This window comes from Chanodichthys erythropterus, chromosome 20 (assembly GCF_024489055.1).
Source record: "Chanodichthys erythropterus isolate Z2021 chromosome 20, ASM2448905v1, whole genome shotgun sequence".
Lineage (NCBI taxonomy): Eukaryota > Metazoa > Chordata > Actinopteri > Cypriniformes > Xenocyprididae > Chanodichthys > Chanodichthys erythropterus.
Genome location: NC_090240.1, coordinates 37,484,771 through 37,556,859, shown reverse-complemented (window position 1 = coordinate 37,556,859; position 72,089 = coordinate 37,484,771). Strand labels below are relative to the sequence as shown.

The following is a 72,089-nucleotide window of genomic DNA, read 5'->3' as shown; positions in this document are numbered from 1 at the left end:
TCAATAGTATTTCAGGACGTTTTTCAGTAATGTTTCATTTGTGTTTCTGAATAATTGCAGTACTGTTAGTTTCAGTAGTTTTTCAGCAGTTTCAATAACATTTTAGAATCTTTTCCAAAACGTTTTAGTAGCGTTTCCGAATTGTTGCAGTAGCATTAATTTCAGTAGTGTTTCAGTAATGTTTCAATAGCATTTCAGTTGCATTTCAGAATTGTTTCTGAATCATTTCAGTAGTGTTTCTAAATCTTTTCACTAACGTTAGTTTCGGAAATGCTTCAGCAATGTTTCAATAGCTTTTCAGGACTGTTTGTTTCAGTAGCATTCTTAAAACAATTTCATTAGCCATTCATTAGTTTTTCAGGGGCATTTCAGAACTGATCCAGAGTGTTTTTTCAGAAGCATTTCAGTCCAAAAAGGCTCATGCAGACTTATTGCACCTGCAAAAGAATAAAGGAACACAAAAACAACACGTCTGTAACTTTAGTATCATCCAATCAATTATAAATACTCTAGTTTCCATGGCAAAACATGATTTGTTGCAGTTTAAAGTGCTTCTTAATTGTCAATATGTTTCTGTTTATTACAGATATGAATACAAAGGTAAAGTGTGCCATTTCTGTGTCTTGTGTATTTTAATGCATCCAGCCAGGGTTCATTCTGTCTTTTACTATTGTTTCTCATATTGTGTAACTGTATGTACTCACAGGGCTTGTTTGTTTTTTATCATTTTAGTGTGAACCTCATCTAGTAATATTGAAGGTCTGTGCTTTCAGTTGATAATTCTGTCATTGTTTACCCTTTACAAAAACATCTAGACTCATCCATCTTAGTTACACTTGTTACATCTACATTTGTTACACTCATGTTACATCTACACTTGTTACACTCATGTTACATCTACACTCGTTACACTCGTTACATCTACACTTGTTACACTCATGTTACATCTACACTTGTTACACTCGTTACATCTACACTCGTTACACTCGTTACATCTACACTTGTTACACTCATGTTACATCTACACTCGTTACACTCGTTACATCTACACTTGTTACACTCGTTACATCTACACTTGTTACACTCATGTTACATCTACACTCGTTACACTCGTTACATCTACACTTGTTACACTCATGTTACATCTACACTCGTTACACTCGTTACATCTACATTTGTTATACTCATGTTACATCTACACTCGTTACACTCGTTACATCTACACTTGTTACACTCATGTTACATCTACACTCGTTACACTCGTTACATCTACACTTGTTACACTCGTTACATCTACACTTGTTACACTCATGTTACATCTACACTTGTTACACTCGTTACATCTACACTTGTTACACTCATGTTACATCTACACTTGTTACACTCGTTACATCTACACTTGTTACACTCATGTTACATCTACACTTGTTACACTCGTTACATCTACACTTGTTACACTCATGTTACATCTACACTTGTTACACTCATGTTACATCTACACTTGTTACACTCAAGTTACATCTACACTTGTTACACTCATGTTACATCTACACTTGTTACACTCATGTTACATCTACACTCGTTACACTCGTTACATCTACACTTGTTACACTCATGTTACATCTACACTTGTTACACTCATGTTACATCTACACTCGTTACACTCGTTACATCTACACTCGTTACACTCGTTACATCTACACTTGTTACACTCATGTTACATCTACACTTGTTACACTTGTTACATCTACACTTGTTACGCTCATGTTACATCTACACTCGTTACACTCGTTACATCTACACTTGTTACACTCAAGTTACATCTATGTTTGATACACTCATGTTACATCTACACTTGTTACACTCATGTTACTGTACATCTACACTTGTTTCACTCAAGTTACATCTACACTTGTTACACTCATGTTACATCTACACTTGTTACACTTATGCTACATCTACACTTGTTACACTCATGTTACATCTACACTTGTTACACTTATGCTACATCTACACTTGTTACACTCAAGTTACATCTACACTTGTTACACTCTTGTTACATCTACACTTGTTACACTTATGCTACATCTACACTTGTTACACTTATGTTACATCTACACTTATTACACTCATGTTACATCTACACTTGTTACACTCAAGTTACATCTACATTTGTTACACTCATGTTACAGCTACACTTGTTACACACTTATGTTACATCTACACTTGTTACACTCATGTTACATCTACACTTGTTACAAACATGTTACATTCACACTTTCTCCTTTGATCATGTTTAGAGTCCCTGGATGGCCACTGGTACCCTTGTCTTGTTTTAGGGTTTGTATTTGTTCAAGGTATGTCTCACACTTGTTTAAATAAATTATGCACACTCTATAGCAACATTGCCAACTATATTTCAATGTCTTGCATCACCCTCTCTTTCATGCTTGTTCTTTACTTTATATATTTATCTAATTTATGTGTCTACTAGGATATCAGGTTTACAGTAATTGTCTCTCCATCTATCCATTAACTGTGTGTGTGTGTGTGTGTGTAACACTTTATTCCCAGAATGCTCTAATGTATTCAATAAACATTGCCATTCAAAGGAATACCATTCCAAAGCAAATTCTATATTCAACACAAGTTCAAGCGGTTCAGATTCACACACATGAAGTGAACTGTGTGCGCGCGCGTGTGTGTGTGTGTGTGTGAAAGATTCTAAGTGACGTGTCGGAATTCATGCATGACCCTGTGCGCGCGCTCCGCGTTATTTACGCATGAATATGATGAAGACAAAAGCTGTCCGAGTCAAGCTCCATTAACACCGTAATGATGAAATACAGTCTAGAAATATTCATGTGCACATCGATCATAAAAATGCACAGTCTCCTGCTGAAAGAGCAGATTTATTTCGCATTTAAGGTTCATTTATATTATAATTTAAGGAAACATCTACACGAATAGAAGGTGAATCAATTGCTCATGTTCATCATATCTACATCAGCTCGTCTTGTATCGGAATCTGTCTGATGTGTTTGCATCATGCACGCGACCCAGCCCAATAACTGCACGTGCATCATCCATAAGCATGCAGCGCGAGCTCATCCTGTTACTCAAATGATTGTGCAGTGTTAATCATGTCAGTATCGCTGTGAGTTTTCATGCTCACCGATCCCGTCTGTCAGTAAAACCCACCAGTTCTGCTGGTTCCGAGACATCGGACGCGTCCCTCGCCTTCACTCTGTCTGGACTCTTGTCTTCCACAGACCCGCGAAACTCATCGAGCCCGTCCATGCACGAGCAGCCGCTCCGGTCGCCCCTGACGTCAAACGGACTACTGGAGGAGAGTTAAAAAAAAAAAAAAAAACAGAGAAAAGAAAAATGCATCTGTGTCGGGCACGCGCCGCCGTGGCTGCTGTGCGCGAGCGGCGCTGTCCACATGACTCGTGGTGCTGAAAGTCTGAACCTGGAACGAGGAGGTTTGATTGAAATACGCAGTGTCGATAATTCAGTCTATGTAGTACGTTAAATATGTCAAAATAAAGGTGAATATATTATCTTTGGGCTCCTATAAGAAGTTTTTGTGTCGTTTAAGAATTTGTGTCTCTGTAAGATATGCGGTGTTTCATTGGACACCAGTAGATGGCGCTGGATCGAGATGAAGTGAAGGTGAAAACGACCAATAGGAAAATTACAATATAAAAACAAGTTTTTCACAGTGAAATGACGAACTTTAAATTTATTTATTTGTCTGTATGAAATTTTATCTGATTAATCACTACAATATAGGAAAAGTGAAATATACAAATATTTTTATTTTATAAATAGTTATGACAACTCTATTTATTCATTTGTTTTTACTTTTATTTTTCTTTTATTTGTCATGTATGAAATTTGAATCCAATGATTTGTTCAATTGCTCAAATATAGGAACAGTAGGCTACAATATAAAATAATTTATTTTTTCAATATTTTTACAGTAAAAATTATGAACTTAATTAATTTGTTTAATTGTCTTTGTGAAATTTGAATCTGATTATCACTACAATATAAAAATATTTTTTTCACAATTTACAGTGTTATGACAGCTATTTATTCATGTATTTTTATTTTCTTTTTTTATTTTATTGCCTGTATGAATTGTGAATATAGTGCAATAAATACAAATATAAAAACAATTGACTTTTTAATATTTTTACAGTAATGATGAAATTTGAATTATATGATCTGATTAATCACTACAATATAGGAAAAGTACAATATAAAAAAAAACATAATTTTTACAGTAATTATGACAACTTTTCATAATTTTGTGTTTTATAATTATGATGTATTTTATAATTTTAATGTATTTAGGTTGATTCGGCAATATTAGATCATTTATTTTTCACTTGATTAATTAAGATGTTTCCTTTTGGTTAGTGTGTAAAGTAGCACTAATAAATAATAAGTATGTGTTTGGACCTATAGACCTGCTGATGTGTGTGTAGTTTTAGTTGAGATATCACCATAAACACAACCATTAAAGACTCAGAGTATAATGTCAATAAATAAAGTTTTATTTGAAACATTCAGTAGCCTCAAATATTCACAAGGCGTTTTAACAGCGTTTCATTGCACAAGAACAGTTTCCAAAGGCAAATAGACAACAATATCGATACGACCTCAGCTATTCCAGAAGAAACCGGAAGTGATTCTGCACATCTAAGTGTGCTACTGCAACTCAACTACGATGTTGAAGTTTTAATACTCTGTAGCATATCAGGTTCCCAAGAACCAACCGAACACATTCTACTGTTGAAAGTGGAATACAATCACTTATGAAAACCTATAAGATAGATTTCTCTTATACTCCCTTGAAAATCGACGATACAAAATTACAATCAATAACATACAAATATATAGAGCTTTTCTCGTGTGCTTTATAAAGTGATGTATCAAAATACAACAAGTTCAAGAGGACATCACGTGATGCATGCCAGCAGTGTAAAACAAGTGCGCGTTCACATCAAGACATGCAGAGTACTTCATACACAACATCTGAGGTTCATCGGCGTTCTCTGACTTTTTCGTTGCGCTCTGCGACTTTAGACAGTTAAACCGGCTGTCCACCGGAAACGTGCCTGGCTTTGCAGACGATAAATGAGAGTTTTTACAAGCTTTCAGCCGCATGCCAAGCGCGCACATCAACACGTCACGTGTGGTGCTCGCTTCCTCCTCTAGTTTGCGGAGCGCTGAGCTGCTCTTGCGTTGAACAAGCCATAAACTTCCCAAGAATTGGCAGAACTATAGAGCACTCACGCGCACTGGAGTTCAAACGCGCACGCGGCGAGGAGCTCCGTCTTCTGCTGCATCCTCTCGCGCTGTTTGATGTGCACGCGACCGTGCCGCTTTCTCTCGTCGCTGCGCGCGAAGCGTCGCCCGCACACGTCACAGGAGAACGGCTTCTCGCCGGTGTGCGTACGCATGTGAGTGGTGAGATGGTCGCTGCGGCTGAAGCAGCGCAGGCACACGCGGCACTGGAAGGGCTTGTGGCCGGTGTGGATGCGCACGTGGCGGTTGAGCTCATCGGAGCGCGAGAAGCGGCGCTCGCAGTTCTCAACCGGGCAGGAGAAGGGCTTCTCGCCCTTCCTGGCGCGTGGTTTGCTTCTTTGAGTGACCGTGTTGTTGGTGGAGAGGAGCGAGTCCAGCGCGTCGGCGAGCGCGGTCGTTGCGCAGGGGAATCCGGGGAACGCAATGTTTCTGTAGAGGTTGTTTTCATGGGAAGCTGGAATCTGGAAGTTCGCTTGCTCCAAGGGCTCTTGCTTGATCCACGTGTCCAAAACCGAGTCAGTCTCTGGACCAAGCGGAGACAGCAAGTCAATGATGTCATCCAAGTCTGAAGGCTCGTGAGAAGTAGTGCAGAAGCCATCGAAAAGATCACCGCCGTTGCAGCTGCTGCTGCCAAACTCGCTCTTAATCGCAGGGTAGGAGAACTGTTGCGCGCTCGCGTCCGTGAACTCATCCGACGAGTCGTTGCAGAGCGATTCCGGCGATCCCAGCGAGCTCCCTGTGGATAACAGCGACTCCTGCCGTGACAGCGCGTTTCCGCGAGACAAGTTTTCGGGAGCCGCGGAGATGCCGACGATCTCCGTGAGGATGTTGAGAAGCGCGTCCGCGCTGCACGGCCCGGATTCCGTGTAGAAGCTGCCGGTGTAGGTCAGGGGAGACGGTGGGAACCCGTCGCTGGAGCAGTCGGGAAAACCAGCGTCCAGCGGCTCCGCTTTGGGCTTCAACAGACCGAAAGCTGCGAGAGAAAGAGGAGAGGGTGCGTTACATAATGTTGACTCACTGCAGCAGCACATGATCCAAACTAATGATTTCTAATGATTGATTCTTCAATTCCGTTTATATTTTGTGCATTGCATGCCATTTTACATTAAAAATAAAGGTTCCACAAGAGCGTTTTTGCAATGATGCAATAAAATACCCATTTTGATTCCCCAGAGAACCCAATCAGTTCTTCAAATAACCATTTCAGAACCTGTTGTGGAATGGAAAGATTCCAAAGCTCTTCATTGGATGCCAATAAAGAACCTTTATTTTTAAGGTTGATTCTTAAATTCCAGAATATGTGTTTATATTTTGTGCATGGCATCTTTATCAAGTCAAAATCATATTAAATGCTAACATGTACTCACCAGCATCAGGTTGATTCTGAGGGGATTCTGATTGTTCCTCCAGAGGAAACGCTTGAGCGCAAAGCAGATCCAGAGCGCTGAAGTCCACGGTGTTCAGCATAATGTCGATTTGAATAAGGAGCAAAAAATCCACAAGGAATGTCGTGGGAAATATTTCCAAAGGTAATGCTTTGGGATTCCCTTTTTCTCGTTCCAGTGAGAGCTCGTTTGGCTTCCTTCAGGTTCTGGTCTCCGTCGATTTGTTTTACCGGAATTCCTCGTCCCCCTTTTATACTGTTCGGCTCAGCCGAGGCTCCGCCCACAGCTCATCTACGTCGGCAGGAGGATTCCCCGCCGTGTACAGACTTTGGACGGCTCCTGCCCAAATATGGGCAGAGGATGTGACGGGGTTCCCCTCCGAAAATGGGCACAGGGGCGTGACGTAGCGGCGACTTTCCTGAAGACCATTGCGGAAAAATGAGGCGCGTTTGTGAATGACAGGCGGCCATTATGTTCGCAATGGAACTGAAAGAGTGACTTTTGACAGGTTATCTGTCGATTAGATGAGACAGTAACAATGAAAACACCGAGACATTAACAGTTATTCAGAGTGATTTGTAACACGGGAAATGTCAAATATCTGTCGCAATGCTCGTGACTGCTGATCTGCATCAATTTTCCTAATGGCGCGGGCTGATGTTTTGTTACGGGAAACTGATTCCAGATCAGCCTTCAGCACCGCGGACAGCGACAGTTATGCGCGCTCACGCTTTCCTGTGTACGAGCATGCCATCTGAACGGTCAAAATATGTGCTTTATTATGTTTGTGCGCGTTCATGTCGCCAGTACGAGTGCGCGTTACATAAACACTGCATGTATTCAAACGGTAAAAGCGTATACTGAGATTAACATCTCTGCTGAATCGTTGAGTTCGCCTCATTTTATCGTGTGTTATGTAACGCTTCATTTCTCCAGAGCAGCTAATGATCCGTGGACTGCAGCTGCATCTGCGACCATGCTTTCAAATATGAGTCATAAAGTTGCTTTGGCGCCCTTTGATAACAGCCTTCAGCACCCGTGGAGATTTCATTTATTAGATGGTGAGACGCAGGTGGAGTTTTCGATGCCCGTTTCATTCTAATATGAATGCAACAAAGCTGAGAAATAAGAAACAGATCGATTCAAGGTGCTGAAACAAGTGGGAAAAATGATAAAGATACTGACCAAGAATAGGCCTACGTTTTTTTTTTTTGTTTTTTTTTGCAGTACACCTTAAATGTCAAGACTTTAAGTAAAACGGCCATTTTGAACAGCCATTTTGATGATAGGCCTAACATGCATCATGTGGTAGCCTATATAAGCTGTACGTTTTGTAAGGTGCACTCTAAAAAATGCTGGATTAAAAAAACCCAAGCTGGGTAAAATATGGACAAACCCAGCAGGTTGGGTTAAAGGGCACATATTATGCCCTCTTTCACATGATGTAATATAAGTCTCTGGTATGGTCAAGTTTCAGCTTAAAATACCCCACAAATTTGCCCCTGTTTGGGGGTGAGCAAAAACATGCCTTTTACTATTAATATATTGCTGGCTAAAAAAATAAATCCAAAATTGGTTGAAAAAAATGGCTGGGTAAAAACAACCCAATTCTTGGTTTTGTCCATATTTAACCCAGCAGTTTTTAGAGTGTAGGTGGAAAATTATAATGATACTGACCAAGAATAAGTTTTTTTGCAGTAGGCTACACCTTAAGTGTCAAGACTTTATCTAAAAACTTTTGAACCGCCAATTTGAACCGCCATTTTGATGACATGTAGGTAGCCTAGCCTATATAAGCTGTACACAGCAAGGGGAGATAAGAGTGGAAAAATAATGGTGTATTTTATATATATATATATATATATATATATATATATATAATATGAAGAGTTTGGTTCCAAAACGCGATAAATGCCATTTTCAAAAAAAAAATTAGTTTCTGCCAAAATCAGTATTGTATCTGGTTGGTATTGAAAAGCCATTAATTAATTTTGCGCAAAATGCGATATCCGTCGTGTTATTCTGTCATGTTTTCTCCCTTTCTTTCCAAAACGCAACAAACGTCAGTTTCCTTTTTCTGCAGAACGCGTTATATCCGCTCAACCAATCACAGCGCACCATTCACGCACTGTAAACATTGAAGGTTTTTTAAAAAGCCCTTTTTAATACCAATGTACTCGGCAAATGTGTTTATTTAACCGTGCGGTGGCGCCAGATACTCTTTAATCGGTAATGACAAATAATTCATAACATTAATAAGATGACCCGTTGAATTAATTTCAACGACTGAATGTATTTTAAGTCAAATACCTGTATATAAGATAAGTATTGGCAAAGTTTAGACTCTGTCATATATGTGAATCAACTTACTTTGTTGTGTATTTTCAATTTGAAAAATAACTTTTATATTGATGCATTAATTGCATTTTGAAAAAAAAAAAAGTGTCATGGATTTATTGCATTTTGGGGAAAAAATCATACGTTTTTATAATAAACTTTTTAAAATCAAAATGTAGATTTGAATTTTTAATGTTTTTATAACGAAAAGATGCTATTTGAAAGTTTGAAACAGAAAATAGTGGTTTTCATCTTGCCATTTTCTTGGTAAAGAAAACACCTTTTTAATCAAAATAGAGTTATTGCGTTTTGGAGCCAAACTCTTCATATATATTCCGGAAACCGAGACCAAACATGGTTTTGTCTATAAAGGATAACTGCAAGGCAGCTTGTCGCACGTGATTCATCTATTTTTTGGTGAGATTTCTATCGTTACAGAGCGCTGAATCGTCGAGGCGTGGGAGAGCTCCGGGGCAGCCCGTTCCCGGTACCGGCATCTGTCAAACGCGAGGCATTCCCGCCAAAAATAAACGGCCGCCCCCGCGAGAGCTGCAGAAGCGCGTGCACGAGCTTAGCTGGAGGTGTCGGATTTCACAGCTCAGGAGCGGGAAGCTCTTGAGAGTGACAACAGACATGTGCCATGTAAAAAACAAAAAATGCAGGAAAAGACTAAAATGTTATACTCTTAAAAATAAAGGTTCCAAAAGGGGGATTTCACAGCGATGCCATAGAATATTTCAATGATCAGTTCTTATTTTCCTTTTAGCATGAAGAATATTTTAATAGCTAAAGAACAAATTGTAGAACATTTGTGTGGATAAAGTGTGGAGCTTCTCTGCTGCAACAGTTTAGTTGCGGTAGTAAAAAACTCCATTCATTTTCTTCATAGGGAAATTAATTTTAATGATAGCTAACTTAGAAACCTTTTTAGACGGCCCTACTGTGAGATATGATGTTCTTAAATCGATGATATACAGTTGCAAAAAAAAGTATGTGAACCACTTGCAGAATCTGTGAAAATGTGAATAATTTTAACAAAATAAGGGAGATAATACAAAATTCATGTTATTTTTCATTTAGTACTGCCCTTCGGAAACAACAGAAGACACTTGCATGTTTCCCGGAAGACAAATTAAATACAATTTACCTTGATCTTCAAATTCAAAAGTTTTCACAACTTGTTTTTTAAAATTACCATGTTTAAAGTGGATTTTGTGTTGAAAAACTACATGATGCTGTACAGAAAGTTCCACCAATCAGAAAGTCGAGACAAGCAATCTGCGCCAAAAGAGCTCTTTAGCTCCGCCCACTCCCATGAAGCACCGTGAATGAGGTAATCAAGTCGGCTTCCCTATGCTCACAAAATACTTAAATATTTGTATGCATATGCATATTTTGCAATAAATTTGTTGTGATTCTCCTCATGGCTTTTAATGCTTTAACAACGTTTTTTTTTTTTTTTATCGATATGGAAGAAATTAATGGAAAAAATGTTTTCGGAACAAACGCCACTGAAAACATGGGTGGGCACTAATGCACTCTATTACTGTTATGATCACCGTCTGTTCCTGTCAGTTCCCGGACTACATTACCCATAATCCTCTCTGCCAATCACCTGCATTCACTCCATCAATCACTATCACTAATCACCACACCCAGCTGCAGTACATTAACAGGACTATAAAGGACTCACACTCACACCACCAGTTTGCGAAGTCTTGATTACCTTGTGTGTCATTTCCGAGCGTTTATACCCTGTTTACCTGTTGTTACTGTTCCTGTCTGTTACCCGTTCTTGACCCGTTGCTGCCTGTCCTGACCCTTGCCTGTTATACTGTTCTGTGAATCATATCCGCCTGCCTCGATCTACTGCCTGTGCCCTGACTACGATTCTGCCTAACCCTCTGCTGTACCTGTTTGCTCCTGATTTACCCTGCCTGCCTGTACGACCACGCTTATTCTTTAATTAAAAGCTTGCAAATGGATCTCCGCCTCAGTCCTACTTCATTACAATTACATTATGTTGTTATAATGGCAAAACTTTTGAAAGTTAAATTTTTAGGCTAATCCACATCAGCGCTGTCAATATCAAAATGATTAAGATGGCCAATCAGATCAAAGTGGGCGGGGCTTACTGTTCATAGAAGACAAGTGTGAAGATGTATAGCTAAACATTTAATATTCCAAAACTGTTTATAGAAATTTTCAACAGCCAACTGTAATATCTAGTGATGCAAACATTTTTCTTTTCTTACATATTGGACATAAAAGTGACATTGCATGAATAAAAGTGAATGTGTGCATGTTTTAAATTAAAATATTATTTGCGAATAGTTTAAATTGATTACTTCATAACTACAATTCTTGGTCTTGTTTTTAATATTTAAAAGCAATATAGTTCATGGGCAAAAGTGATGTTTTCCTGAATATCAGCACGTTTGCAAATGTGAAATTGATTTTATACAACAGTTCAATAAACAATAAGTTAATAGGCTATTTGGTGACTTACATTTTAGACACAATATTGTCTGTTTTTCGAAACGAAAATAGTTCTAAACAGTAGAGCCGTCGCACGTCTCCGTTTCGTTACTGAATGAATCCGCATTTTTGAACGAATCGCTCTAATGTCACTTCTGCTTCGTCCCTGAAGGAATCAACTGTTTTGAATGAATCGTTTGACTGAATGACTAACTTGTTAAGACACCTATTGGTGGTTTTAGTATCATTTTGTTTTAGCTGAGGAACTGAAGGATGAAGATTGAATGATGTTTCTGAATTGTTAAGACATGGTTACAGCCTTGTTATGAATCTGACTTTATATAAAGAACTGGGCGATAATATAGCTGCATTTCACGTCGAAAAAAATCAAGCAGTTGAGATTTGCTCTAGTAGTTTTAAAGGCTGATTTGTGCTCTGAGACCCTGAGAAGCGGCTCGGACGTCTTCGGTGTTTTCTCCCAGTGTTTGCAGAGGTCAGCTGAGAAACACTGAACCGTAATGCGGAGCGTTTCAGACGAGCGCGATGATGAAGCCGGAGGGAGTGCTGGCTGACCCTGGATCAGTGCCGCTGTTCTTCTGTGTGTTGTGTAAGATGGAGAGAAGAGACTCGAGCTTCACTCCTCCCACACAGGAGCATCACACACCGGTATATTTAGAGCTCATGCTTTTATTCCTTCACATGTGTGTGTGATTGTGAATGTGGGTGGTTTTGTGTGTGTGTGTGTGTGTGTGTGTGTGTCCTTGACTGACTAAGTGAGATTGACACAAATGACTTGAAAGCCACGATAATTCTGCGTCAAGTCTTTGCATCTTCATGAGGGCCAGAAACTAAATCAGCCTGTGAGAGATGAATAAAAGTGAGAGATGATTAGATCTGCATGTTTTTGTATTGTAAAGTCTGCTGAGGTGTGTTTCTGTTCAGTTTGGTGTCTGTAGGACGAATTTAACACTGAAGTTTAGATGTTTGTTCAACTCAATAACCCTTAAATATGAGCAGTAATTACTGACTAAACCACAGGTTATTTTGGTGATTTGGTGTTTGATCGCAGTGGAGCGTGACAGCTGCAGTGATCATGTATTCGTCAGTAAAGGGCTTTTATTCATGGTTATGATTTTAATATATGTAATTATTATTCAGTGAGTCAGTACATCTGCTCAGTCTATGTGTGTGTGTGTTTGTATGAATATAAATTAATGTGTATTTGAGTTTTGCATATGTGTGTATGTTTATAATGTACATATGAATGTATATAAGTGTTTGTTTGTATGTATATGAATACATATATGAATGTGTGTGCTATGTATGTATGTGTGTTTTGTGTATATATGTAAGTGTGTGTGTGTGTGTGTGTGTATTAGTGATGATGAATAATATAGATGTCTTTTCCTCACAGTTCTTTCACAGACTCAAGGACAGACGGTGAGAAATAAACATTTGTAGTTTATTCTAACGCCAGACCTTGGATCTCTCAAGGCCTTCATCAGTGTTTAATACATTCAAACCAGAAGGAGAAAGAGTTAACCAGAGTCATGGTTAGTGCGTTTGCTTTTTATTTTTTTCCCCTGCTGGGGAAATAAAAAAATTATTTTATTTTATTTTATTTTATTTTATCATTTATTTTTATTTTTTTAATGCTGAACCTGTAGCTTAATTTATTTACTTTATGCAGTTTTATTTTATATTTACTAATTTTATTCATTTTTTTTACTCCTGTATCATTTTTATTGTTATAGTCTATAGTTGTACCTTATTATTACTAATTTAATTTATTAAAAGTTTTATTTTGTAAATTAAATTTAATTGTGAAACTAGTATTTTGATTGTTTTTTTATTATTTCGCATTATATTTATTAAATTAACTCAATTTATTATTATTTTTTCACTAAATTAAATTGTGAAACCTGTATCTTGTTTTATTATTAGTTTTTACTAATTTATTTAAATTAAATTAAATAGTGAAACTTGTATTTTTTATTTTACTATATATGTTTTACTTTATATTTACTAATTTAATTAAATTAATTACAATTTTTATTTTTATAATGAAATGAAATTTAAACCTGTATCTTGTTTAGTTATTTATTTGTTTTACTCTGTACATTTTTTCATTATATTCTGTCAAATGCAAAACAAACAAACAAAAAAACATATTGAAACAAAAAAATGCATCTGGATTGACTGAAGGAAGGTAATGCTTTTTTGGACAAGAAAGAGACAATTATCAATAATGGCTTAAAAACAAGGCTTTAACCAAATATTCACTGTAATAAACAGAATCATCCAATGCAACCCGATATTGATTGATTATTAAAGGGGACCTATTATGCAAAATTAACTTTTTACGTTTGGACATAAATGTGTGTTGGCAGTGTGTGTACAGAACCACCCTATAGTGATAAAAATCCACCCACTCCTTTTTTTTAATCCCCATAAATCATAAGCAGTGTCTCAGAACAAGCCTTTTCCAGATCCCTGGCAGTGTGACATCACAAAATCCACAGGCCCCGCCCACGAATGTTGACTGACACTTAAGTTTGAACATAGACCCGCCCTGAGCGCGTTCACAGTGAGTCCGCCATTGCTGCACTGACGAGAATCTCCCAAGCGTTTTAGGTGTTCTGCAGCTGGATGGATTCATCCACATAACTCTCTTCATTTACAATCTAAATCTGAGCTGCTGAAATCGAGGTGGATTAACTTGGTTTTCCAGGAAAATGATCCCTCAGTTCTGTCGAAATTCGTTTATGTCTGCGCGAATCATTTCACACCGAACTGCTTTGTGAACGAATATCAATACAAAGGGACAATATAAAACAGAGACTGTGCTAAAAATGTGCTACTCAAGGATATACAAGTAAAAATTGTTCGTGATCCAGCTTACAGTCTCCAGAGTGATACTGGATACGGCAGTAATGAAGGTGAGAGCACTTTATTACAGTTCATCGGAGTTTATTAACGGGTATAAAGTTTATTAAGCACCACCCGAAAGGCATAAGGTCTTTATATATTTGTTTACTGTTAGTTGTAACGAGTGTTTCTGTGTTCTTCGCTGTGTATGTTGATGATAATACAAGGATAAGAGAGAGAGTTTATAGATAATATTTTAATGCACACTTGCAGTGTTTTATTTAGCTCTTACAGTGATTTTCTAGAGTGAAAACAGACGCTTTATCTTTTCTGTGAAGTACAATAAAAGTCATAAAACTCATTGGTACGGTTTTGGCCATCATTCGGATGGTACAACAGGCCTGTACTAATATAGTGGATTAAAAACAAGAATACAATATAAGTTATAACCGTAATTTAACTAAACTATACCTGTTCCATCTTCATGCAGCATATATTTGTAGTTTCTGACATTATAGTGTGTCCTCCTGACTGAATCCTGACACCGGAGAATCAGCTCTTGAAGCTCCGCCCTCTTAGCCCGATCGCAGCAGCTCATTTGCATTTAAAGGGACCGCACTGAAACGGCTCGTTTTTGCTCAACCACTAAAAATAGCAATTTTAACATGCTATAAAAAAATTATCTGTGAGGTATTTTGAGCTAAAACTTCACATACACACTCTGGGAACATCAGAGACTAATTTTACATCTTGTTAAATAGGGCATAATAGGTCCATTTTAAAGTATTGTATTTGTGGTTACGGCTCTTCTTAAAAACAAACTTCAAGACCACAATGTTATTCAAGCTCTATAAAGTATTTGTAATGCAGCAAATATTTATTTCACAGTATATATACATCAGAAGTGAATCTAGTGTACAGTGTGAATGATTAACTAAAGCTGCTTTGTCATTGGTCAAACAGCCTCAGGGTTTCTGTGACCTCCAACCCCAAACCAAGGTTGTACCATCGAGCCGCCCTCCATCAGAGCTCTTATATGAGCCGGCGCTGATCCTCGGCTCCTTGTGTCCGTCATGTGTTCAGTGACTCTGTGCTGTTGCGCTGCTGTGCTGTTGCTGGTGCTGGTGAAATGCATGCTGGGACAGCTGCGCTCTTCTCGAGGCGGCGTGTCGTTGCCGTGTCTGCCGCGAGTGCCGGTTCTGGGGAGTCTGCTGCACCTGCGCTCGTCTCTGCCGCCTCACCTGCTCCTCACACAGCTGGCGGGCAGATACGGCCCTCTGTTCAGCATGTACGCCGGCCCTCACTTCACACTGGTGGTCAGCGAGGCCGGACTGGTGCGAGAGGTGCTGCTGCAGCGCGGGAGAGAGTTCGCTGGACGGCCCAAGATGGTAAAGTACAGGACGACAGAAGATACTGAACAGTGTGTGTGTGTGTGTGCTCATATACTTGGAGAATCTCATTAATAATTTCAGAAAAAAGACTATTTCACCCCTAAACCAAAACAAAAGAATAAGAAATTACATTTTGCATGTAGAAAATGTAGATATTTTTGGATTTTGACACTATAATTATGCAATTTAAATGCATTTTCAACCAAACTGTAATGTGAATTAACTTTTGAATGTAAAAAATTTAGATATTTTGCATTTTGACACTAAAATTTCACATTTGAACAATCAATCAAACTATAATGTGAATTTAATTTTGCATGTAGAAAATTGTATTCTTTTTTTTTTTTTTTTGCATTTTGATGCTATCATTTGTGATGTTTAAACACATTTTCACCAAAACTGTGACATAAATTAAATGTTGCATGTAAAAATGTAGGTATTTTTCATTATGACACTATAATTCATGTTATTTAAAAACATTTTCAACCAAACTGCAACATGAATAAAATGTTGCATGTAAAAAAAATTATATATCTGGTGTTATGTACGGTGGCCGAGAGAGCTCAACGCGCTGCAAATGAGAAAACATCTTCATCAGTTTGACAACACATGCGCTGCAAACTCCACAACACTTACAAATAGACAAACGCGCTGCAAATAAAGAAAACATCTTCATCAGTTTGACAACACACGCGCTGCAAACTCCACAACACTTACAAATAGTGAAACGCGCTGCAAATAAAGAAAACATCTTCATCAGTTTGACAACACACGCGCTGCAAACTCCACATGTTTTCTTTATTTGCAGCGCGTTTCACTATTTGTAAGTGTTGTGGAGTTTGCAGCGCATGTGTTGTCAAACTGATGAAGATGTTTTCTTTATTTGCAGCGCGTTTTTCTTTTTGTAAGTGTTGTGGAGTTTGCAGCGCATGTGTTGTCAAACTGATGAAGATGTTTTCTTTATTTGCAGCGCGTTTCACTATTTGTAAGTGTTGTGGAGTTTGCAGCGCATGTGTTGTCAAACTGATGAAGATGTTTTCTTTATTTGCAGCGCGTTTTTCTTTTTGTAAGTGTTGTGGAGTTTGCAGCGCGTGTGTTGTCAAACTGATGAAGATGTTTTCTTTATTTGCAGCGCGTTTTTCTTTTTGTAAGTGTTGTGGAGTTTGCAGCGCGTGTGTTGTCAAACTGATGAAGATGTTTTCTTTATTTGCAGCGCGTTTTTCTTTTTGTAAGTGTTGTGGAGTTTGCAGCGCGTGTGTTGTCAAACTGATGAAGATGTTTTCTTTATTTGCAGCGCGTTGAGCTCTCTCGGCCACCGTAGTTATGGCACTATATACACAATATTTAAACACATTTTCAACCAAACTGTAACATGAATTAAATTTGCATGTAGAAAATATGGATTTTTTTGCATTTTGACACTATAATTCATGAAATTTAAAAACATTTTCAACCAAACTGTAAAATAAATAAAAATTTTGCATTTAGAATTTATTTATTTATTTTACATTTTGACTATATTTCATGATGTTTAAACACATTTTCAACCAAACTGTTACGTGAATTAAATTGTGCATGCAAAAAGTTTTTTATATTTGCCATTATGACACTATATACACAATATTTAAACACATTTTCAACCAAACTGTAACATGAATTAAATTTGCATGTAGAAAATTTGGATTTTTTGCATTTTGACACTATAATTCATGAAATTTAAAAACATTTTCAACCAAACTGTAAAATAAATAAAATTTTGAATTTAGAATTTATTTATTTATTTATTTATTTATTTGTTTTACATTTTGACTATATTTCATGATGTTTAAAGACATTTTCAACCAAACTGTTACGTGAATTAAATTTTGCATGTAAATTTTTTTTTTTATATTTGGCATTATGACACTATATTCACAACATTTAAACACATTTTCAACCAAACTGTAACATAAATTTAATTTTGCATGTAGAAAATATAGATTTTTTTGCATTTTGACTCTATAATTCATGACATTTAAAAACATTTTCAACCAAACTGTAAAATAGAATTTTGCATTTCAATTTTTTTTTTTTTTTTTGCATTTTGACTATAATTCATGACATTTATATTTTCAACCAAACTGTAATGTAAATTAAATTTTGCATGTAGAAAATTGTATTCTTTTTTCTTTCTTTTTTTTTTTTTTTGCATTTTGATACTATCATTTGTGATATTTAAACACATTTTCATGTAATGTGAGAATAAAATAAAAGTGAATTCTGCTTATTTGTGACGAAAGTAATGCAAAATATATTATTTACATATATATACATGTACAAAATATATTATTGCCATATATGATATATTTTTGACTTTAAGGTGAAATATGACCTGTGTCTGTTCTTAAGTTTCGTGCTATTGGATATACCCTAGAACAGATTTCATTGATCACCATTTGTTTTTAAATAGTTCAAGTCAGTTTAAAACAGCAGCTTCTGAATCTCTCTCTCTCTGGTTGTCAAGGTGACCACAGATCTGTTGACTCAGGGTGGGAAGGATATCGCATTTGCCGACTACAGTCCGCTGTGGAAGAACCATCGGCGGCTGGTTCACTCCTCGTTCACGCTGTTCGGCGAGGGATCCAGTAAACTACAGACCATCGGTAAAGTTTAGTTTTGTGTTTATACACTTAGAGTAATAGTTTTGTATTCGGGTGAACCTTGTGAAAAACATGTCCAAATTTCACACTTAAACAAAAAAAAATAAAAATCTGCATAAATTAAAGGTAGAATAACATTGTTTAAATACTTTAGAATTAATAATCTCTTGCATTACAGTATTTTTTAAATTTACTGTAAAACAAATGTACTGTATTAAGCATTTTATATTTTATACAAAATCTATATTTTATAAAATCATTTTTACTGTAAAACTGATATAAAATCAAAGCCATATGTCTAGCCAAGTTGTGCTCCAAATTTGAAATTGATATCACAAAAATTAAAGTTCCCATGAGATTTTGTTTCGGTGCTGTACCAAAAATAGCCACCAGGTGACACCCATATTCCACTGAATTTTTTTTATGTGTTCTCCTGTTACAAATTAATAAATCTTTGTCACCATATCATTTATAGCAGAGACTCAGACCTTTCCGACGACATGTTTTGTCAAGATTAGAAACAAACATTGACTATAAAATACTTAGAATAAATGTAATTGTATGAAACATGATGCCGACCACTAGGGGCAGGAACCTGCTAAAAGGTTTTAAAGTACCGTTTCCTTGGTAACACAATGTCCGATTTCAAATGGTTTTTGCATTTTGACTATAATTCATGACGCTTAAACACATTTTCAACCAAACTGTAACGTAAATTAAATTTTGCATGTAGAAAATTTTAATATTTTCTGCATTTTAACACTATAATTCATGATATTTAAACACATTTTCAACCAAACTGTTATGTGAGAATAAAATAAGTGTGCTTATTTGTGATGAAAGTAATGCAAAATATAATATTAACATATATATAATAAAGCTTTCAGATGACACCTAATCACTCGATCTAATTACTTTTATCACTAAAATATGTGATAGGAAAAAAGGTGATTTAAAAAAGAAGCCAAGCGTCTCAATAGCAGTACAATGACAGAATTTGACAATTTTAAAATGTAAAACTTATGGCATAAAATGAAGTAGAAGTATTTCAGATTGGTTCAGATTGTGGTTTAATTAAACAAGTGACATCATGATCATGTGATTTGTAGAGAGGTCATTTTCATGTGTCCACTGAAGCACATGCTCTTGCATCTGTGTGTGTGTGTGTGTGTGTGTGTGTGTGTGTGTGTTAGTTCTAGAGGCCGCAGACAGTCTGTGTGAGGAGCTCCAGTCCTGCAGGGGTCAGAGTTCAGATCTGAGTCCAGTTCTGATGCGCGCTGTCACTAACGTCATCTGCAGGCTGGTGTTCAGTTCCTCGTACCAGCCGAACGACCCTGAACTCCTGAAGGTCATGGACTACAACGACGGCATCGTCCAGACAATCGCCAGAGGAGGACTCGTCGACATCTTTCCCTGGCTACGAGTCCGTTTAGTTTTCACTTCAATATTACAATCATCTTCAATGTCACACTCTGTATATTTAGCTTCTTTTGATTTCATCAGATTTTCCCCAACAAGGACCTGAAGAAGCTGAAGGAATGTGTGTCTGTGAGAGACCAACTGCTGCGCAAGAAACTCCAGGAGCACAAGGTACAAACACTTACTGTGACGTCATTTCAGACAAAATCAGGCCAAAGCAAAGTGTGTTTGAGTTTGTTTCTGAACTTCGCAGGACCTCTGAACTATCATTGGTCCGTGGCGATTACATAATAGGCGGGTGTGGCTCTGAGGCTCCGCCTTCTTTGACGAGGAAATCTTCTCTGGTTTATTTCTTCTGTTCAGTCCATCAAGGTCAGATGCGAGTAAAACATGAAGACACTGGAGAGCCGCTTTATAGTAGAAAATTAAGTATAAATTATAATTAAAAGCAAATATGATGCTGTTTTTCATGTTTTAATCCTGTGAAGCTGCATATACAGGGCTTGACAGTAAGAACTGCCCAGTGTGAACGATGCTCGGGACAGTAGAAGGAACGGTCACTTGCCCGATCGGGCCAGTGCTGTAGGGTGTGTGATATATATTGTCTATGATATAGTAATTGTTGATTTAACGAATTTAAATTATTGTCCCTCACTTTACAAAAACCAAACAAAAACACACCCACGCATACACTACGTAACGTAGTTTAGTAGGCTAGACTAGTGCGTGTGCATATTTAGAGTGTACACTTTCACTGCGTGATTTAGTCTACTAAAATGCCTTTAGAATGACCCAGAATTCAAGATAAGGGGCAAAATGAACCTATATATCTTTCATATTTATATAATTTAATACAGTTAACCAATATTAAACAAAGAGCGCTGTTTTCCTCCAAATATCAGCATGATTACAAATGAGATATTGATTTTATACAACGTGCAGTTTAATGAACAAGAACTTAATATCAAGGGATTTAAATTGTAGACACCAAATTGTCTGTTTTGCTCTATTTTGCCTAAATAAATAGTTGTTGAATCTCAGTGCAACACTTCCTGAATAAATCAGCCATTTGAATGAATTGGTTGAATCTCAATGACATTCGCTGCCACCTACTGGCGGGTTTAATTTCACGTCTTAAAGGTGCCCTAGAATTAAAAGTTGAATTTATCTTGGCATAGTTAAATAATTAGAGTTCAGTACATGGAAATTACATACAGTGAGTCTCAAACTCCATTGTTTCCTCCTTCTTATGTAAATCTCATTTGTTTAAAAGACCTCTGAAGAACAGGCGAATCTCAACATAACACCGACAGATTGGATCATTAATATGTAACGTTACGCCCCCAATATTTGCATATGCCAGCCCATGTTCAAGGCATTACACAAGGGCAGCCAGTATTAACGTCTGGATCTGTGCACAGCTGAATCATCAGACTAGGTAAGCAAGCAAGAACAATAGCGAAAAATGGCAGATGGAGCAATAATAACTGACATGATCCATGATATCATGATATTTTTAGTGATATTTGTAAATTGTCTTTCTAAATGTTTCATTAGCATGTTGCTAAATGTACTGTTAAATGTGGTTAATCATTTCTTACTGTATTCACGGAGACAAGAGCCGTCGCTATTTTCATTATTAAACACTTGCAGTCTGTATAATTCATAAACACAACTTCATTCTTTATAAATCTCTCCAACAGTGTTTAATGTTAGCTTTAGCCATGATCAAACTCATTCAGAATCAAATGTAAACATCCAAATAAATACCATACTTATGCGATTAGACATGCTGCATGACGAACACTTTGTAAAGATCCATGTTGAGGGTTATATTAGCTGTGTGAACTTTGTTTATGCTGTTTAAGGCAGTCGTGAGCTCAGGGGCGGGGAGTGCGAGATTTAAAGGGGCCGCAGCCTGAATCGGCGCATATTTAATGAGGCCCCAAAATAGGCAGTTAAAAAAATGAATTTAAAAAAATCTATGGGGTATTTTGAGCTGAAACTTCACAGAATCATTCAGGACACCTTAGACTTATATCACATCTTTTGAAAACACAGTATTTAACATTTTATATTTTCAACATTTCAAAACATTATTTATGCATCTGTAAATGCTCTTGACTGATTAACTTTAATAAAGTTTAATCTATAGTTAACTATACATTATAGATTACAATTTCTGTACCAGAAAATCTACTGTTTAAACCTACATGAAAAACTTGAAAAGCATCGTTTGTTCTGTTCTATTTATTTTTGCTAGTACTCATAATTTGATTATTTATCTAACAATAGTTAAAATGTAAGTTAGTTTTTCTAGTAGCTTTTGGTGTCATAACCCTATTTATTAAGGTTACATGAATCAAAAACAACAAAAACAATAACTAGGCTTGATTTATAGACCCAGTTTCTTTTCTTTTACTTTGTTGTGAAGTCAGTGAAAATTTTGGTGCGGCAAGTAAAAAATTGAACCACTGGCCCAATGGGGCCAGCAGAAAAAATCGTTAGCGTTGAACCCTGATATATAAAGGTATATACGTATATATATGACGGTGTGAGTGTATCGGAGCCTTTACATATAAATGTTTTGGTCATCTTCATGACCTTTGACCTCGCAGATGACCCTCACTCCTGGAGAGCCTCGAGACCTGCTGGACGCTCTTCTGATTGGTCAGATGAAAGGGTCAGGTGGGGAGGATGACATCACAGAGGATCATGTGCTCATGACAGCAGCGGAGGCGTTTGGAGCCGGAGTGGAGACGACGTCCACCACACTACTGTGGACTATAGCGTTCCTACTGCACCACCCGCAGGTACACACACACACACACACACACACACACACACACACACACACATACATGCATATTTAATATTTAATACAGCAGTCGTACAGTAAGCACGCATGAGTCTGTTATATTGATGCACAAACATGTCGTCCTGTTCAGTGCCACAACCTGACCTGACCTGAAGTGAAAAGTGTGTGTGTGTGTGTGTGTGTGTGTGTGTGTGTGTGTGTGTGTGTGTGTGTGTGTGTGTGTGTGTGTGCTGCAGGTGCAGGATCGTGTCCAGGCTGAGCTGGATGAATGTCTGGGACGGGACCGTCCACCGTCTCTGAGTGACCGGGCCCGTCTGCCGTTTCTGGACGCCGTTCTTTGTGAAGTGATGCGCATCCGTCCCGTCAGCCCAATCCTCATCCCGCATGTTGCTATGCAGGACACCAGGTAACCATGGCAATACCAGAGTGAAACCTGGCGACGGAGAGAAACCATAATTAGAATGTTAGATGCACGGTTTTGTCAGTAATCATGCAGTGAAGCGTTTCACCGGTGTAGAACTTCTGAAATGTTTGATGTTAGACTTTTTTTAGCAAGTAAAAGTCTTTTAGTATAATTGTAAAAATGCCTCCCATTATTTCATGTTTCATGTCAGGCTTCACATGGTTAAAACAACAACAACGCAGTGACGTATGTCTTTATGTAGGTATCTCCAGATGCACGTTTGAGATCGAGTGAGTTGGTCATAGCCATGCTCATCTTATAGAGAGATGTTTGATATCCCATAATGCCTCTCTTCTGCAGTTTGGGGGGTCACATGGTTCCTAAAGGAACCCGGGTGTTGGTGAACATGTGGGCGATCCATCATGACCCCAAACACTGGGACGAACCTGACAGATTTAGACCAGGTAAGAAAACTACATGCTCTTCACTACAACCCGCCAAAATAAAAGTTTGGTTTAACTTGAAGAAATTATGACAGAATTATATTACGGTTGTACTGTAGAATATACTACTTAAAGTAATAATAGTAATAAAAATATAGTAAAATATTTTTTTAAGGAATATTATAGTTTTTTCTTCCATGTTTTGACAGTGAACCTCACACTTTGTTTGACGAAAAATAAAAGGAATTGTTACATTTTCATTTTATTACATTTTAAAATGCCTTAATATGATTACCAACGTTTTTGATAGTACATTTGTGTTAAATTAAACCATTAAAACAGAATCCAGAAAAATGAAAAAACAACAATGGAATTTGGGAAAAAATAAAACTGATTTAATAGGGACCCCTAATTTCTATAAAATTTTTCAATAAAATTTTGTGAAATTGAATGCCTCATGATTTCAGTTAATTAGACATGCTTTTTGATTAATAAAATTTTAACCATTAAAACAGAAACCAGAAAAATTCAAACGGAAAACATGGAATTTTAAAGAAACATGACGGAATTTTTTGGGGAAAAATTTTATGGATTTAAAAGGGTCCTAAAAATCTAATTTTCAATAAATTGTTGTTAAATTGTATGATTTTTGTGATTTCAATTAATTACATTTTGATGACTATTTAATGTAACCATTAAAACATAAACCAGAAAAAAAATATATATATTATGTATTATTATTTGGGTCTCATTTTGTAGCTGTAGATGTTTGTTAAACTGTTAAACATGATAAAACTAAAATTTCCCTGTTGATTTCTGAACCCTTCACAGAACGATTCCTGGACTCCTCAGGGAAAAGAGTGACTCCCGCCAATTTTCTTCCGTTCGGCGCCGGTCCTCGTGTGTGTGTGGGTGAATCTCTGGCCAGAATCGAGCTCTTTCTGTTTGTCAGTCGTCTCCTGCAGCACTTTGACTTCAGCGTGCCGTCAGGGGCTTCATTACCGGACCTGCAGGGCCGTTTCGGCGTAGTGCTTCAACCTCAGCGCTACACTGTGAGAGTCACACCGCGACGCTGACCGCACTGCACTTTCCTCTGTTAGACACCAGGTTGTGGCACTGAGTCATTCATCATTTGATCCACCCTGCGTATGAACTGTTTGCACTTGGTTCACTTTATTTAATCTGCACTATTGATTTTAATGGGTATATGTGGTTATATCTTTCGGCATCCTGAACATTAATTTCATGTGTTATAGACCCTTTTTAAATTTCCATGTTTCTCAGAAGCAGAAGTCGTCATAGTTGGATAAAGCAGTGAATGAGAGACTACATTAAATATATATATTTGCAAAAGAAAAAATAATAATAGTGTTTTCACAACATTCAAAAAGAAGGAAAAAAACAGAGCGATTGATAACAGCAGTCAGGAGAGAAAGAACTTTTACCGTCACTCCCATTACTGCTGTATTAGAAACACCCTCACAGCAGCGATAAAGGGTTAGTTCACTTTCCAATTAAGATTTCCTGATAATTTAAAAGAAATGAAGCTTTTTGATGAAAACATTCCAGGATTATTCTCCATATAGTGGACTTCAATGGGCACCAAACGGTTGAAGGTCAAAATTACAGTTTCAGTGTATTACTGCCCTCCTCAGGTCAAAGTTTGAACTAAATTGTCACATACAATATGCTAGTGCAAGTATATAACAGTTAGTTCAAACTTTGACCTGTGGAGGGCAGTAATACACTTAGCAGTGTCTACATTGCTGGAATTCACATAGAGAAGAAGAAGAAGAGAGCTAGTTCAAGATGAGCATTAATGGTTCAAATGTATATAATTTATTTATTTTTTATTTATTTTTTAAGAAAATGAGTGATGGTTTCTCTAGATAAGACTCTTATTCCTCGTCTGGGATCGTTTAAAGCTCTTTGAAGCTGCACTGAAACTGACATTTGGACCTTCAACCGTTTGGGCTCCATTGAAGTCCACTATATGGAGAATAATCCTGGAATGTTTTCATGAAAAACCTTAATTTCTTTTCGAATGACGGAAGAAAGACATGAACATCTTGGATGACGTGGGGGTGAGTAAATTATCAGGAAATTTTAATTAGAAAGTTAACTAATCCTTTAACACGTTTTTTGTAATTTGATGCAACGGTCATATAATACTAATATATGTACATACGGGGAAAAAAAATGAAATATTAAAAACTTTGCAGGATTTACGATATTTATGAGCATTAACACAGTCTGTGAAAAGGATTTTTTGAACGGAAGGGAGGTTCTCAGGAGCACGCATTACCGTCATATTGTTTTGGTTTTCTCGGCAAAAACGTCCCAAGTTCTTCACAAAAAACATCAGTCTATAGGCTTTCATATACAACATAGGAAGTCGTGGAAGGTCTCATTTTTTAAGTTTAGTTAAAAGCTGTTCAACTGGCCACAAAAAAGCCATTAATACATGAAAATTCTTACAGATAGCCAATTTAATACAGAAAAGTTTTAGAATTTTTGGGACATTCTAAAACACTTAACGTGAAAAACGCTTAACGCTTAATGTACTAAGACAGTGATTTTAACGGACCAAACTATCATGAATATCATGCTTATAATGTATACTATGTACTAATCCAAAACATCATCCAAAGAGCCAAAGCGTCAGGTACCCCAGGCCCAAGTGGTAAACCATATAAGGTATATAGCCCGAAGCTTCTGCGAAGGTTATGATTTTGAGGAAGATCTGGGCCAAGGGGTCAATTCCAGCAAGCTGGAAGCTGGCAGAGGGGTGTTTTATCCCAAAAGAAGAGGGTTCCTCCACAATCGCTCAGTTCATGTCAATTTCCTTCCTGACTGTTGAATGCAAAGTTTTCTTCTCAGTTTTTGCAAGAAGGTTGACCACCTATATGATGCAGAATAATTATATTAATACTGCCATTCAGAAAGGTGGCATCCCAGGCTTTTCAGGCTGTCTGGAACATACATCAATGATTAGCCAGTTGATCAGAGAGGCCAAACAGAAGAAAGGTGATCTAACAGTGGTATGGTTAGATTTAGCGAACTATCTATCCCATAAAATCTCATCCAGCTTGGACTCGACCATTACCACATTCCAACTGCTATTCAAGAAATGATCACCAGTTATCTAGGAGGGATTAAACTGAGGTTTACATCAGCCCAGTGGACAACCAAGTGGCAGGATCTCCAGAAGGGAATTCCAACGGGTTGTACCATCTCACCTATTCTCTTTATTATGGGCATGAACCTTCTAATAACAGCAGCGGAAGGTGTAACCTGTGGCCCCATCCTGGAATCAGGCATCATGCAGCCAGTGATGCGGGATTTCATGGACGACCTAACAATAACAACTGTGACGCATGTGCAAGCGAGATGGATATTAGAAACCCTGGATAACGTAGCCACTTGGACAAGGTTGACATTTAAGGCCAGAAAGTCCAGAAGGTTGGTTATAAGGAAGGGTAGAGTCACAAGTAAGTTTGGCCTCCAAATCCAGGGAGATGTCATTCGAGGACAGTCCTATAAAGTGCTTGGGAAAGTGGTTTGATGCATCTCTGAATGATGGTGCCAGTGTTGCAGATGTTGTGAAGCAAACCGATGAATGGTTGAAGAATATCGACAGATCAGGACTCCCAGGAAAATTTAAAACCTGGCTGTACCAGCACAGCCTTCTGCCCAGGCTTATTTGGCTCATCACAGTCTATGAATTTCCCATATCAGTTGTAGAAGGCATTGAGAGGAAAACCAACAAGCATCTGCGGAGATGGTTGGGGATTCCCCCAAGCTTCTCTTCGGTGGGCCTATACATTCGTTCAGGACAGCTGCAGCTCCCTCTGTCATCTGTTGTGGAGGAATTTAAGGTGGCAAAATGCAGAGTCGCCCTAAGTCTGAGAGATTCCAAAGACGTCCGGGTTAGGCAAGCAGGAATTACAACAAGATATGGCCAAAAATGGGCAGTCAACACAGCCATTGAACAGGCAGAAAGCTCACTGAAGTTGCGAGACATCATCGGCAACCCCTGCACAGGACGTCAAGGCCTGGGGTTGACACATTTCCAACAGTTTGGGAACGCAAGCACAATGGTCAGGTGAAATGTGGTTTGAAATCTGGGCTCAAAAGGTACAGAGGCGTTTGTCCAGAGCAGTGGAACAAGTATTTCAGGGAGCATGGGCAAAATGGGATCTGCCTAAGAGTAAGATCACATGGGCAGAATTGTGCAGAATTGTCCTGCTGCGCTCTGTGTATGATACCCTTCCTTCACCATCTCATTTGCACACATGGGGGCTGAGGGACGACCCGTACGGCAAGCTCTGCGGTCACTGGCACATATACTGTCAGGGTGCAAAATGTCTTTGACCCAAGGACACTATAGGTGGCGCCACGACAAGGTACTCTTGTCCCTCGCTGACACAATAGAGCGAGAGAGGTGCAAGAAGAGGCCAAGTGGCATGGGTGAGGGGAAAACCATCACCTTCATCAAGGAGGCATCTAGGCATCTCTGCTGCAGGCCACAAACTCTTGGGAAATGAGAGTCGATGTCGGAAGGAGGCTGCAGTTCCCGGAAGTGGTCCACACAGCTCTTCACCCGGATATCGTTCTGTGGTCAGACAAAGATCGTTAAATCATCCTAGTTGAGCTGACCGTGCCATGGGAGGAGGGCTGTGATGAGGCTCACGAGAGAAAAGCCTTGAGTGCAGAAACAAGGGGTGGCTGGCATGGCTGTTCCCTGTGGAAATAGGTTGTAGAGGCTTTCTTGCCAAATCAGCATGGCGGTTGCTGTCAACTTTAGGCATGGATGAGAGGAGCAAGAAGCATGCGACTCATAGGATGGGACAGGAGGCAGAACGCACCTCATGCTGGATATGGAGTAGAGAGAGGAAGAAAGCTGGAAGCCAGGAGCAGATGGGCAGTGATTTGGCCACCACTGCCGACCCACCAACTGGAGAGTGTTGTGGTTAAGGGTCGAAACACTCAAGGAAGGTTGGGTACCACCTGATGACATCTGCTGCTGGCAGAAAGCTACGGTTACCTAAATTGGTCACAATGTGCAAAAAATCATATGTGCCCAGAATATAACATAGTATACTTTATTAGTATGATATTTAGTGAGTTTGGTCGGTTAAAATCACTGTCTTAGTACATTAAGTGTTTTTCAAGGTAAGCGTTTTACAATGTCCCGAATTTTTATCACATGAACGTTGTAAATATCTTCTATAGAATAGAACTTACTGAATTTTTTATTTGCATTTATATTTTTAATTACCTACCTGCAAGTATATATAGGCTCTCAGCTTGCACAGATGAAGGAATTTCAAGGTTACAGAATGAGCTATTGTGGGAATTTCTCTATACACTCCTGTTATTTGCTAAATATTAGTTAGGCTGTTTTTCAAAAGTTGTTATTCTCACTATATGTATTTTACTTATAAGGTAACAGTTAATTCTAATAGATGAGAATCATATGGGATGATAATTCTTTGTTTGTGAATGTATATAAAGCAACACTCGAAGCAATAAACTTTGAAGAAGTTTGACCATAGAACTTTGCGTTACCCTTGATCTCTCAAACAAAAACTATGCTTTGAAAAATTTTACATTTTGGTTTTCTAGAATTTTTTTTTTCATCAGAATGGTACGAAACTTGGTAAAGGTTATGGCATTTGCTCTGTGAACAAAACAATTGACATGATTTGAAAAGGTTCGAAAGTGGTCCTGAAAAAAATAGTCACACTTGTGCTCCTAGTGGAAGCATTTGGTACTGCGCCCAAACAAAATCTTACTGAAAGCTAATTTTTTGAGATATCAACCTCAAATTCAGAACACAACTTGTTTAGATTTATGGCTTTCCCTAGAAAATGAAATCAACTGCCGACTGGTGCAAAAGGCAGGTTGAAGGTGTTCTGTTATCTGTAGCAGGTTCTGTCTTGTTTCATCGAATGGATTAAATAAAACAGAGTGATGAATCCCATTTAATTTAATCAATCACAATTCATCAGTTCTCTTTAAAGCACCAGTGATTCATAAAACACCATTTACAATCAGTCTCTCTCACACACACACATTCACTGGGCAAACAGAGATTACAAAGACAGGCTGCTCATTGTGTGGTTTCAGTAAAGCGTTTAGTCTTTAAATGTTTGAATTACACCGTTCACAGCGCCGCACATCAACGTCAAACACACTCTATTGCTCACACTAGAGTGGGTTGTCATAGTAACGCCATGGTAACGTAACAGTGATGCTGGTAACACTGTCAATATTCTAAGATGGAACACAGAACCCCTCTGACAACATTAAACAGCAGCACACCAAACCCCACGAACAGCATGCTTAGAAAATAGAGATCATTTCATATCGAGAGAGAGCTTATATATTCATCTGAAGCTACTAGATTAATTCTTATGTATAATTAGATCTAATTCCATATATATCTATGTATGATTGATTCAACAGCGGTATGCTGTCGGTCTATAGGCTGAATGAATCTCACGAAAACATGTACATGTGAAACATATATATATATATATATATATATATATATATATATATATATATATATATGTATAAAATAGTAATGCAATGTTTTAAATTTGAATCTGTAAAAATGTATATATACATTTAAAAATTTAATTATATATTTATTATTATATATATGTGAAATGTGTGTGTATATTTAATCACATTTTCCTCTCAAATGGTCATTATTGTGATAATTATTTAGATGTTTTCTTTAATTTTCATTGTAATCTATTCTGATTCTCATTAATAATACAATGACATTATTTTTTCACATTACAGTCATGGTTAAATGTGCTTAAATGTCATGAAATGAATGCAAAAATTGGTCAAGTCCTAAAAACGGGGCGTTTTCTTAATGCAAAATATAATTTCTTATTTTCTACCATTTGATTTTGTCATGAAGTGTGATTTTCGTGAGATTCAGCCACCTGCACGTTGTAAATGAACAATGCCGTTTCAATGTCTGACATAAAGACGTAAACAAATGTTGATAAAAAAATAACAATAAATCGAGAACCGAAGCAAAAGTCATGTCCTGAGGTGTCGTCTTGATTCTTTGTTAGTGGTTGCAATGCAGCATCTGTTTTGGCCAAGCTGGTGTTCTGGAGAAGCGGTTCCTTCAGGTTATGACGTCTTAATTTGAAAGCGCACATGTGTTCTGCATTACCCAGAATTCCGTGGGAAGGGCGTTTGTGTGCGTTGTTTTATTACAACTGATGGTGTTCTTTTTAAAACTAATGAGCAGAAGCAGCAGTCGGACTGTCAGAGAGAAAGTAGGAAAGAAGAGGAACATTTAAGGGTCCGTTCCGTTCGTCCAGTCAGAACATTGTCCACTCTTTAGTGTGTATCTTCAGGTCACCTAGTGCATCTAGGTTTTTTTTACTACGAATGGCTAAAAATCAAACAAAAGTAAATGTTGCATTAGAGGTTATATTAAAAATTTCATTAAAAAAAAAAAGAATGCATTTCAATGCAAAAATAAAGCTGAAAATGTTCAAACAAAAAGTTAAATTATGCCTCAATGGCATGTTTTTTTCCTCCATTGCATGATGGGCCCAATCAGAGGTCTTCAGGGGCCAACTTTGGTCTGGTTCTAGTGAATCAGTGAACCGTTAACAGAGACTGAAAGAACGGAGACAGACACATATGTACACTACCGGTCAAAAGAGTGGAATAATTAAGATTTTTAAATGTTTTCGAAACTGTTCACCAACACTCTAAAAAATCTTGGGTTATTTATTCTACCCAAGTCCTGGGTTGAGCCTTTCAGGTAATTTTTTTGGGAGTTATTTTTCCAGTGTTTGGGTAGTTTTTGTGTTACCCAGATCCTGGGTCAGATGTAACAACCCAGTGTTTGGGTAGTTTTTGTGTTACCCAGATCCTGGGTCAGACGTAACAACCCAGTGTTTGGGTAGTTTTTGTGTTACCCAGATCCTGGATCAGACGTAACAACCCAGTGTTTGGGTAGTTTTTGTGTTACCCAGATCCTGGATCAGACGTAACAACCCAGTGTTTGGGTAGTTTTTGTGTTACCCAGATCCTGGATCAGACGTAACAACCCAGTGTTTGGGTAGTTTTTGTGTTACCCAGATCCTGGATCAGACGTAACAACCCAGTGTTTGGGTAGTTTTTGTGTTACCCAGATCCTGGATCAGACGTAACAACCCAGTGTTTGGGTAGTTTTTGTGTTACCCAGATCCTGGATCAGACGTAACAACCCAGTGTTTGGGTAGTTTTTGTGTTACCCAGATCCTGGATCAGACGTAACAACCCAGTGTTTGGGTAGTTTTTGTGTTACCCAGATCCTGGGTCAGATGTAACAAACCAGTTTTGGGTAGATTTGTGTTACCCAGATCCTGGGTCAGATGTAACAAACCAGTTTTGGGTAGATTTGTGTTACCCAGATCCTGGGTCAGATGTAACAACCCAGCGTTTGGGTAGATTTGTGTTACCCGGCTTCTGGGTCAGACCTAACAACCCAGTGTTTGGGTAGATTTGTGTTACCCAGATCCTGGGTCAGGCATAACAACCCAGTGTTTGGGTAGATTTTGTGTTACCCAGATCCTGGGTCAGACGTAACAACCCAGTGTTTAGATAGATTTTGTGTCACTCAGATCCTGGGTCAGACGTAACAACCCAGTGTTTGGGTAGATTTGTGTTACCCAGATCCTGGGTCAGACGTAACAACCCAGTGTTTGGGTAGATTTTGTGTTACCCAGATCCTGGGTCAGACGTAACAACCCAGTGTTTGGGTAGATTTGTGTTACCCAGATCCTGGGTCAGACGTAACAACCCAGTGTTTGGGTAGTTTTTGTGTCACTCAGATCCTGGGTCAGACGTAACAACCCAGTGTTTGGATAGATTTTGTGTTACCAGATGCTGGGTCAGACGTAACAACCCAGTGTTTGGGTAGTTTTTGTGTTACCCAGATCCTGGGTCAGACGTAACAACCCAGTGTTTGCAAATACAGGTTTGTGTGCGTTTTATTTCATCTAAAAATTCGTTATTGTTCTTTATATCATTTAATTTTATGCAAAGCAAAGTACAGGGGTGAATTGGGTTGTACCAAATTGGGTTGTTTTTAACCCAGTGTTTTTTAGAGTGAAGGCAACATTTGTTTGATGGAAAATACAGTAAAATTGTGAAATATTATTATAAATTAAAATAGCTAAAATAATTTTCTATGTGAATATATTGTAAAATGTAATTTATTCCTGTGATCAAAGCTGCATTTTCAGCATCATTATGCCAGTCTTGTGTCACATGATTTGTTGCTATCTTAGTTATTCTAAAATTTATGGTAGTGTTTGACCCTAAGACCAAAGATTTAACGTGTATCTTCTAACGTCAGTCTGTACAGTTGCTCTCACGCTCATTTATGCACTAGATCAGTCAGTTTCGATGGCAATGACAACCGCTTCAGTGGGCGGAGGCACCGAGGAGGCAGGCCACGCCTCTTTCCCGCCCCCATCAGCTGGCAGCTGTCTGGCTCTGGCGGAACAGTCTGGACTGTCGTGAAGAGCATCACCCGTCTCAATTGCCGACTCTGCCGGTAAGTGTCCGCCGTCTTCTTCCTCCTCATCATCCTCTTCTTCGCGTTCCACCCGGCAGCGGCAGACCTCGATGCCAGAGTCGCCAGTCAGCCGTCGCTGCTGGAAGTGCGTTTGGTCCACATCCAGGTCACTCACGGCAGAGTCACGGCGCTCGGGTTCAACGCCGGGAGAAAAGAGAGCTGACTTGGGTGGAGACTGAGGGGGCGGAGCTACAGGCTCCTCCCTCTGCGGCTCGGAACAAGCACCAAGTGGGTCAGAGATTGAGAAGAGGTGCAGAGACGAAGAGGACGAGGGATGACAAACGCTGGTGATATTCTTCGACGTTGGGCTGTTTGCATCACAGATATTGTTAGTACTAACAGTTTGGGATGCATCTAATATGTCAGTAACATTATCTGTGCTACTAGTGCTGATGTTCTTTGCCGGTTTGTTGTTCGCATTGCAATCCAAGGGGGCGGAGCATGGAAGCTCCACCTCCACGATCTCGAGTGTTGGTGATTGGCCACCTTCGTTGAGCGGAACGCTCTCGTTGTGCATAATTGCGGAGTGGATGTGGCCAGGCTCGCTGAGGGAGGGCGTGGAGGCATGGCTCGTATCGGTCTCATCCGTGAGCTGGGCAGAAGAGGGGGAGGAGCTACAGGGCGATGACGGACAGCAGGAGTCACAGGAGCAGCTTGTGTAGTTGTCAGAGCTCTGTGATGAAAGCATGTGACTCGGGCCGGGGTGGGCGGAGCCTCGTGGGTAGGCAACAGAGCTGTAGGGAGGAGGCGGAGTGCTGGGTTGGGCTGCTACTTCCTCATAGGATGGCAGTTTAAGTGAGGCGAGGAAACCTGCCAATAAGAACGCAAGATTACTATACTTAGTTTAAATGTAACTTTGTGCATGTTTTCATTGAGACTCTTAACTGTAGATTGTGATGTAGTGTGTGTTTCTCCAACTATTCAGAACAATTCTGCTGTAGGATTGTATCAAAATAAATAGAGGGTGATTTATTTTGTGATTTTTATATTGTGTTTTGCACTATTCTGCTATTCTATTGCATACTGTATTATGAATACTGCCGGCTATTTGATGAATTTCTTCTGCTTATATATATATATATATATATATATATATATATATATATATATATATATATATATATATAGTTTTATGACAAATGGCTTTTTATATTCCTCATTCCTCTTGAGTCGCGTTTTATTAGGGTATCCAAAAAAAGTAAATTTAAAAAAGCCCTTATTGAACAGTTTATTGTATTTTATATCTATGTATATTAGTTTTTATGCTCAAAATGTTTTAATGAATAAAAAGTAACTGAGTGCAAATTTAACCCTGAGATTTTCAAATAAAGAGCAAATCATTTACAAAAATTCAGTCCTATAATTTGCATCAGATTTATTTTCTAGAAATAACTTGTACAACTTGTACAAAAACTTGTACAACAAAACAATTGTCTTAATTTACTGAGATTAATCAACTGGAAATTTATGGTGATATCTGCTAGTTAAAGTTAAGTTAATCTTTTTAATGAAGAAAAAAATAAGTAGAGTGCAACTTTAACCCTGAGATTTTCAAATACAGAGCAAATCATTTACAAAACTTCAGTCTTATAATTTGCATTCAAGTGTGATTTTTTTTTTTTTTTTGCAAATAAATGTCTTTGTGAGCATGAGTTAGGAGCAATTCTTACTGAGATCAAACATGGAGGAAGGATAACTGCACGCTCCGTGATAGGCCATGAGGTTGATCTCTCTCTGCCTCTGCTGCTGCTGGACGCGCTGCTTCGCCTGACGGTGACGATACGCACAGCAACAGCTGAACAGGATGAGAACACTCCACAGCAGCCAAAACCCTGAACACAAGCAAGAATACATAAAGAATAAAGGACTCACTAGCTGTGTTTCCATCTAATGCTGTGAATTTAACTTATTCGCAAAATTGGAATATTGCATAAAACATGTGTTCAAGAGAACAAAATCATCACTTCCTGGGAAATTGGTGTAAAATATCTGTCATAAAAATGGAAGTTGCTGGAATTGGCCCATTGTTTTTCCTCCATCATAAATGATGAAACACAATAAATGCAGTCATGTTCTCTTGCGTTCGGATGCTGGTGTTTGGGAACACAATCGTGTGAGACGCTTCTGGAGGGAATTAAACCAAATAATTCTGATGACAGACTTTGACTCAGGCATTTCAGAACCACCAAACCAACATTTGAGATGCTGTGATGTGATTGGTCCAATGGTTAATGCATCGAAGGATGTATTCAGTAAATGTGTTTCCATTGTAGTTTATGTGCATTTCTTATTGGATAAAAAATGATTCACCTCAATTGAGCGCATACATTTTTTATGTGTATTTTTAGAATTTATGTACATATTTTTGTTTCCATCCAGTGTTTGTTGTGATATCCCAAAATTCACATAAAATTTAGTGGATGGAAACTATTAAATTGCTATTTATTCAGAATACTAATCATTGATTCATTCAAGATATATTGTCGCACAAAGACGTTTTGTGCACATACTGTAGACTATGTTTGGCTTTTCTAAATGCTGAATCTATTGATGGTTTTGAAATCAGACTTAAGACTTATTTATTTTCGCTATCTTCAAAAAAGTTTGTCATTTTGGTTGTGATGATTTTTAGTATGGTCTTTTGTTTAATTGTTTTTAATATTAATCTAATTTCTTTTTCTCTGTACAGCACTTTGGTCTTCATTTGAAAGTATTTTAACTCAGACTTTATCTATAATCAGAAGCTTTCTTTTAAAGCTGCTTGAAATCAACAATTGTTGATTGACAAGCGAGTAGGCGATCCACAGGGGCAGATAAAGTCACATCGTCATTTACACATAATTGTGGACTAATATAGATGACGGAGTCTATTGTATTGTATGTAATGAGTAATCGGTTGTACAGTATGCATTTCTAACCATTATTTAACAGTGTTTGTATATTTAGGGCAAGACACGACATTCAAAACCATCGTTCTTTCATGAACTAGCATTTTGGCCTATTTTATTTAGAGTAAAACTGAAAAAGTAAAAAGGGGAAAACATCATAAATACACTTTTAAGTGTTTATTTTATTGCACTTATTCTATTTGCATATATAGATTTCAGTTGCAGTACATATCTTTAAAGGCCGTAAAGTTTTTTCCTCCACTTCAGCAGCACTTACAAACACCAAAATTTACAGTTTTATACCTGACTATATTCTGAAGGTTTTTACTGTGGGGTTTGTTCATATATCATTCACACTCATTTATATAACATTTTATTCCTAAAAACATCTTTTTTTTCTTCTTCTGGCAGTATTTTCTGATTTGTTGAGTGATAAAAAGAGAAATCCAAAATCCCCTCTGTAAAAACCTTTAACTCTAATATGTCAACAAAATCAAACAAGAATTTTGAACCTGGCTTTATCCAATGTTCAGATTTATAATCTGGAAATTTATGCAAGTTTTCTAACATCTCAGAAAACTTGTAATACAAAACATTTGTCTTATTGTACTGTGATTAATCAACTGGGTAAATATGGTGATATATATTAGTTTGAATTTTTCCCCTATTCCCCTATTGTCTTACCAGGAACATTTCACCCAAAAATGAATCAACATGCAAGATTCAAAGATGGTTTTGGAACAACATGAGGGTGAGTAAATGATATAATTCGAATTTTATTCCAGCTAACAGGGAACATTCTCAAAGTTTTAAACAAATGCTCTTCCAGGAACATTCATTCAGATATATCTGGCCTTTAATATTGTTCTCAAAACAGCACAAAAACATTATTTATATATCTTTTACAATTTTTTGTTGGATGTTTGTCTAAAATTGTTTCAGAACATTCAGAGAATGTTCAAAAGTAACGTTTCCATAATGTTTGAAGAACGATAAAACATTCTTGCAGTAACGTTCATTCTGAGGTATTTATACATCATTTATGGAAAAAAATTTTCTGAAACATTTTAGTTTAATATTTTTTAAATGTTACAACTTGTTTCAGAACATTCAGAGAACATTCAAAAGTAACATTCCCAACATGATAAAAAGGAATGTTCCCTTAATGTTCCTATAACCAATATATATATATATATATATATATATATTTTTTTTTTAACTGGATGTTCAGAGAACATTCAGAAATAACTTAATGGTTAACAAAATGTTCTTTATTTGATAGCTGGGAAGAATATTTACAGTAATTGTGTATGTATGCTGAATAAACAGATGGACTCACACCACAGCTCATAGTAGTAGGTACAGCAGCCCGTCTCCTGGCAGCAGTGGCCGGTCTGGCAGAGATAGCCACTGGCGCTGTTAGTGCCGGGACAGTATCGCGGGCTGCCCAGGAGCGGCAGCGTCCCTGAACTGTGGTACTCCATACCCTGCAGCAGGGCGTGGCGCCACCGAAACACTCGCTCCTCCTCTTCCTCCAGAACTGCTGCTATGGTGCATTCAGAGCCCTCAGAGTCTTTCAGGAACATATCAAAAGAGAGAATGCCACTTTAAACCAGTGCATAGAAAGCACAATAGACATGAAATCAAAATAGACCACATGTACTTTCTTAGCGTAACTGACTATATACACGGTTACTTCCTGGTTGTCGTTAAGCCAGCTTGGTCATTTCTGGTGAATTGTTAATGTTGTATTTATATTTTAATGGAGTTATTACACTTGCCTAATTTGCCAATAAACCAGTTTTATCGATTGCAATAAAGACGAAGCTAATGGGAACGTTTGAATAAGAAATGCGGTGTTTGTAATTACATTCACACACACAACATTTTTCCAGCACTTCAAAAGTTATTTATAATGTGTAAACATTATTTGTTCATCCTTCTGAGATTATCCCCATTTGTAAAACTGAATGTTTCAAGATGTTGAAAATCGAATATTTGATATAAAACATTTAACAATAAAAGACATATATTACTTATATATCAGATGGCGGCAGAATAACATTTATTGGCTCATATTAGCCATTTACTGTAATAGTTTTTCACTCAGTTTTGCTTTTGAATAAATATTAAACATTATAAAACAACTAGGTTTAAAAACACATTTTGTCAAAGTGAAGTATGAAGTACTCATAAAATCTCATGAAAAACAATAACTTTTCTTGTTAAAGAATGACACAGAAAGCGAACACCATGCTTTCCCTTTATAATCACATCAGCTGTCAGTCAGTGCAGAGGAAGATCAATGATTTCAGCACACTTGTGAAAACTCACATTTTATTCAATGAATCTAACTAAAGTGCACAATAAATATTTAAGTTACAGTGTGTTGATGCTTTTTTTTACACGTAAGTGTGAAAACTGATTGTCGAATTGAATTTTGCTGAGGAGAAACACTAAGAAACATCTTTTTTATGTTGTCTTATGTTTGAATAACTAAACTAACGCTAGTCCTGACTATTTAAGTGACTATATTCTGATTATAAAGTATTACACTACTGATGTTGTTAAAGCTACCTCAGGACATTGAAGATACCGACACACCAACAAGTGACATTTCACTGGAAGTTTTCCAGCTGGCTTATATTATTGTGGAAGTTCTTAAAAACATTCTGTGCATATGGTCAACTGTGAAATGTTATTGGAAACAAAAACATGTTTTCATCGTTTTTGATCACTTCTTCCAAATGAATCTCCCTTTCAGTTGAGAACTTATAAGTCCAACTATGTTTTCTTCTCATTTAATATGATGTTTAATTTCACAGAAACTTTAACAGAAGTACATCACATCACAGAGTTAAGATGGGTTGTAAACGCTCTTCATGTTGGTTTTATACAATCTCAGCTGTGAAAATAACACTATAGTGTAGTACAGTCACAAAAAAATATGAGCAAACATTCTTTTATAGAATATCTGCTGAAAATTAAAATATTTGAACTTTAATAATGTTCTCAGAACATTACCACAATAACATAACATTGTTTTAGAATGTTCAGAGAAAAGTAACGTTCCCGTAATGTTTGCAAAATTATAAAATGGAATGTTTAACATTCTTCCAGTAACATTAATAGAACGTTCGTTCAAAGTTACCAGCTCTTTGATCATGTTCACACAAAAACATTATTTATTCATCATTATTTTTTTAAACATTTTAGTTGGACTTTGTCTAACTTTGTTTTTAAATGTTACTACTTGTTTCAGAACGTTCAGAAAACATTCAAAAGTAACATTCTCATAATGTCTGCAAAATTTTAAAATGGAATATTCCCTTAATGTTCGCATAACCTGAAAAAACTGCAGAATGATTTATTGTAAGGGTAAAAAAAAAAGATGGTCATGTGAAACTAATTTAATTGCCAATTGTTTTTGGACATTATGAAAAGACTAATATGGACGTAAGTCTATCACACACACACACACACACACACACACACGTGTTTTAAGTGTCTTTACCTGGTGAAGGACACAGGTGTCCATATCATCTGTCAGGATCATCTATAAATGAAAAGAAACCCCATAATCAAGCACTGCTGAAATTAACATCCTTTTTTTATTCTGAGATCTCAAGAGATGCATGCGTGTGTGTCATGTGTGTAACATGTTCTTCATAAATCTGTTATTAGGAGGAGAATGAGCTCGAATATAAATGTTATCCTGCATTCGTGCAATCAAACTTTAAACATTAAAGCAACAAATGATTCTGTCTGCAAATGAAAAGGGTTAAACAGGCCCAAGCAGAAGAAGAAGCATTCTCACACTGAGCTTTAGTTTAGAGATGCTTCATGAAACTGCAGCAGTAATAATCACACAACCGTATCGATTATAATAATGCACCAACCGTACTAAACGCGATGCTTGATGTCCGAGAGCGCTTGAGTTATTGTAGCAAACGGCCTGAAATTAAAGTCGCTTTGCTTTCTGATTCGCTCATTTTTTCGGATTCTGCACCGACTGTCTCTCTCCGTCCGCCATTTCCCCCCGCAGCTTCAGCTGTCACATCACAGACGACACATTCTGTTCCGTGATGTTTCAACGACTAAACGAACAGCACGCAAAAACATTTACTACTTACGCATACGTTACACTCTAACGTATAATATAATTTTACAACAGACGGCGCGAGGCTGCAGATATATATAATGCCATGAACGTTCATCGGATCTGATGCTGATTGGCTCGAGGCTAAAGGATGCGGACCAATCAGAGCTGACATGGGTTTCTCCTAGCAACAGCTGGTTAGATGGTCAGACCGCATATCCACAACGACTGAGAGGAATTAGCATATCTGATTCTGAACGGATTTTACCATGACCGCATAAATTCCATAATATTTCAACTATCGATTACAATAGTGGAAATATTAGTGAATTTATGCGGTCATGGTAAAATCCTTGCTGTGACTAAAAGGAACATAATACAGCTAATAACAAGGAACGTTCTCAGAACCTTGGCTAACGTTCTCGCAAGGGTTTATGATCAAACATTCTTCTAGTAAAGTTATAGAACGTTCGTTCAGTTATCTGGTATCTAACAATGTTCTTAAAACCTTTTATACATCATCCATAGAACGTTTTTTTTTTTTTTTTCCTGAAATGTTTTATTTAGACGATTTTTAAATGTTAGTTTTATCATTTGATAGATGATAAAATTGAATATTATCTTAAAGGGACAGTTCACCCCAAAATTAAAAATTTGTCATCATTTTCTCACCCTCAAGTTGTTCTAAAGATGTAGGAGTTTCTTTGTTCTGTTGAAAACGAAAGAAGATATTTTGAAAAATGTTGGTATTCAAACTGTTGGTGGTCCTCATAAGAAATGTGGTGTCTGTAATTAGACATGCGTATGCAACGTTTTTCCAGCACTTCAAAAGTTATATGTAATGTGTAAACATTATTTGTTCATCCTTTTGAGATTGTCCCCGTTTGTAAAATTGAACGTTTCAAGATGTTGAAAATCGAACATTTGATACTTAAAGGGTTAGTTCACCCAAAAATGAAATTTCTGTCATTTATTACTTACCCTTATGCCGTCCCACATCCATAAGACCTTCGTTAATCTTCGGAACACAAACTAAGATATTTTAGTTGAAATCTGATGGCTCCATGAGGCCTTCATAGCCAGCAATGACATTTCCTCTCTCAAGATCCATTAATGTACTAAAAACATATTTAAATCAGTTCATGTGAGTACAGTGGTTCAATATTAATATTATAAAGAAATGTCATTGCTCCCTATGTAGGCCTCACGGAGGTGTGGAACGACATGAGGGTGAGTAACAAATGACAGAATTTTCATTTTTGGGTGAACTAGCATTAAAAGACATATATTACTTATAACCATCAGATGGCGGCAGAGTAACATTTATTGGCTCATATTAGCCATTTACTGTAATAGTCTTTCACTCAGTTTCGCTTTTGAATAAATATTAAACATTATAAAATAACTAGGTTTAAAAACACATTTTGTCAATGTGAAGTATGAAGTACTCATAAAAAATCTCATGAAAAACAATAACTTTTCTTGTAAATTAATTACACAGAAAGCAGCTGTCAGTCAGATTTCGGCACACTAAAGTGCACAATAAATCTTTAAATCTTTAAATCAATAAATCTTTAATTTACAGTTGGTTGATGCTTTTTTTCCACACTAAAGTGTGAAAACTGGTGGTCGAAATTAATTTTGCTAAGGAGAAACACTGAGAAACCTGTTTTTTCAAGGAACGTTCTCAGAACCAAGTTATAGAACGTTCATTCAGTTATCTGGTATTTTACAATGTGCTTAAAACCTTTTATACATCATCCATGGAACGTTTTTTTTCCTGAAATGTTTTATTTAGACGATTTTTAAATGTCAGTATGTTTCAGAACGTTCAGGAAAACATTCAAAAGTAATGTTCCAATAACATTTGAAGGATGATAAAATGGAATGTTATCTTAAAGGGACAGTTCACCCCAAAATTAAAATTTGTCATCATTTTCTCACACTAAAGATGTAAGAGTTTCTTTGTTCTGTTGAATACAAAAGAAGATTGGTAAAAAAAAAATTGGTAATCAAACAGATGCTGGTCCTCACTGACTTCCATAGTATGAAAAACAATACTATGAAAGTCAATAGTGACCAGAAAAATGTTTGGTTGCCATCATTTTTCAAATTATTGTCTTTAGTGTTCAACAGACCAAAGAAACTCATGTTTCGAACAACTTGAGGATGAGCAAATGATGACAGAACTTCTCAGGAAGTGGTGACTGTCTAAGGAAATTTTGAACACTTCTCTTTTCTTTCTAGCTGTCCATCAGAGCGTGTGAACGCAGAGGAAGAAGTAATGAAGAGAAGAGAGTAATGGCTGTGCTACAGATTTCAGATGTGATGTTCTTGTGTGTTTTTCTGCTCTGCGCTGGACTTCGCTTCACAACAGGTACATCTTAACAACAATATGAGTGAGTTTTGGCATTTATTTATTTTCATCAGTCAATAAAACACATCCTGCTTCATTCTATAACAGCTGGATTCTGTTTGTGCAGTACTTCTTGCTTTTATTTCTATGAGAATTGTATGCGTCCTTGATTTTCATAAAATCAGACCTTAAACAGAAGAAGATGAGATTTTAGATAAAGTCGCTGGTGTGACGTCTTCACTGTTTTGAGTCGACTAGTGAGACTCTTGAGTGCGCTTAAGATTTGATGAACTGTGAAGGCATGTCAGTGTGATAGTTTTGGATCAGTTAAAGTCTGTTTCTTGTGCGACATATAAAACCATGGTAAAAAAATCCTTAGGGAGAATTGCCCTAATGTCGGATATTTTTTTGCATTTCAGAAAAATATCCAAAACATTAAATCCACCCAATAGCATTTTAAAAACCCCAGGATGAGAAAATGCAGATAACACATTCATTAAAGATATTATAGTCATATTAGTGCTCTTAGTGCAAGTTATCTAAAACAGTCTGCAGCTTCCTAATGTGGGATACATGACAGTCTATGATAATAATAGTTACTGTTACTCCACTAGGTCTGAAATATATTGAATGTTTTAATCCCCTGGATCACACTACAAACATGATGATCTTAACTTTATTCATTTTTAATTTTCTATTAATAGTAAATGTGTATAGGCTAATGGTTGAATTCCATAAAACATATATAAGACAATACAACATTTACTGTAGGTGTCATAAAATTTACTGATGACTTAATTTGAGAAAAAATTCTGTTTCTGATTCTGTTGTTCAGTTTTCACTCCAAAATGGCAGCCGTGCTATCGAAGCGCCATCTTGTGGCATTACCAAAAAAGCTTCAGAGTTTCGCTTCTTGGCTTCTGAACTCTCTGCCCATAATCTCACTGGCATTCATGTATTTATGCGGGACCTACAAACACTAAACCTTAGTTGTCCCACTTTAGGACAGTTCATCCTATCTGAATGTTTAGTGTTGAGTTTTTTTTATGGATATACAGATATCTGATTGTGATCAGTATAATGTAAATGTATAAATAAAATAATTTAATGAATGCAAATATGAGATCAACACTACTTTTTATTTAGTATTTTATTCAGTTCATGTTTGAGTGTAGATGTTTCAATTCCTCTGAAGAGACTATAGTTTTTGGTGAATGTGTAGAAGGAAATAATCCTGTTTCAGAAGGTTTTCCGTGTTTTGTGTTTGTTTACGCTGCACAGAAGCATATTCAGTCATCAGCTGTTCTCCAGGAGAGTCTGTGCTGCTGCACTGCAGGGATGAAAACTCACAGCATAAAGATGTCCAGTGGCAGCGCACAGATATACAAGAAACACAAAACCCAGTGAACGTCATCAAGGATCAGCGATATAAAGACAGAGTTCAGATTCACAGGAATCTCTCACTGTCCATCAATCGACTGACTGTAGACGACGCAGGATCATATTGGTGTAATTCCGTCAAGCAGGTTGATCTACTCATTGAAGGTGAGGAATGCTTGTGTTATTTTAATAATAATACATGCAGACCAACTATAAACCACAAAGTCAAATAGTTCTGTTTTGTGTTTGCAGGTTGCTCTCTATCAGCGAATGAAGCATCAGAGTCGATCAGCAGATATTCAGGGGAATCAGTGTTTCTGTCTTGTTTCGTCAAATGCAGCACTCAATATAAACCAGACAAGATCAGATGGAAATTACCAAACAACAGAGAAATAAACCAGACGACTAACTCTACTGAACTGTACCCACTCTATCAGGGCAGATTTCACATGTTTGGTAAAAATACAGGAAATTTCTCTCTGCTGATTCCTAACCTGACGGAGAAATATGAAGGACTGTATTCATGCTGGATTAATGAGAATCAACACAAGAGCTTCAATCTCACTGTTAAAGGTGAAGAAAAGATGGATTCTCACTTTTTGAAGTGATTTTGTGTGAATCAAGATGCTTTACAACTCAGTTTCACTAGATTGTCTTTTTGGATTGAGAAGGAAATGTTGAGTTCTAAAACATTTTTACAAAACATAGTACTAGAGGTCAGAGGTCATTCCTCATTTGACCCAACTGAAGTTCACAATCAAAGTCCTGTACAAACGTTCTTCCGTAACGTTAATAGAACATTTGTTCAAAGTGATCTGGTCTTTAAATTGTTTTACCTTTATTTTAATAACATTAAGAACCTTTTTCCGCTATAAAGAGCTTTTCGTGTGATGGAAAGACTCCATGGAACCAATGATGGCAATTAAAGGATTAGTTCACTATCAAATAAAATTTCCTGATAATTTACTCACCCCCATGTCATCCAAGATGTTCATGTCCTTCTCTCTTCAGTGGAAAAGAAATGGTTTTTGATGAAAACATTCCAGGATTATTCTCTTATAGTGGACTTCAATGGGCACCAAACGGTTGAGGGTCAAAATTACAGTTTCAGTGCAGCTTCAAAGAGCTTTAAATGATACCAGACGAGGAATAAGAGTCTTATCTAGAGAAACGATCGTCCTTTTTCTAAAAAAAATTATTACAAATGATATACGTTTTAACCATAAATGCTCATCTTGAATTAGCTCTCTTGAACTAGTCAGTATTGAGAGATAAAAAGTCACAATTACCTTTTTATTTTTCATTACGTGTGGAAAACATATTTTTAGGTTCTAAGTTTACATTTAAACTCGGAATTGCAGGAAAAAAAATGTTTTCCCTAGAACTGTGAGGTATAATTACCATTGCAATTGCATAGTTGATGTTAATTCCATTATAAACGTGCAATACAGTCAGTGCATTTCAGATGATAAAAACATGACTTATATTCCTGAAAATACTGTATTTATTTATTTATTTATTTAGAAGTCATTTAATAAAAGGGATAATGTACAGTCAACTAGTCATTATGTCACCTGATAAAAAGTCTGTTTTTGTATATCGCTTTTCACATTTCAAAGCAGGAGATCTATTTTAATGTTTTTAAACACTCTAGTAAGCAAACAGGAAGTGACTGCATGTCCCTAAAATAAAATACATAAAGGGTAGTGAAACACTTTTGATATTTTTGTAACTCTTATTTAAGCATTATGGGAACTTCTTCTGTGTGTGTTCTGCAGATTTCAGCAAAAGTCGTCTCAGATACTCCCTGATGTTTCTGATCTGTCTGCTCCTGACTGGATTCATCTGCTGGAGATATGCACAGGGTATGAACACACAAAACCAGGTCATTTTCTGCAACACTCTTCAGTTTAAGGGAAACCTAAAGGCAATCCTAAGAGAAGATTACACTTTAGGTGGTTTATGCAACTGAGCACTGCTCTAGAGTACAATGATCACAGAAAAAAATCAACTAGAAATGTAGTCAAATGTAATGATGTCATTATAATCTTACAGCAAAAAAGGGAAGGAGAGGAACCCGAGTGACCCAGAGACCAGATCATCAGGTGACTGAACTATTCATAATCAGATCATGGCATAAATAAAGTATTAATATATGAAATAAAATGATGTTTGTGTTTGTAGGATGATGTGACGTACTCCACTGTGATGAAGATTAACAGAGGAAAACCTGCAGAAAACCAACAACAGGTACTTAAACACAATAGTTTTATTTCGCTACTGTAGTCATTTTTTCCAAGTATCTGTACTTTATCTGAGTATTTTTATTTTGGGAAACTTTTACTTTTAGTTCACTGCCACCAAAAGCATAATATTGTACTTTTTACTCCATTTCATTAAAACGTCTCAGGTTACGTATGTAACCATGGTTCCATGAGAACAGGGAATGAGACACTGCATTTGTTTCAACGCTATGGGGAACATCAACGTGACTCACGTTGCCAAATGTCAACAAACTCCAATCCTATTGGCCAGTGACAGCCCATGACGTAATAGGGCGCGACCCCGGAAGTATAAAAGGCACACGTAGGGAAACAGCCATTATTTTAACTTGTCTTGAGGGACTGTTCAGCAGGCAGCCCGAAGCATGGCAAGGTTCTGTTCTCAGGGAACCATGGTTACATACGTAACCTGAGACGTTCCCTTTCGAAAGGGTACTCAACTCTGCTTTTTTTTTCAATGCTATGGGGAACAATATACCCACGCCGCCATGTTTGAGGGGAGTGCAAGCCAGGAAATGGCTAAGAAACATAGGAATGGTTCCAAAGGAAACCAGAAGCAGCTCACCCTAGGTTCGCACAAGGCTGTCAGTGACAGCATTCCCTACGGCCAAACAGCCCAAGCTAAGCCTACAAGAGGCTCTCCGTAGAGAGCCTAACAAGGCTCTCGCTCTGGCTTCTGGGACCAAAATCCCTAAGGAAAGTGGTCCCTTGAAGGGAATGTGGCGGGAGACCGTAAGGAGCCCCAGCCAGTCACTAGAGGGGAACAACATCACCCTCACTGCCACCAGGGAGGCCGACCTGGTTCTAAGACCAACTCATTGTCCTAGCCAACCCTGTCTGGATCACAGAATCTCAAAGAGCATTCTTCATAGAAGAGAGCGAGTAAGAGCGACTGCAAAGGGGCAGTAGGCCACTCAAACCCATGCATAGAGACGGGCATCCTGGAGAGCAGAACTCAACTGAATGTTATAAACCCTCATATTGAGGGGAGTAAAATCCACTCGATCCTAGGATCCCATGGGGCCACGTTGAAAACCATGACTAGCATACAACAAAAAAGACTGTGATAGTGCCAACATAACAGTCCACCTAACACAATCCAACGAGCAGTGTACTCAGTCTAAAAGGAACCTTTTTACTCTTAAAACAAGAGGAGTACAACATACGCCATCATACATGCAAGGAAGGCCCAAAAATGGGCCTATCACCTCAGCAGCCACGTGGCGTCAGCTTGTGACAGTGTTACAAGCACCAGGAAGGAAAATAACCAAACCATAAGGAGGTTACATTATCACCTGGGGCCCTAGCAAACCAGAGATGCACTCAGTAAAGAATACTTACAACTCTCTATAATGAGAGGAGTACACCAAAAAGCAAACAGAATGTCCAAAAGGTGGCCCAAAAGGCATGCAACCTTGAACATACAATGCTTTGGTATCTAGTGGCCACTTAGAACCAACATCCTAGAGAGCAGAACTCAGCTGAGTGCCAGAAACCCTCGCATTGAGGGGATTAACTTCCACTCATCTTTGGATCTACTCAGCTCTTGATTATTTGCACTGAGGAAGCTGTGTGCTAAAACCCTCATACAGGGAAGCACAAACCAGCCTAAAGCTGAACCTCAGGAGGAGGCTGTTGAAGGCCTACAACCATAAACAGCTTAGGGAACTAAGCACTATTACACGGATAACCCCAGCAGGGAAGTACAAAGTTCACCCTAACAGGTAGACCATACTGTGGGCATACAATAATGGAGGCCATAAAGGGACCTACCCAATCAGAATTCATATGGAACATAATTCACATATGAAAAGTATATTTCCTCATCAATCTCCTGAGATCTCAACAATCCAATGAGCAGTGTACTCAGTAAAAGAACCATTTACCTCTAAACAAGAGGGGTACAACATATGCCACCAACTGCTAAAGAAGGCCCCAGCGGCCTATGACCTCAGCAGAAACACAGCATCAGCTCGTGACAGTGTTTGAGGCACCAACAGGGTTAAATCAACACCTGGGGCCCTGGCCAACCAGAAATGCTTAGTCATGTAAGACTGATAATTCACAGAAAATAATTATATTACCATAGAGCCTACCCTTAGTAGGCACGTGGCATCAGCCAGTGGTGACCATATTACCATACCAACCGCCAGGCCATGCAAATTATTTCAAAGCAAATAATGCCACTAAACTTCATGAGAGGCCTGACAAGGGCTACTCGAGGAGGTGGTGCATGGCCCAAAGCAGTAATGGTTATATACAAGCATTATGCCAACATATTTTCTAAAAAGGAGGCCTTGAGGGGCCTACCAATTATCATATACTGGTACCAAGCTCAAAGGGAACCAGCTCTAACCACAAAAAGTGAAAGGCTAACTACAACCTTAGCTATAGTCTACACATACCAACAGGTAATGAACCCTAACAAAGTGACTATAGGGAACCAAATGCCAACATGGTCTAGGGAAGGCCCATAAAAGCCTACTACCTCAGACAAACACGGGTATAAACCTGTGGCAGTGTTAAAAAACTATGTGAGCAAACACATGATACTAACAACAGAGCTTAATGACAAAGCTGCTAAACTAGAAGGAGGCTTGAAAGAACAGAGCCTACAACTTCAAAGGTATGTTAGCAATATAACTGTTGTTAGATCACAAACAGGGAGCTAAAATAGAAACCAAACTGAAAAGTGGCTCTAAAACTACCCTGAGTACGCAAACCAGCAGGTGAAGCACTCAGTGACACACAATAATACCTATTTTACTAGGGAAAAATAGTCACCATGCTATAAGCAGAGGCTGAAAGAAGGCCTACCATATGATAGCAGGAGCTAACCTGTGGCAGCAATAAGTAAGCTCACATACGTAAATGTAGGGCAGTGGTATTAGAACTTTGAAGCAATAGGCTTTGAAAACACATGCCATCCTAAATATATATAGGTTAGATGTTCTCATAAACAGAAAAATATCTGTGCTGAGCCCCTGAGGATGAAAGCTAAAAAGCTAGCATTGTCAACCCAAACTTGAAATAACTACAAGTGGCTCAGAAGAGAACAAATTCATAGCATGAATAAAGTTCTAATCAGTGGGGCCAAGCGATAAATGCATAACTTATCTACACCAAGATACCTACCACCTGAGAAACAGCATCAGGGAGGTTAAAAAACAGTCTAAAACCTAGCTGTCAAAGAACCATCTGCACCTACATAACAGAAGGGAAAAATGGACATATGGCCTAACAACTCCCTCAGGAGAAAACTAGAACTAGGAACTATACAGCCTAACAAGGGATAATTAATACAAACAGTTTTGATAAAAACATCCTAGCTCTAGCCCAGCCATATCTGAGCCTGGGCTTCATTTCCAAATCTCATGGAAAGAGAAAGAAAATGAAGCTCACAAGCTACATAATGTGAGATGGCAGACGACGCCATCCGGACAAAACAAAACTGAAGTAATCAAGCACCAACTCATGCTACATAAACATGCTAGCTGAGAAGCTACTTAAAAACACAAAGGAGGCTAAACAGCGGCTGAAAATAGCCCACTGAACATACACAGCCAACCTAGCACTTCAGTTTTAACCCATTAAATCCCTTTCTTTACTGTTACATGCTCAGGAAAGCTATACAGGAAAAACAAGGTCGGCATAAAAACATAAATATAGACCTTGCTCACCTTCCTGCGGCTCGAAGACCAAAGATTCCTCCATCTTACTTCTTAGGAAGAAAATCCATGGTTTTGCAGCCGAAAAGCATCCTTTTTCACTATCAAGCCAGAAGGTGGGCCTTCAGAAAACATATCATCATTGGCCCTACCACTAGCCTGGGTAGCGTTTCCCAAAAGCATCGTAAGCCTAAGATGATCGTAGCTCCATTGGTTTCAATGGAGCTACGATCAACTTAAGCTTACGATGCTTTTGGGAAACGCAGCCTAGACCATTAAAAATGCCCGAGCATGTTACAGCTTAAAATTAAAACATATGCCGGGAGGCAGAGGAAGAAGGGCAAGGGCAGATGTAATTAGCCCTCGCCAGCAATCGATCACCGGCGCTGTTGGCGCCTGTGCTCGATCACCTGCTTAAGACTTGCTCCGTGGGGGAGGAGGCACTCGAGCGGCGACGCTGACTTTCTGGCCCTGTCTCTGATCCTCAGCTCAGGTTGTTTGGGCCCAGGACCAGATCGAAGCGGTATGCATGTTTTAAATGCTGCTGACCATGCCCTCGCCTCTCTGAACTTTTCCACCACCGTTTCAACCGAGGTGCCGAAAAGTTCAGAGGGCGAGACCGGGGCATTGAGGAGAAAACTCTTTTCCTTCTCCCCGATGTCCGCCAGGTTTAACCACAGATGCCGCTCTGTGGCCGCCATTGCCGTTTGTTTGGTGGCCTGCAGAGGAAGATCCGTGGTCCGGCGCAACTCTTCTACTGCTTCAGGGGACAAACCCTGCCCCTGATCCAGGTCTTTGAGCAGATCAGCCTGATAGGCCTGCAACACCGCCATCGTGTGCAGGGCCGCACCAGCCTGACCCACTGCAGCATATGCCCTCCGTTCAAACGTGATGTTGTTTTCAACGGTTTAGACGGCAGGACCGGAGCTTTAAGCAACGGTGCACTACCCGTGACAAAATAGTTCGCGAACGTCTCGTCAATGGGTGGCATCATCGCATACCCATGCTGGCCTAATTCCTCCATATCAGCAAAATTAACCCGCTGATGTGGATGAATCCTGGCCGAGTATGGGTCCTTCCATGCCCTCTCGATCTCAACGTAAAGATCGGGAAGGAATGGAAGGCTCACCAGAGTTACGGGGTTATGGCTGGAAAGAAACTGCTCGTCGAGCCATCCACGTGCATTCTCTTTCCTCACACGTTCCCAGGGCAGCTGCAGCCTGCCCGAGGCGCAGTCCATAACCTCCAGTAACTCTGCATATGCTGGGCAGGGCGGCCTGGAGGGAGCCGCGGGCTCTCTAGGGTTAGCAGCCAGAAGAGCACTGGCTCCTGGATCCGATGATGTTAATGAAAAGACATCATCGTCATGCAGGAGCGTGTCCTCGTCAGCCGCTGCTGGAGGCTGAGAAAGGTTTACCCCTCTCTCAAACTCTGCGGCGAGCTCCACCTGCGAGCCCCATGATCTCAGCCGACGCTCACAGTTAACACAGACAGCACCCTCAAGCACTGTCTGTAGTTTCACTAGGCGCGCAAAAAGTTTTTAAAGTTTGTTTATTAGCAGATTAATACATATTAAATGTCCACAGTAATCTGACTTGTCTTTGCATGTTGCAATAACATGGTGAATAACTTGTTGTCTCTCAGGATGATGTGACTTACTCAAGCGTAAAACATATTAAAGGGGGAAAAAGGACTTGTAGAAAGGTGAGTGTTGGATTTTTATGGAACTTTTTTCCGACACGGAATAAATATAAGAAAGGTAATTGCGATTTTTTAACTCACAATTCTGACTCTTTCTTTTGCAATTTTGAGTTTATATCACAATTCTGACAATTTTTACAATTTTAAAGTTTATATCACAATTCCGACTATTATTTTGCAATTTGGAGTTTATATCACAATTCCGATTATTATTTTGCGATTTTGAGTTTATCTCTCAATTCTGACTTTATTTTTTGCATTTTTTGAGTTTATATCTCACAATTCCAGCAATTTAGCAATTTTGAGTTTATCTCAATTCTGACAATTTTTGCAATTTTGAGTTTTTATCTCGCAATTCCGAAAATTTAGCAATTTTGAGTTTCTCACAATTCTGACTGTATTTTTTGCAATTTTGAGTTTATAGCTACAATTCTGACTTTAATGTTTTGCAATTTTGAGTTCATATCTCACAATTTTGACTTTATTTTTTTGCAATTTTGAGTTTATCTCACAATTCTCACAATTTTTGCAATTTTGAGTTTTTATCTTGCAACTGACTTCTTTTTTTGCAATTTTGAGTTTATATCTCGCAATTTCGAAAATTTTGCAATTTTTTTGCAATTCCAGAAATTTAGAAATTTTGAGTTTATCTCACAATTCTGACTTTATTTTTTGCAATTTTGAGTTTCTCACAATTCTGACCATTTTTGCAATTTTGAGTTTTTATCTCGCATTTCCGAAAATTTTGCAATTTTGAGTTTATCTCACAATTCTGACTATATTTTTTGCAATTTTGAGTTTATATCTCACAATTCTGACATTATTATTTTAAATTTTGAGTTTATATCTCGCAATTCTGACAATTTTGCAATTTTGAGTTTCTCACAATTCTGACTTTATTTTTTGCAATTTTGAGTTTATATCTCGCAATTCCGGCAATTTAGCAATTTTGAGTTTATCTCACAATTCTGACTTTATCTTTTGCAATTTTGAGTTTATCTCACAATTCTGACAATTTTTGCAATTTTGAGTTTTTATCTCGCAATTCCGAAAATTTAGCAATTTTGAATTTATCTCACAATTCTGACTATATTTTTTGCAATTTTGAGTTTATATCTCACAATTCTGACTTTATTATTTGAAATTTTGAGTTTATATCTTGCAATTCCGACAATTTTGCAATTTTGAGTTTCTCACAATTCTGACTTTATTTTTTTTGCAATTTTGAGTTTATATCTACAAATTTTGAGTTCATATATCACAATTTTGACTTTATTTTTTGCAATTTTGAGTTTATCTCACAATTCTCACAATTTTTGCAATTTTGAGTTTTTATCTTGCAACTGACTTCATTTTTTGCAATTTTGAGTTTATATCTCGCAATTTCGAAAAAAAAATTTGCAATTCCAGAAATGTAGCAATTTTGAGTTTATCTCACAATTCTGACTTTATTTTTTGCAATTTTGAGTTTATCTCACAATTCTGACCATTTTTGCAATTTTGAGTTTTTATCTCACAATTCCGAAAATTTTGCAATTTTGAGTTTATCTCACAATTCTGACTATTTTTTTTGCAATTTTGAGTTTATATTTCACAATTCTGACTTTATTATTTTAAATTTTGAGTTTATATCTCGCAATTCCGGCAATTTAGCAATTTTGAGTTTATCTCACAATTCTGACTTTATCTTTTGCAATTTTGAGTTTATCTCATAATTCTGACAATTTTTGCAATTTTGAGTTTTTATCTCGCAATTCCAAAAATTTTGCAATTTTGAGTATCTCACAATTCTGACTATATTTTTTGAAATTTTGAGTTTATCTCACAATTCTGACTATATTTTTTGAAATTTTGAGTTTATCTCACAATTCTGACTTTATTTTTTGCAATTTTGAGTTTATATCCTAATTTTCTGACAATTTTTGCAATTTTGAGCTTATCTCACAATTCTGACAAATTTTTGCAATTTTGAGTTTATATCTTGCAAGTCTGACTTTATTTTTTGGAATTTTGAGTTTATATCACAATTCTAACTTTATTTCTCGCAATGACTTTATTTTTTACCAAATTTTTACCAAGAGTTTATAACTCGCAATGCAGAATTGTTTTTATCACAATTGCAAGAAAAATAGTCAGAATTGTGAGATAAAAATTTCATGGCGGTGTGTCACGTCACCCCCTGGGTGGTTTCCGCTGCGACCACATAACACTATCTTGGTCACGAGCCACTTCCTCTATTCATATTACTCAACTCCTGTAGATAGATTCAGGAGTAGTCAGGTAGGTGTATAATATTTTCTTCTTAGATTATATTTTCTCAGGGTCTACTTCTGATCACTACCGTACCTCCTAGGCCTACGGTTCAGATATCAACCAAGCCTACCTGGGAGGGGTGTGTTAGCCCTCTGATGACAGCTATGCCTGCTAATGCACTCCCACGGCCCATTCTGTTTGTATAGTCCGTCAGGATATCTTTATAAAAATCTATCTTTTTTTCAGACAGTCACTTTTGATACCCCAAATGGATTTTGGGGCAGTCCTCATTCTCAGTTTATTATTTCTTGAAAGGCAAAAGCTAAATACAGCACTCTATGCCAGCTAAGCTGGAAGTTCCATGGGCCAGATAAATAATTACATTTTAAAGCTTACCCTCTTCTCTAGTCAGTATATGTTCTCTCTAAGAATATCAGATGTCTTCTTTGATCTTCTGAGGGCTGTGGTCTGGCGTCGGCTTCCGCTTGCTGCTTGCTTGTATGCTCTTTCTTTCTTCAGTAAAACTACACAACTACTACTACTAGAGCTATAAAGGCCCCTGTTTTTATCTTCTTGCGTTAACATATTACCTGCATGCATCAATTGCTATGTTACTTGTCTATCACCTTTTTTACTTGCGTCAATGCATTTTCAATTTCGTCAATGGTTTAAGCAATACACACATTTTTTATTATACATTTTTATCAGATTTCTACCCTGCTAGACATTTATTTCCTAACTATCTTCATTCTTATCAGTTACACACAACAATGCTTCTATCTCCCAGAACCCATGTATCTTTTAAAATCTTTATCAAATTGTTTAGAAGAGAACACTCCATTTCTCTTGACAGCGGAAACAATATTCCACGTTTCAGACATATGAAGATCAGTGTATGTGCAGAAAGGTTTGTTTGTAGCACGTGTGTTTGTGTTAAAGAAGGCTTGTGTTTGTAGGAGGAGGAGGTTGTTTATTCTACTATGGCAGACGTGAGCAATGGCAGATCTGCTCAGGTGAGTGTGCACAGCTTTTGGACACACTTATTTAAATTCACATTTTTCATGATTTTTAAAACCGTTTGATTTAAATGCTTCTGCCTAAATGCTTGAAATTGTAGCCAAATATAAAATGTGCATACATACACTGCAAAAATGTTTTCATCCACAGTATTTTTGTCTTGTTTTCCAGTACAAATATCTAAACATTCTTAAATCAAGATAAAAAATGAGTGCATTGGAAATGAATGGGAGACGAATTTAATCTAGTGGAAGCACTTGGTACTGCACCCAAACAAACTCTTGCTGAAAGCTCATTTTTTGAGATATCAAACTCAAATTTGGAACACAACTTCTTTAGATTTATGGCTTTTTTGTGCAGCTTAAGAGTAAAACATGTTTACGAAAATATATATTTCATATAAAATTTGAAAATAGTGTTAGTGTATTTTTCATTATACATTTCGTTATAAGTTTTATAAAATTCACTTTTGTCTTTTTTAAAACTTCAGTCTGTGCTCGAAAGCATTCAAGATTTATGACAGTTTAAGCTGGAAATTTCATTTTCAGGTCTATGTTTAAAAAGTGAATAAATGGATTATAAACTACTGCATAAATATAATTTAGTACCATAAAATCCCCTAAAAATACAAAATGTTACATTAAAACACCAGAGGGTTAAGCTTAATATGACTTTGTATATCCATATTTCAAAAGTATAATTGTGTGTTTATTATCTCTGCAGGATGATGTCACATACTCATCTGTAGTCTGCAGCAAATCTCACAAACCAAGATCTCTACAGATGAACACTGAGGAGGCCGTCGTCTACGCAAGTGTGCAAAAAGATAAAATGTGACGCACTTACCAAAAACAAACATTTTCAGTCGCGTTATTGTTTTATAATCATTTTAAAGAGTTTGATTGCTTTTACATTAACAGAATTTGCTTTTTACTGTGTTTATCCTACTAGCTTGATTTGGTTAGTGTCATAATTTACATTTTGAAAAAATTGACACTGTTTGAATAAACTGTTACATTTCTATTTTTGCATTTTGTAAGATGATGATGAAGATTGTGCAATTCTGTTTCATTCAGTTTAATGTATTTCTTAATTTCTTTTCTTCATTGGCAGTGACTGTATGAGGCTACATATTATGTTTGTGAAAAATAGTTTGGTTTCAAACCATATAATTGCTCAAATAATTTGTGAAATGTCCATTTATTGTAGTTGTCAAAGCAAGTTCTGGTTCCCTTTCAAGGGAACTCGCGCTGCGTAGTCGCTATGGGAACGCCTCTGCATGATGTCGTCGTGAAGCACGCTTCTGCCGAGGCAGGGCGGCGCCTCGTCCTGGGGTTCGCAGATGGATGTAACAGCGGGGATAGAGACTGTCCCAGCCTTATCTTAGCCCTCACCTGCTGCATCCAGTGTGTCTATCCGGAGGCAGGAAGCACGCATTGCGGTTTCTTCTGCTTCGGTCGACACAGTCACACTAATGGCGTCTAGTTCTGAGGAGCTGGATGTGGTTAGCGTGGCTACAGGAGAGACGGAAGACTTCCACCTACAGTAATGTGGTTGGTCTGAAAAAACACGGGTATGGGCGTTGCCAAGAGCGGAGGAGACGCTTGCGAGCCATCTCTCTCCGCAGGCGGCATCATACCTTAAAGCTCCGACGTTGCCCACTAAGCCCTTGAAGACTACTTCAGCGCTAGTGGGCAAAGCGTACTCGGCAGCAGGTCACGCTGCGGCATGCTTGCATACGATGAACATCTTGCTAGCATACCAGGCTGATCTGCTAAAGGACTTGGGTGAAAGCAATGAAGTGGATGCGGATATGATCCATGAGTTGCGTCAGTCAGCTGACTTAGCCCTCCGTGCCACCAAGGAGATGGCCAAACCCATCGGCCGCTCTATGGCAGCCCTGGTGGCCACGGAGAGGCATCTCTGTTTGAAACTGACCGATATCAAAGACAGAGATAAGACGTTTCTCTTGGACGCCCCACTAAATCCTGCGGGCCTCTTCAGTGGCACTATCAACACCGTCACCGAGAGGTTCCAGGAATCGAAGAAACAGGCTGCAGCATTTCAGGAGTTTCTTCCCCGCCGCACCTAAGTCCCTTCGGCTGCTGGGCGGGAGCAGCCCAAGCCGAGTACGAGCTCCTCGCACCAACATAGACAACACCAGAAGCAGAGTGTTGCTACCCGTACTCCCCCTTCGAGGAGCTGGGATGCGGGACAGCGCTCTCAGGCGAAGCCTTCAAAGGGCAAGACGGATCTGAGGGCTGTCATTGCTGCTAAGAGGGCTTCTAAGAAATCCTGACGCCAGATCAGTCAGGATCCTAAGGGTGGTTCCCTCCAATCTCAAGCTGCGTTCACCTCTTTATACGGTGCCCGCAGGGGGGTGCTCTGCCTACCCCGCCGCAATGCCGGGGCGCAGTAGTTCCCCGCGTGTCACCCGAGGGAGGTGCGCTTTCTCTGCAGCCAAGCCAGTCGTTCCCTGCCGGGGCTCCGCTTCAGGGCACTGTGCTAGCTGCCCATACTCCACCAGAGACCAGCCTCGAGAGGCTAGTTCCCTTAGTAGATTTTTTGTCAGAGTGGAAAAATCTGTCAAAAGTATCTCAATGGGTCCTTCACACAGTAGAAAAGGGGTATGCGATTCAGTTCAGAACACGCCCTCCCCGATTCAATGGGGTCCTGCCCACAGTGGTAGGCCCCGAGCAGGCTCTGGTGATGGCACAAGAAGTAGAGACTCTCTTGCAAAAGAAGGCTATAGAAAGGGTTCCTCCTCCCAGCAGGGAGTCAGGCTTTTACAGCCGCTATTTCATTGTGCCAAAGAAAGACGGTGGATTGCGTCCGATTTGAGATCTTCGTCAGTTGAATCGAACAGTAGCGAGGCTCAAGTTCAAAATGCTGACAGTCAAACACATTGTGTCACAAATCAGGTCTGGTTTGTGACGATAGATCTAAAAGACGCTTACTTCCATGTATCAATCCTCCCGCAACACAGAAAGTGAACGTCTCGGTTATGTATATAACCTTAGTTCCCTGAATAGGGAAAGAGACACTGCGTCGCCTTGCCATACTCCCAGCATGCCCGTAAGCGATTTCAGAAGCTGAATGAGAGTGTTTTCGGGCCGGCTTTATAGTTCCTGGTCAGTGACGTCACCCGCCTATGACGTACTGTCTCCTGATTGGACAGATTTCATACGTGCTTCACGACGACATCACGCAGAGGCGTTCCCATAGCGACTACGCAGCGTCTCGTTCCCTATTCAGGGAACTAAGGTTATATACATAACCGAGACGTTTTAGCTTCTTGAAGAAACTTGTAGAATTATAAAAAAATAAACAGAAGAACAGAAAAAAATGTCTTTTTATGCAGGATTGTTTTTGTCACTTAAAAAAAGAAAATAAATTTGAAATAAAATACAGCACAAAAAACCTAAGCTTATTTTATTTCAGCAAGTTTTAAGGCAATATTTCTTATTTTCATTAAGTTGATGTCAATGCTACTAAAATAAAGTATCTTTAAAACGGTCGCAGCTTGTAATTGTAATTATTCTCTAAAACTAAATGTAAATGTAATTATTCTCAAGAGTTTCGTCATTGGTTTCTTTATTTAAAGAGTCCGTATTTCATCTTTTCAAAAAAAAAGCAACATTTACACAATTACAGAACAGTGAAATATTAATTTCCACAACAATATTCCTCATCCTGAAACATTTCCTGACATTTCACACTAAATCAGTGGTTCAGGAATGCGATTACAAACATATCTAAATAGAGCAAAACAAATATTACAACAAAACATAGTTTAATAAGTTAAACAAATTCTCAGAATGATATTGTTCGGTGCTTTCTAGATTGTAATGATGGTGTTTTTTCCATATTATTACTAGAAACTAATTAAAACATTAGCAGAGTCAGAGGCACAGCTTTAAGTTTATCGCTTCAAACTTGTGACCTGAAATTCAATGAATTATTTTCCATAAAGTGATTTGATAAAATGATCATTATTACAGTATATAAACTATAACCTATAAAGCTTTAGTCAGAAACACACACTGCAGCGGGACGGTGTCAGTCGTACACAATTGCAAAGTATCTTTCCCTGAGTTTTCATTTCTAATAAATGAAACTTCTAAACAAACATGGAACATGATTTATGGATCAGAGCTGCTCTTCATCTGTTCTGATGCACAACGCCAGTCTCTCTTACCTGAGCTTTACATTAAATACGCTCACATCACAGGATGCTTCTGGGTAAGATGGGTGAATCTCATGAAAACATGTTCAGGTCACGTTTCACCACAAAATCAGAAGGATTTTATTCAATGATCATCTATATTTTATGACCATTAAGAATTGTGCATTGTGACTTTCAGGACATTCCTCCAAAGTTTCTCATCGAGTTCTTTATCATTCTTTTTATTTTATATATTACTGTGTTTACTTTTAAATTAGCATAAATTAAAGGCAGTACAATTATTACAATGTATAAATACTTCACAGTTAAAATAATACTCTGTGTCGCTGTCATATGGAAGCACATTTCTGCCACATAAGAAAAACATCATGACATAAAATGTTGAAATTGACATAAATCATATTTAGGAAATGGAAAGTCAAAATTATGACTTAAAAATTCATAATGACATTAAAAAGTTGAAATTACGATACATGGTATAATTATGACAAATCGAAATTATTATGTTGAGTCATAATATGACATAAAAAGTCGAAATTGACAGTCAAAATTATGAATTAAGTCGATTAAAAGTCAATCATGTCATAAAAAGTGAAATTGACAAACAGTCAACATTATGATATCAAAGTCATAATTCTGACATAAAAAGATGAAATTGACATACTGTCATATTTAGGAGATGAAAAGTCAAAATTATGAAATTAAAAAGTCAAAATTATTACATAAGCTATAATTCTGACAAATCAAAATGATGATGTTAAGTCATAAAAAAGTCAAAATTGACAAACAGTCGAAATTATGAAAAAATTAATAATTATGACAAAAAGTTGAAATTGGCATACTAAGTCAAAACTTAAAAAGTTGACATAAAAGTCATAATTATTACATAAAAAGTTGAAATTGACATTACAGATACAAAGTCATAATTATGACAAAAAGTTGATTGTCACAAAAAGTAAAAACTGACAAACAGTAAACAACATAAAAAGTCATAATTATGAATCAAAATTTTGATTTTCTATTATGACTTTTTGTAATTTTATAATTTCATAATTTTGTCTTTGTCATAATTTCGATTTAGTATGTATTATGACTTTTAATGTCCTAATTAAGTGTTTTTTCTTATTTGGTGTAAATGAGCTTCCGTACAGTCTTGAGAATTGTCATAAAAATAATCACATGAAAATAGGCGTGATTTTCTCGTGACCAGGATATGTTACCCGACAGGTTTCATGAAGTTCACTCTGTTTATATTGATCAGATGTATTGCTGGGGTTTCTGGGCTTTGGAGGCTGAATTCAGGTTCTTGTGTTTCTCTGCAGAATCTCCATGAGATGCGGTCGATGCGTCTGAATCGAAGGACACACAGAAAACATGATAATACTTACTTTCTGTCACATTTAACACTGATAAACACCAGTGGAAAGAGGAACTAACACTGACATTACTTGATTTAATCTTTCGTTTACACACATAAAACGCAACATTTCATGTCTTTATATCTTATCACTCAAGAGTTCATATAAAGTTTATAAATATATGTCTTACTCTGTAGATTTGACAGTGCGTGCTCCAAACCCTTCATAGCTTTCATAGCTGATTACTCCTGAATCTGGCCAAACCAAACTCCTACAGGAAAAAGAAGAGACACACTAACCCCAGATAGCAAAATACAATCGGGCCAGTTCTGGTTAGATTCTCGCCTGCCGGAGACTTACCACTCGGCCCGCTTCCATCTGCTGCACTCGGACCGGATGCCTGGTGTATTCACTGCCCGATTCCGGCCCGAGTCAATCGGGCCAGACGCGGCAGCCGTTACCATGCCGACGCTGCCGGAATCAAGCCGGTATCGTTTACGTTTAATGCTGACAAGAGCGACATTTCACACCAACGGTTCTCTGACACACTTATGAAAACTTATGAAACTTATTTTTCACAAGAAAGTAACACAAATAAATACTTTAAATATTGCCAAAAATTATAGACATTGTGCACATTTTGTTAAATATTTTCTAAGTACAAATTCAGTGAAGTGCCTCGGGGACATGACAAAATGCTTAGTGTAGGCCTACGATAGAAATAATTGTGCGTTCAAATCCTCCTGGGAAGTTCGTATTTACGAGGTGGGAAGTCGTGTGTACGACGGTAGGCGTTCAAGTCACTTTCGTCGGAGTATGATGGCGGGGACATTCTAAAACGCTTAACGTGAAAAAGGCTTAACGTGGCTTAATGTACTAAGACAGTGATTTTAACAGACCAAACTTACTAAATATCATTATAATAAAGTATACTATGTGCAAAAAATCAGATGAGCCCAAAATATGATCTTAACGCGTTTTATAACACGTTAAGCTTTTTTCTCCCATAGAAAACCGTTATAAGAAAAAGCTTAATGTGGCTTAATGTACTAAGACAGTGATTTTAACAGACCAAACTTACTAAATATCATTATAATAAAGTATACTATGTGCAAAAAATCAGATGAGCCCAAAATATGATCTTAACGCGTTTTATAACACGTTAAGCTTTTTTCTCCCATAAACCGTTATAAGAAAAAGCTTAACGTGGCTTAATGTACTAAGACAGTGATTTTAACAGACCAAACTTACTAAATATCATTATAATAAAGTATACTATATGCAAAAAATCAGATGAGCCCAAAATATGATCTTAACGCGTTTTATAACACGTTAAGCTTTTTTCTCCCATAGAAAACCATAAGAAAGAGCTTAACGTGGCTTAATGTACTAAGACAGTGATTTTAACAGACCAAACTTACTAAATATCATTATAATAAAGTATACTATGTGCAAAAAATCAGATGAGCCCAAAATATGATCTTAACGCGTTTTATAACACGTTAAGCTTTTTTCTCCCATAGAAAACCATAAGAAAGAGCTTAACGTGGCTTAATGTACTAAGACAGTGATTTTAACAGACCAAACTTACTAAATATCATTATAATAAAGTATACTATGTGCAAAAAATCAGATGAGCCCAAAATATGATCTTAACGCGTTTTATAACACGTTAAGCTTTTTTCTCCCATAAACCGTTATAAGAAAAAGCTTAACGTGGCTTAATGTACTAAGACAGTGATTTTAACAGACCAAACTTACTAAATATCATTATAATAAAGTATACTATGTGCAAAAAATCAGATGAGCCCAAAATATGATCTTAACGCGTTTTATAACACGTTAAGCTTTTTTCTCCCATAGAAAACCGTTATAAGAAAAAGCTTAACGTGGCTTAATGTACTAAAACAGTGATTTTAACAGACCAAACTCACTAAATATCATGCTAATAAAGTATAAAAATCTTAGTACATTAAGCCACGTTAAGCTCTTTCTTATGGTTTTCTATGGGAGAAAAAAGCTTAACGTGTTATAAAACGCGTTAAGATCATATTTTGGGCTCATCTGATTTTTTGCACATAGTATACTTTATTATAATGATATTTAGTAAGTTTGGTCTGTTAAAATCACTGTCTTAGTACATTAAGCCACGTTAAGCCTTTTTCACGTTAAGCGTTTTAGAATGTCCCTGATGGCGGTGTGCCTTCTCTAAATTAATTACACAAAATAACAACACTTCTGCTTCTAGAAAATGTAGAGCAAAGAATGTGCATTAGTTGTATGTTGCTTTTTTATGTTTTTTAATTAATTTATGAAGCCATTGTAAAATTTATTGTTACATATTACATTTTTGTATTGTGATGCTATCGTATTTTTTACTGGTAATCAGCTGTAAATAGAAAAGCCTGACAATGTCACTGCTACCTGTAAGTATTGTGGTATTTCGCTATGTTTCTGACTGACACGCCCCCAACTCGTAGAGATCGGAGCTTAAAGAAAATTACGAGCTTCCCACTGGTATTTACGACATTGTGGTGACGTTCATGTGCGTTCAGCTCGTAAATACGCTCTTTCCGACATGACTTGAATGCACCATTATTTTATGATAAAAATGATTAAAATGCAATAATTATTTTTATTCATTGTAATGGACATACCAAAGTATTGTGAAAAGATTTTAGCAATTCGTTTTGGTGAACCACCACTTTAAAAAGTCTGAGGGACTGAAATATCAGCGAATCCCAGGAATGACACAGGTATAGTTGCTGTGACTGAGAGACAAAATCCAGCTAAAAACAAGGAACGCTCTCAGAACCTTGGCTAACGTTATAGAACGTTCGTTCAGTTATCTGGTATTTAATAATGTTCTTAAAATGTTTAACACATCATCCATGGAACATTTTTTTTTTTTCTGAAATGCTTTAGTTAGATGAACATGTTATCCTTCTGAGCTGTTCTTTGATCAAAGGACAGAACTTCTCAGGAAGTGGTGACTGTCTAAAGAAAAATCAAACACTTCTCTTTTTTCCTGGCTGTCCATCAGAGAGTGTGAACGCAGAGGAAGTAATGAAGAGAAGAGAGTAATGGCTGTGCTACAGACTTCAGATGTGATGTTCTTGTGTGTTTTTCTGCTCTGCGCTGGACTTCACTTCACAACAGGTACATCTTAACAACAATATGAGTGAGTTTTGGCATTTATTTATTTTCATCAATGAAACACATCCTGCTTCAGTCTATAACAGCTGGATTCTGTTTGTGCAGTACTTCTGCTTTCATTTCTATGAGAATTGTATGCATCCTTGCTGAATAAAAATATAGCCTACGTTTTTCATAAAATCAGACCTTAAGCAGAAGAAGATGAGATTTTAGATAAAGTCGCTGGTGTGACGTCTTCACTGTTGAGTCGACTAGTGAGACTCTTGATTGTGCTTAAGATTTGATGAACTGTGAAGGCATGTCAGTGTGATAGTTTTGGATCAGTTAAAGTCTGTTTCTTGTGCAACATATAAAACAATGGTAAAAAAAAAAAAAAAAAAAGTGCATTTCAGACTTATGTGACATATTGTGATGTGTGGCCAAAACATTAAATCCACCCAATACCATTTTAAAAACCCCGGGATGAGAAAATGCAGATAACACATTCATTAAAGAAATGATAGACATATTAGTGCTCTTAGTGCAAGTTATCTAAAATATCCTGAATGATTATTGTACACTTATAATAAGTGTTTATATTCTGACTATTTCAGACCGGAGTCTGGTAGGACCCGCCGCATATAGACATAACGGGTGTGTCTTATACGTCCTGAAAGATGAAGCAGCGGGCTCTTTGATCGCCTCCTAGTGGCTGGATGCAGTAGAGGTCATAAACCCTGCCCTCTCCATGAAATCAAACGTGAATGAGAAAACAAATGAGAATGAGAAAACAAAACAAAAAAAAATTATGCTTCAAATAAAAATTTCAGAAAGATGGTTTTGGTCATTTAAAGTAGTTGTTATTACGTATATATATATATATATATATATATATATATATATATATATATATATATATATATATATATATATATATTTAATTGTTCGTTTTTGTGATAAGTTTGATTTTAGCTTGCAATTTGATGCTATAGAAACGGGGCGTGTCGTCATGATTGACAGTTGTGATTGACAGCTTCTCTGAGGACTGTCGATCAGAGCTTCGAGGGGTGATTGAAGACATATAACTAATTTTCGATTTCTGTGTTATTTCACACCAACAAAATGAGCTGTTCATCAGGAAAATGTACTAACCGACCTACAGGATTTGACAGATCACTGAACATTTTTCGGTAACATTAAATATGGGCTTTATAAGCTAATAAAAAAACATTGTTAGTTAATTACACTGGAAGGAATCGGCGTCGCGTCGCCCATCTTTTTTTAACAGTCTATGAGACATACACGGAGAAAAGTAGCTCCGGCTACAATAAGCAACAGCTGCGATTGGAACGGTTGCTTAGTGATTTTTTACGTTTTCGGCTACGGCGTATGACAGCATACTTCCGGTTGCCGTAGCCGAAAACGTAAAAAATCACTAAGCAACCGTAAACAATACTACGGCTCAACGCGGATTTCATTCATTTATTGAACTACAAAAAATGTCATTCAAAAAAGCAACAAACACACAATATAAACAGAATTTAAAAAGAATGAGACATTTTACAATAACATATTTTATTATTTTAATATTAACAAAATATAGACTAGGCTACTTATATATAGTTAATTTAGTGCACAAACACACAATATACATAGCACAAAATTTTATTAGAAATGTGAACCGATTTTATATTTTATTAAGCATTTATACTTTAAAATGTTTTATGAATGAAATCACAAAGAAATAAATGTTTTTTCAAATTGCAAAAGACTGTGAAAGAATAAAAAAAGAATCACTATTTCTTTGACATACATTCAATGAGACTAAGTAATGCTTGCTGTTGCTGAAGTAGCGTTAGTTGCATCATTTCACTCATCTGTTGTGCTGCTTTTGCTTGCTCTTCAACTTGTGTTTTTTTAATCCCAATTCCTTTTCCCTTAGAACCCTCTCAGTCTGGCTTCTCTCCCTCAAAAACACAATGGTGTCATGTATGGTTCTGTGAGTAGTATTTCTCTACAGAGAAGTACATCATGCTTCTCTGTCCACTCCATAGGGGCTCTAATCAACAAGAAGTATAATTAACTGTCTTGTTAGATAACTAATAATAATAACTAATAATTAATGTATTAATCTATTTCTAATCTGTTAATCTTCTTTACCCAACATTAACAATATTTTTAAAGCATAGTAATACATTTAACATGTTTTTTAAGAGGATGTTTAGGCAATACTTACATTGTTCGCTTCACATTATCTCTAATCTCAATCCTGCCTGAGGTGTTGTTGCCAACAGCAGACATAACTTTGTACAAACGGAAAAAAAACGTTAAAATTAGCTTAAGTTTAAACAGATTAAATAAAAGACAAGTGGTACAATCATATACTGATGCAATTACAATGTCATATACCATAAAACATAACATTTACTTACCTAATCTCTCATGTTGTAACGACTACGGCAAATCAGCTGTTCTCCTGTAGTAGACGGTTACAGCAGAACGTCACGAAGTAGCAGTTAAAGTCGCGCATGCGCAATAGAACGTCAGAACACCGTTGCTGTTCCATCAGTGGCTGTTTAAAGTCCCTAATGTTCTTCCGCAAGACGCGTGCAGTTCTGTTTATTAACCGCTAGAGGGCCAAAAATCGCGGACTGCAGCTTTAACTTTATTAATTTAGTAAATGTGTATAGGCTAATGGTTGGATTCCATAAAACATATTTATGACAATACAGCATTTACTCTTGGTGTTAATTTACTCATGACTTAATTTGTGAAAAATTCTCTTTCTGATTCTGTTGTCCAGTTGGTATTTTCACTCCAAAATGGCGGCTGTGCTATCGAAGCGCCATCTAGTGGCATTACCAAAAAAGCTTCAAAGTTTCGCTTCTTGGCTTCTGTACTCTCTGCCCACAGTCTCACTGGCATTCATGTATTTATGCAGGACCTACAAACACTAAACCTTAGTTGTCCCACATTAGGGCAGTTCACCCTATCTGAATGTTTATTTTAGTGTTGAGTTTTTTTATGGATATACAGATATCTGATCGTGATCAGTATAATGTAAATATATCAATAAAATAATTTAATGAATGCAAATACTGAAATGAGATCAACACTTCTTTTTATTTAGTATTTTATTCAGTTCATGTTTGTGTGTAGATGTTTCAGTTCTTCTGTAGAGACTAGTTTTTGGTGAATGTGTAGAAGGAAATAATCCTGTTTCAGAAGGTTTTCTGTGTTTTGTGTTTGTTTACGCTGCACAGAAGCAGCACAAATCATCAGCTGTTCTGCAGGAGAGTCTGTGCTGCTGCACTGCAGGGATGAAAACTCACAGCATAAAGATGTCCAGTGGCAGCGCACAGATATACAAAAAACACAAAACCCAGTGAACGTCATTAAGGATCAGCGATATAAAGACAGAGTTCAGATTCACAGGAATCTCTCACTGTCCATCAATCGACTGACTGTAGACGATGCAGGATCATATTGGTGTAATTTTACAGAGCCGGTTCATCTATTCATTGAAGGTGAGGAATGCTTGTGTTATTTTAATAATAATACATGCAGACCAACTATAAACCACATAAAGTCAAATAGTTAATGTCTGTAATAATCAAATATGATTATATTCTGTGTTTGCAGGTTGCTCTCTATCAATGAATGAAGCATCAGTGTCGATCAGCAGATATTCAGGGGAATCAGTGTTTCTGTCTTGTTTCGTCAAATGCAGCGCTCGACATAAACCAGACAAGATCAGATGGAAATTACCAAACAACAGAGAAATAAACCAGACGACTAACTCTACTGAACTGTACACACTCTATCAGGGCAGATTTCACATGTTTGGTAAAAATACAGGAAATTTCTCTCTGCTGATTCCTAACCTGACGGAGAAATATGAAGGACTGTATTCATGCTGGATTAATGAGAATCAACACAAGAGCTTCAATCTCACTGTTAAAGGTAAAGAAATGATGAATTCTCACTTTTTCAAGTGATTAATGCTTTACAAGATGCTTTTTTGTGTGTGAATCAAGATGCTTTGCAACTCAGTTTCATTAGATTGTCTTATTGGATTGAGGAAATTTTGAGTTCTAAAATATTTTTCATAGTACTAGAGGTCATAGAGGTCATTCCTCATTTGACCCTATTGAAGTTCACAATCTCAGCTGAAAGGGAATGTTCTCAGAACGTTCTGGCAAGGTTCTCTCAAAGTCCTGTACAAACGTTCTTCCTGTAACGTTAATAGAACATTTGTTCAGAGTTATCTGGTCTTTACATTTTTTACCTTTATTTTATTAACATAAAGAACCTTGTTCCACTATAAAGAACTTTTTGTGTGATGGAAAGGCTCCATGGAACCAATGATGGCAATTAAAGGGATAGTTCACCCAAAAATGAAAATGTGATGTTTATCTGCTTACCCCAGGGCATCCAAGATGTAGGTGACTTTGTTTCTTCAGTAGAACACAGATGATGATTTTTAAGTCCAACCGTTGCCGTCTGTAAGTCAAATAATGCGAGTGAATGGTAACACAATTTATAAGAGTCAAAAAATATGCATAGACAAATCCAAATGAAACCCGAACAGTATTTATATCATTTTTACCTCTAAAGCACCACTATGTCCAACTGCGTTCAGCACTCGTTTAGTGAGGTCTGATCGTGCTCTGACAGCGGAAGTGATGTCTAGCACTCATTGAAGTCTATGCACGAGACATCACTGCCGTTGTCAGAGCACGATCAGACCTCACTAACCGAGTGCTGAAACTATCCCTTTAAAGGTTTAGTTCACTTTCAAATGAAAATTTCCTGATAATTTACTCACCCCCATGTCATCCAAGATGTTCATGTCTTTCTTTCTTCAGTCGAAAAGAAATGAAGGTTTTTGATGAAAACATTCCAGGATTTTTCTCGTTATAGTGGACTTCAGTGGAGCCCAAACGGTTGAAGGTCAAAATTACAGTTTACAGCGATCCCAGATGAGGAATAAGGGTCTTATCTAGAGAAACCATCACTCATTTTCTAAAAAAAATTAAAAGTTATATCTGTTTTAACCATAAATGCTCATCTTGAACTAGCTCTCTTCTTCTTCTTCTCTATTAGAATTCCAGCAGTGTAGACACTGCTAAGTGTATTACTGCCCTCCTCCGGTCAAAGTTTGAACTAACTGTTATATACTTGCACTAGCATATTGAATATGACAATTTAGTTCAAACTTTGACCTGTGGAGGGCAGTAATACACTTAGCAGTGTCTACAATGCTGGAATTCAAATAAAGAAGAAGAGAGCTAGTTCAAGATGAGCATTTAAGGTTAAAACTTATATAATTTTCAATTTTTTTTAGAAAATGAGCGCTAATGTGTTTGGGCTTGTCTCTTATCTTGAGTTGTTTTTTCGTCCTGCAGGCTGTGTTTTATCCGAACATCCAAACACTATCATCTCATATCCAGGAGAATCCGTGACGCTTCCATGTTCCTGTGAAGATCCAAAAACCAAACCAAAACACACTGAATGGAAGCGTGCAGCTGTAAATGAGACTCTGGTTTCAGATTCTAAAGATGTCAGCGGACGCTTCCAGATCCTTAGAGATTCTCCTCATAATCTCTCTTTACGGATCTCAAACCTGACTGAGGCTGACGGAGGATTATATGTGTGTACAGTCAATGGAAAACAATCCAGAAGCATAAATCTCACTGTTACAGGTAAAACACGTCAGATCTGTGTTCAGAAACTTGATCTGCGTGAGGATCAAACGGTTTACCTAGAAGATTTCCCCCAAGAAGCTTTTTCGTTTGCAAAATGTTTTGTGTTCCCCGAGAAAGTTTGCTTTCGTTTGCAAATTCGTTCCCTTGAGAAATAATTTATATATATAAAAAAAAAGTAATTGCAACTTTTTGTATCACAATTTTGAATTCATATCTTCAAATATTTAACTTTAAACTTGGAATTGTGAGGGGAAAAAAAGTCTCAATTTATAAGTTTATATCTCGCAATTCTGATTTTTTTTGTGAGATGTAAACTCGCAATTGCGTGCTTGTCGTTAATTGCATTACACAAGTCACTTTGAAATAAGTCGCAGCACATTTAAGATGATAAAAAAGCACTATATAACGGACTTATATTACAGAAAATACTGTATTTATTTATTTATTTAGTCAGTCTTGTAATAAAACTGATGTACAGTCAACTGGTCATTGTCAAAATACAAGTTATGTTGTGTTCATATGATGATGGGAAAAAGTTTTTGTATAGTGTTTTTTTGTATAGCGTTTATAGATATATTTTAATGTCTTTAAAACCTACATTGAGCAAGCAGGAGGTGACTGTGTGTGAGGGGGAATAAAATATTAATAATAAAATAATATTAAATAGAAGACATTTTTTACAAAAAAAAGCATTTGAATTGCTGTTACTGTAAATGGGAACATTCATGATGAATCTTTATGATAGTGGAGTGAGTATTACCGCAGTTTTATAAGTGAAGAGATTTAACTGTTATTTGAGCATTATGGGAACTTCCTCTGTGTGTGTTCTGCAGATTTAAGCAAAAATTATCTCAAATACTCCCTGATATTTCCGATCTGTCTGATGCTGCTGCTCCTGACTGGATTCATCTGTTGGAGATTCACACGGGGTATGAACACACAACACTGTGGGAATCATGAACTGTGCTCTAGAACAGGGATTTTTGATCATTTAGATCAGCGATTCTCAACCGGTGCACAAAAGTGTGCAGTCAAAGAAAACAACAACAACAAATAACGTAATTCTAAATAATTTTCTGATGCGAGACTTTTATTTTGAAAGACGTGCGTGAAAGCCAGGGGCGCGGGAAGATTTTAGGTTGGGGGTGCTGTGTTTTTTCCTGTAAAAACATGGAAAGTTCAGCTGATCATAGCTGTACAGGATGGGGTTTTATTTCTCCTCTCCATAAATATATAAATTCACTGCCATTATATTCAGGAGCGGAACATTTTTTACAAATTCTGCTTTGTGGTCCATAAAAGAAAGAATGGCATATGGCATAGAATAACACCATGGTGAATAAATGACTTAATTTTCATTTTAGGGTGAACTATCCCTTTAATTAACACTCAAGTGTTATTTTCTGCATCACTCTTCAGTTTAAGGGAAAGGCGATCTTAAGAGAAAATTACACTTAAGGTGGTTTATGCAACTGAACACTGTTCTAGAGTCCAATGATCACAGAAATAACTGAAGTTATTATAATCTTACAGCAAACAAGGGAAGAAGTCGAGTGACCCAGAGACCAGATCATCAGGTGACTGAAATATTCATAATCAGATCAACTATTCATAAATGAAATCCAAATAAAATGATATTTGTGCTTTAACTTGTGTTTGTAGGATGATATGACGTATTCATCTGTGATGCTGATTAACTCTGAAAAACCTGCAAAAAACCAACAACAGGTACTTAAACACAATAGTTTTATTTTGCTACTGTAGTCAATTTTTCAAGTATCTGCCTTCAAAAGCATAATGTACTTTTTACTCCACTTCATTTCACTTTATTTCTCGCAATTCTGACTTTATTGTAGCGAAATTAGCTCAAAGGGGAAATATTAATAATTATTCATAACTCAGTATGATTATTCATTATGATTAGTTTTGAATATTTTCATCAGTTAATCAGATTAACTAGATGTAGTTACATTAAAATTACAATCAATCAATCATTTAATTCTGTGAACACTCAGTATTGATTATTAATTAATTCTAAGAGAAGGGTATTTTTCATGGCCACAGAAAAATAATTCGTTATTAGCATTTACAGCGCTTAGAGCTTGTAACAAAATCAAGATCATTTAAGTGACAGTTATTTGCAGGCAGTGTATTGTGCACAGGTTTTATTAACTAAATCACAAACACATACATACAAATCACGCATACATAGGAAATGAATTTGAACCGTATCATAACAGGGGAATGAAGCGATGAGAAGAGTCCATTATACAAGCTGGAAGGACCAGTAATAAAGCACCTTTGCTAACAAAGTGGTTCAATAAATTAATTCTAAATCGCTGTTTAGTGTTCAAATGTACGATACTTGCAAAATGCCTCAGCTGTTGGAGCATCCGGATCTGCAGGCTGAGAAATTCTTGATGGTTCGGTCTGAAGTTGTAATCAATATCTTCTGCGTTAAATTAAGACATTTGAAACAGCTTTTACTCTCAGTGGTCGAGGAGGTTGTGCATGGTTTGAGGCCCACCGGTCCGGCTTGGGGTCCAATTCCAATGTCTGATTCTCTAGCGGGAGATTTTCTTTGTTTGAGAGCGACCTCATTTGCATGAGGGGTGTGGTTATGAAGTTTGTGTCCATTTATACTCTGATAAATATAACAAACACACAATGCCCTCTATGAGATGGTGATGTCCACCAAAGTTGTTACATTATATTTGCAATTTTGTGTTTATATCTTGCCATAGACCTTTTTCACAAGAATCGGAAATCACGTGACGCAGGGTAAAGTTAGTTCCGCTATGCGTCTACGGCTATTACATTGATATGCTCTTTTCTCAAATATCGCTTCTTACCTTTTCTGTTTTGTCTGTTTTCCAAATAGCTTTTGTATAATCTACAAATAAATTATTTTCTACTTGTTTGTAGCTTATACAGCCACTCAGACCGTT

General features: G+C 37.3%; 4 protein-coding genes across 6 annotated transcripts in view; 3 read left to right on the top strand and 1 right to left on the bottom strand.

Moving 5' to 3' along the window:
* Nucleotides 1–418: 418 nt before the first annotated feature.
* egr4 (early growth response 4) lies at nt 419–6,845 on the bottom strand. The gene is made up of 4 exons (XM_067370540.1): nt 6,687–6,845; nt 5,308–6,292; nt 3,176–3,343; nt 419–437 (listed from the first exon to the last, which is right to left on the bottom strand). Exons 1-4 carry the CDS (start codon nt 6,784–6,786, stop codon nt 419–421), a joined length of 1,272 nt encoding a protein of 423 aa, XP_067226641.1. The 5' UTR covers nt 6,787–6,845.
* Nucleotides 6,846–15,460: 8,615 nt separating this feature from the next.
* On the top strand, nt 15,461–24,576 carry cyp17a2 (cytochrome P450, family 17, subfamily A, polypeptide 2). The gene is made up of 8 exons (XM_067370539.1): nt 15,461–15,775; nt 18,282–18,420; nt 19,611–19,840; nt 19,921–20,007; nt 22,455–22,649; nt 22,891–23,060; nt 23,418–23,521; nt 24,332–24,576. The coding sequence occupies exons 1-8, from the start codon at nt 15,461–15,463 to the stop codon at nt 24,574–24,576; spliced, it is 1,485 nt and encodes a 494-aa protein (XP_067226640.1).
* A 17,784-nt stretch (nt 24,577–42,360) lies between these two features.
* LOC137009604 (uncharacterized) lies at nt 42,361–57,946 on the top strand. Of its 2 annotated transcripts, none has more exons than XM_067371939.1 (9): nt 42,361–42,496; nt 43,735–43,998; nt 44,086–44,406; nt 45,612–45,698; nt 45,889–45,938; nt 46,018–46,083; nt 51,428–51,487; nt 54,694–54,750; nt 55,478–57,946. In XM_067371939.1, the coding sequence occupies exons 1-9, from the start codon at nt 42,493–42,495 to the stop codon at nt 55,589–55,591; spliced, it is 1,023 nt and encodes a 340-aa protein (XP_067228040.1). In that variant the 5' UTR covers nt 42,361–42,492; the 3' UTR covers nt 55,592–57,946. The 2 variants fall into 2 exon arrangements, with proteins under 2 accessions (XP_067228040.1, XP_067228039.1); XM_067371938.1 differs by having other exon boundaries at nt 42,402–42,474.
* Nucleotides 57,947–67,080: 9,134 nt separating this feature from the next.
* LOC137009324 (embigin-like) overlaps nt 67,081–72,089 on the top strand; it is a 6,849-nt gene continuing 1,840 nt past the window's right edge. Inside the window, exons 1-5 of one of the 2 annotated variants that reach the window (XM_067371446.1) lie at nt 67,081–67,396; nt 68,842–69,138; nt 69,975–70,070; nt 70,675–70,718; nt 70,804–70,869. In XM_067371446.1, coding sequence (XP_067227547.1) covers nt 67,090–67,396; nt 68,842–69,138; nt 69,975–70,070; nt 70,675–70,718; nt 70,804–70,869 — 810 coding nt within the window. In that variant the 5' untranslated portion in view covers nt 67,081–67,089. The remainder of the gene's footprint in view (nt 67,397–68,841; nt 69,139–69,974; nt 70,071–70,674; nt 70,719–70,803; nt 70,870–72,089) is intronic. The other variant, XM_067371448.1, reaches the window with a different exon arrangement.

What these genes read in the sequence shown, in the direction of transcription:
- cyp17a2 (XM_067370539.1), top strand. Translation starts at nt 15,461, where the DNA reads ATGTGTTCAGTGACTCTGTGCTGTTGCGCTGCTGTGCTGTTGCTGGTG. An exon ending in TCGCTGGACGGCCCAAGATG is followed by an intron (nt 15,776 to 18,281) that starts GTAAAGTACAGG and finishes CTGGTTGTCAAG; the next exon opens with GTGACCACAGATCTGTTGAC. An exon ending in TCCTACTGCACCACCCGCAG is followed by an intron (nt 22,650 to 22,890) that starts GTACACACACAC and finishes TGTGTGCTGCAG; the next exon opens with GTGCAGGATCGTGTCCAGGC.
- egr4 (XM_067370540.1), bottom strand. Translation starts at nt 6,786, where the DNA reads ATGCTGAACACCGTGGACTTCAGCGCTCTGGATCTGCTTTGCGCTCAA. An exon ending in TCAGAATCAACCTGATGCTG is followed by an intron (nt 6,293 to 6,686) that starts GTGAGTACATGT and finishes TTTCTCTCGCAG; the next exon opens with CTTTCGGTCTGTTGAAGCCC. An exon ending in GCGTTTGAACTCCAGTGCGC is followed by an intron (nt 3,344 to 5,307) that starts GTGAGTGCTCTA and finishes ACTCTCCTCCAG; the next exon opens with TAGTCCGTTTGACGTCAGGG.
- LOC137009604 (XM_067371938.1), top strand. Translation starts at nt 42,426, where the DNA reads ATGTTCTTGTGTGTTTTTCTGCTCTGCGCTGGACTTCGCTTCACAACA. An exon ending in CCCAGAGACCAGATCATCAG is followed by an intron (nt 45,939 to 46,017) that starts GTGACTGAACTA and finishes TTGTGTTTGTAG; the next exon opens with GATGATGTGACGTACTCCAC. An exon ending in GCAATGGCAGATCTGCTCAG is followed by an intron (nt 54,751 to 55,477) that starts GTGAGTGTGCAC and finishes TTATCTCTGCAG; the next exon opens with GATGATGTCACATACTCATC.